Source organism: Triticum dicoccoides, chromosome 3A (genome assembly GCF_002162155.2).
Source record: "Triticum dicoccoides isolate Atlit2015 ecotype Zavitan chromosome 3A, WEW_v2.0, whole genome shotgun sequence".
Taxonomy (NCBI): Eukaryota; Viridiplantae; Streptophyta; class Magnoliopsida; order Poales; family Poaceae; genus Triticum; species Triticum dicoccoides.
In genome coordinates this window covers 480,088,871-480,160,959 of record NC_041384.1, presented here as the reverse complement: position 1 = coordinate 480,160,959, position 72,089 = coordinate 480,088,871, and the positions used below count along the sequence as shown (strand labels likewise).

Sequence of the window (72,089 nt, the reverse complement as noted above, 5' to 3'; positions counted from 1 at the left end):
GACCAAACACTGCTACCACAGCCTTGCAGAACCTATACATGCATTCTAGGCACGTGGACTTGCTCATGCCGACGTACTCATCAATAAGATCACTGGGTATTCCATATGCAAGCATCCGAATAGCTGCACTGCATTTCTGATCAGAGCAGAAGTCAACCTTTCCAAGGGCATCCTTCTTGCACTAGAAATGCTTATCGTATGCCACCACCCCCTCCCGGATACGATTGGACACATGTCTAGCCATCCGAAAGTGGCGTCGGAATAGGTTGTGTTTGAAAAGTGGGTCAGCGGACTCGAAATAGTCCTGCCAGAGTAGGCAATGGTCGCTCTCTCTGTTGCGATTTAGCGCTGGAGTATGCCCCGGGATCAAGCTCCTAAACATCGTCCACTTCCTACTAATGTGGTCATGGATGGCCAAAGCAACAACAACAATGTCCTCATCATCGGATGAAGAATCACCCAAATTGCAAATGAAATTGTTGAAAAGTTACTCGTCGCTGGAGTCCATTTGTACCTTCCGGGCATGGTGGGAGAAGCCGGCCGGTGAAGAGCCTCGCGCCTCTCTATGACCAGGTAGCAGGCATGTCGACATGGAGGCGTTGTGGCGGTGTCCGAAGAGCGAGGTAGACGCGCAAGGCGGTGCTACCGGCAAGGGGAGGCGGCGGGGTGTCGTCAACGCTAGAGTCCTGTGATGGCGGCGAAAACAGTCCACCAAACGCGAGAGTATGGGGCCGTCGAGGGGTGACGTGTTCTTGGGGAAGGTATCTGGGTATGGGCGGCTGGCCTGGGCACCGGAACTGGGCGGAGGCGGCGAGGAGAGGTTGTAGGGTGTGTGTTGGTCGATGGGAGGAAGGGAAAATGGCCAATGTGCCACCAACTTGCGGGCCAGGGGGACAAGGGCGGGCATCACATGCGTCCATTGCTTGTCCGCGCCGACACAAGCACGACCCAAATTTGGGCATGAAATGGGTCGCACGCAGACAAAAAGCGGACGCTGGTCCATTTGCATCGACGCATTGGGCGCCTTTTGTGTCTGTTTTGACCCAAACGAACATGCGTAGATAGTTTGGGTTGGCGTGTTGGAGTGGCTCTAAGAAGCGAAGTCAGGGTGACTTCCTTGCACAAAAACAGATGCCAAAGGAAAGAAATCAGACTCGCATGCCCCAGCCTCAACCTCGTCCTCGTGTCCTTGGCTCGTTTGTCATCCGTGTCTCCACTGAGAGCAGTCGACGCCGCGGTTATGACAACGATGGCACGTGGAGCTTGTCAGCTGGAGTACCACGATGTAATGGAACTTGCAGATGTGCATCAAGCGGAGGGCAGTGAGATGGTCGAGGAATGTTGGTGACACGCCGACGAAGCTGTTGGAAATATGCCCTAGAGGCAATAATAAAGATGTTATTATCTTATTTCCTTATTCATGGTAAATGTTTATTATCCATGCTAGAATTATATTAACCGGAAACTTAAATACATGTGTGGATACATAAACAACATCGTGTCCCTAGTGAGCCTCTACTAGACTAGCTCGTTGATCAAAGATGGTTAAGGTTAGCTAACCGTAGACATGAGTTGTCATTTCATAATGAGATCACATCATTAGGAGAATTATGTGATGGACATACCCAACCGTAAGCTTAGCATTAGATCGTATCACTTAGTTTAACTGCTACAACTTTCTTCATGTCAAGTATGTGTTTCTTACACCATGAGATTGTGCCACTCCCTAACACCGGAAGAATGCTTTGTGGGTAATCAAACGTCACCTCGTAACTAGGTGATCATAAAGGTGTTATTCAGGAATCTTCAAAGGTATTTGTTGGGTTGCATGGATCGAGACTGTGATTTTTAACTCCGTGTGACAGAGAGATATCTCTATGCTCTCTCGGTAATATAACATCATAAGAAGTTTGCAATCATGTGACCAATGAGTCTAGTTGATAACCCACAAGTATAGGGGATCGCAACAGTTTTCGAGGGTAGAGTATTCAACCCAAATTTATAGATTCGACACAAGGGGAGCCAAAGAATATTCCCAAGTATTAGCAGTTGAGTTGTCAATTCAACCACACCTGGAAACTTAATATCTGTAGCAAAGTGTTTAGTAGCAAAGTAATATGATAGTAGTGGTAACGGTAGCAAAAGTAATATTTTTGGTTTTATAGTGATTGTAACAGTAGCAACGGAAAAGTAAATAAGCGAAGAACAATATAGAAAAAGCTCGGAGGCATTGGATCGGTGATGGGGAATTATGTCGGATGCGATCAATCATGCAATAGTTATAACATAGGGTGACACAGAACTAGCTCCAGTTCATCAATGTAATGTAGGCATGTATTCCGAATATAGTCATACGTGCTTATGGAAAAGAACTTGCATGACATATTTTGTCCTAACCTCCCGTGGCAGCGGGGTCCTATTCGAAACTAAGGGATATTAAGGTCTCCTTTTAATAGAGTACGTGACCAAATCATTAACACTTAGTGAATACATGAACTCCTCAAACTACGGTCATCACGGTAAGTATCCCGATTATTGTCACTTCGGGGTTAACGGATCATAACACATAATAGGTAACTATAGACTTGCAAGATAGGATCAATAACTCACATATATTCATGAAAACATAATATGTTCAAATTTGAAATCATGGCACTCGGGCCCTAGTGAAAAGCATTAAGCATAGCAAAGTCATAGCAACATCAATCTCAGAACATAGTGGATACTAGGGATCAAACCCTAAAAAACTAACTCGATAACATGATAAATCTCATCCAACCCATCACCATCCAGCAAGCCCATGATGGAATTACTCACGCACGGCAGTGAGCATCATGAAATTGGTGATGGAGGAAGGTTGATGATGACGATGGCGACGGATTCCCCTCTCCGGAGCCCCGAACGGACTCCAGATCAGCCCCTCGAGAGAGTTTAGGGCTTGGCGACGGCTTCGTATCGTAAAACGCGATGAATCCCTCTTTTTGATTTTTTTCTCCCCGAACACGAATATATGGAGTTGAAGTTGAGGTCGGTGGAGCGGCAGGGGGGCCACGAGGCAGGGGGGCGCGCCCAGGGGGTAGGCGCGCCCCCACCCTCGTGGACAGGGTGTGGGCCCCCTGACATGGATTCTTCTTCTAGTATTTTTTATATATTCCAAAAACAATATCCCTTGATTTTCATGTCATTCCGGGAACTTTTATTTCTGCACAAAAATAACACCATGGCAATTCTGCTGAAAACAGCGTCAGTCCGAGTTAGTTCCATTCAAATCATGCAAGTTAGAGTCCAAAATAAGGGCAAAAGTGTTTGGAAAAGTATATATGACGGAGATGTAGCAACTCCCCCAAGCTTAAACCTTTGTTTTTCCTCAAGCAATTCAGTTGATAAACTGAAAGTGATAAAGAAAAACTTCAAACTATGTTTGCTCTTGTTGTTGTAAATATGTAAAGCCAGCATTCAAGTTTTCAGCAAAGATTATGAACTAACCATATTCACAATAACATTTAGGTCTCATGTTTACTCATATCAATGGCATAATCAACTAGCGAGCAATAATAATAAATCTCGGATGACAACACTTTCTCAAAACAATCATAATACGACATAACAAGATGGTATCTCGCTAGCCCTTTCAGAGACCGCAAAGCATAAATGCAGAGCACCTTTAAAGATCAAGGACTGACTAGACATTGTAATTCATGGTAAAAGAGATCCAGTCAAGTCATACTCAATGTAAACTAACAGTAATACATGCAAATGACAGCGGTGCTCTCCAACCGATGCTTTTTAACAAGAGGATGATGACTCAACATAAAAGTAAATGGATAAGCCCTTCGTAGAGGGAAGCAGGAATTTGCAGAGGTGCCAGAGCTAGATTTTGAAATAGACATGAATAATATTTTGAGCGGTATACTTTCATTGTCAACATAACAACCGAGAGATCTCGATATCTTCCATGCTACACACATTATAGGCGGTTCCCAAGAAGAATGGTAAAGTTTATACTCCCCCACTACCAACAAGCATCAATCCATGGCTTGCCCGAAACAACGGGTGCCTCCAACTAACAACAGTCATGGGGGAGTTTTGTTTGCAATTATTTTGATTTGATTTGAGCATGGGACTGGGCATCCCGGTGCCCGGCCATTTTCTCGTGAATGAGGAGCGGAGTCCACTCCTCTTGAGAATAACCCGCCTAGCATGGAGGATACAGACAGCCCTAGCTGATGCATGAGCTATTCGAGCATACAAAACAGAATGTTTATTTGAAGGTTTAGAGTTTGGCTCATACAAATTTACTTGGAATGGTAGGTAGATACCATATATAGGAAGGTATGGTGGACTCATATGGAATAACTTTGGGGTTTATGGAATTGGATGCACAAGCAGTATTCCCGCTTAGTACAAGTGAAGGCAGAAAAAGACTGGGAAGCGACCAGCTAGAGAGAGACAACAGTCATGAATATGCATTAAAATTAATCAACACCTAATGCAAGCATGAGTAGGATATAATTCACCATGAACATAAATATCGTAGAGGCTATGTTGATTTTATTTCAACTACATGCGTGAACATGTGCCAAGTCAAGCCACTCGGACTATTCAAAGGAGGATACCGTACCATCCTACCACATCACAACCATTTTAATAGCATGTTGGCACGCAAGGTAAACCATTATAAACTCCTAGCTAATTAAGCATGGCATAAGCAACTATAATCTCTAATTGTCATTGCAAACATGTTTCATTCATAATAGGCTGAATCAGGAATGATGAACTAATCATATTTACAAAAACAAGAGAGGTCGAGTTCATACCAGCTTTTCTCATCTCAGTCAGTCCATCAAATAATCATCATTATTGCCTTTCACTTGCACGACCGAACGGTGTGGATAATAATAATAGTGCACATGCATTGGACTAAACTGGAATCTGCAAGCATTCAATTCATGGGATAAGACAAGGTAATATGGGCTCCTTGTTAGATCAACAATAATGCATATGAGAGCCACTCAACATTTTCATCATGGTCTTCTCCTCTCGACCCCCAAAGGAAAGAAAAGAAACAAAACTATTTACACGGGAAAGCTCCCAACAAGCAAAAGAAGAACGAGAAATCTTTTTGGGTTTTCTTTTTAATTACTACTACAGGCATGGAAAGTAAACTATCTAAAAGAAACTATTTTTTTGGTTTTTCTTAAGGTTTTTCAAACACACAAGAAGGAAGATTAAAAAGAAAATAAACTAGCATGGATGATACAATGAAAAAGTATGAGCACCGATAACTGGCATGAGTGTGTGAACATGAATGTAATGTCGGTGAGAAATATGTACTCCCCAAGCTTAGGCTTTTGACCTAAGTTGGTCTATGCCCATGGATCAAAGTTGTAGCTGGGGTCGTACTGAGATGCAGCGGCAATTGCCTGATGAGCTGCAGCTTGGAGGCGAGCTGCCCCTGCCCTCCTCTCGTACTCGTCCGCCTCCTCCCTGGTTATAACATATCTCCCTTTTCCCTGAAAGTCAAAGAAAGTAGGAGTAGGGAGAGCAGCGTGATAGGTGCGTCGTCTGTCAAAGATTAGTCGGTACTGGAGGGACTGATTGTTCCTCTCAACAAACTAGTGACGAACCATGGCATTATAATCGAAATAAGCAGGAGGCAACTCAATATCATCTCCACGAATGGGTATCTCAAGAAAATCAGCTAAATGGGCTGCATAAATTCCAAGAAAGAAATCTCCATTAATACTATTATTATGCAACCTACGTGCAACAATGGCCCCAAGTTATATTGTCTATCTCCTAATAAAGCGCTCTTGAGAACACTAAGATCAGGAACACACATGTGACATGCCTCATCCTTGCCATTTATGCATCTACCTATGAAGAGAGCAAAATAATGTATAGCAGGAAAATGAATGCTCCCTATGGTACCTATGGTAGCTTCCGCGATTTCCCTAGATTCCCCCACAGTTATACTAGTAAGAAAGTCTTTATATTCAGATTTGCTAGGTTCACTAGATTTATCATAAAGATCAAATAGAACAGTTTGAGAATTGCATGATGATGTAAATTTAAACTTTCTCACAAATGAATCGGTTAAATCGAGGTACTGACGGCACTTATCTGCCACGAAGCTCTCAAGATCGGCGTTACGCACATATGCTTCAAATTCCTCCTTAATCCCTGCCCGAACCATGAAGTCCTCTGACGGCCATTCATAAGGCCGCACTTGAGGATCTCTTGGTAGTTCATTGTCCGGCTCGCGTATTGCGGGCCTTGGGCCTTGCTTCCTTGAGGAACCACCTTGGTACATTTTCCTAAACATATTTCTTCCTCTGAAAAATTTCTAAAATTTTTAGTAACTTAAAATAAAAGTGAACCAAACTCAACAAAATTGATAGCAACTACTCCTACAAGTGTCTAGAGGTTATATCATGCATTAAAACTACTTTTGACCACATAAATTTGACATGCAAGCTCAAGAACAGGGTCATCTAAGTAGCAAAAATTGGCAATAAATATAGCACTAGAACAAAAACTAATTGGACCATTAGAGGAGTCACATACCAAAGAACAATCCCCCAAAGCGGTTTTGTGAATGGAGCTTTGAGCAAGGAGATCAAAAATGGCAGCAAGATGAGCAAGAACTCGGGTTTGAGCTGGCTAGTGATTTTTTTGGGAGGAAGAAGGAGTGTGTGGTGGCTGGAATAAGTGGAGGGGACCCATGTGGGGTCCACGAGGCAGGGGCGTGCCCTCCACCCTCGTGGGCACGTGGCTGCTCCCCCTGCTGTGTTCTCAGTGCCAGATTTTCTCAAATATTTTAGAAAAAAACATATTTAATTTTTAGGGCATTTGGAGAACTTTTATTTTCGGGGTATTTTTTATTGCATGGATAATTCAGAAAACAGACAGAAAAATAATATTTTTTCTTTATTTAATGTAAATAACAGAAAGTAAAAAGATGGTACAGAGAGTTGTGCTTTCTAACTTCATCCATCTCATGCTCATCAAAAGGAATCCACTAACAAGGTTGATCAGGTCTTGTTAACAAACTCATTTCGAATAACATGAAACCGAAGAATTTTCGAATAACACTAGGTTACCTCAACGGGGATATGCACATCCCCAACAATAAGAATATCATATTTCTTCTTGATAGTAGGAAGAGGAAATTCAAAACCTCCAATAGTAATTGTTGAAAATTTTCCAATAGAATTGATACTATGGACTTAAGGTTGTTTCCTTGGAAAGTGTACCGTATGCTCATTACCATTAACATGAAAAGTGACATTTACTTTATTGCAATCAATAACAGCCCGTGCAGTATTCAAAAAGCGTCTTACAAGAATAATAGACATACTATCGTCCTCGGGAATATCAAGAATAACAAAGTCCGTTAAAATAGTAACATTTGCAACCACAACAGGCACATCCTCACAAATACCGACAGGTATAGCAGTTGATGTATCAGCCATTTGTAAATATATTTCAGTAGGTGTCAACTTATTCAAATCAAGTCTACAATATAAAAGAGAGGCATAACACTAACACCGGCTCCAAGATCACATAAAGCAGTTTTAATATAGTTTCTTTTAATGGAGCATGGTATAGTTGGGACTCCTGGGTCTCCAAGTTTCTTTGGTATTCCACCCTTAAAAATGTAATTAGCAAGCATGGTGGAAATTTCAGCTTCCGGTATCTTTATTTTATTAGTAACTATATCTTTCATATATTTAGCATAAGGATTCATTTTAAGCATATCAGTCAAACGCATACGGAAAAAGATAGGTCTAATCATTTCAGCAAAGCGCTCAAAATCCTCATCATCCTTTTTCTTGAATGGTTTAGAAGGAAAAGGCATGGGTTTCTAAACCCATGGTTCTTTTTCTTTACCGTGCTTCCTAGCAACGAAGTCTCTCTTATCATAATGTTGATTCTTTGATTGTGGGTTATCAAGATCAACAACAGGTTCAATCTCTACATCATTATCATTGTTAGGTTGAGCATCAACATGAACATCATCATTAACATTATCACTAGGTTCATGTTCGTTACCAGATTGTGTTTCAGTATCAGAAATTGAAATATCATTGGAATTCTCAGGTGTGTCAACAATAGGTTCACTAGAAGCATGCAAAGTCCTATCAATTTTCTTTTTCTTCCTCTTAGAAGGACTAGGTGCATCAACATTAGTTCCCTGAGAATCTTGCTCAGTTCTCTTAGGATGGCCCTCAGGATACAAAGGTTCCTGAGTCATTTTACCACCTCTAGCCATAACTCTAACATCATTATCATTCTTCTTATTATTTAGTTCATTGAGCAAATCATTCTGAGCTTTAAGTACTTGTTCTACTTGAGTGGTAACCATAGAAGCATGTTTACTAATAAGTTTAAGTTCACCTTTAACACTAGCCATATAATCACTCAAGTGTTCAAGCATATCAGCATTGTGTTTCAATTGTCTACCAACATAAGCATTGAAATTTTCTTGTTTAACCATAAAGTCATCAAACTCATCCAAACATTGGCTAGCAAACTTAGTAAATGGAAGAATTTCACATTTATCAAATCTATAGAGAGAATTTACCTTTACTACCTGTGTCGGGTTATCAAGACCATATATTTCTTCAATAGGTGGTAAATTCTTAACATCTTCAGCTTTAATACCTTTTTCTTTCATAATTTCTTCGCCTCTTGCATATCTTCAGGACTAAGAAATAGAATACCCCTTTTCTTCGGAGTTGGCTTAGGAGTTGGTTCAGGAAGTGTCCAATTGTTTTCATTAGTCAACATATTATTCAATAACAATTCAGCTTGATCAACAGTTCTTTCCCTGAAAACACAACCAGCACAACTATCCAGGTAATCTCTGGAAGCATCGGTTAGTCCATTATAAAAGATATCAAGTATTTCATTTTTCTTAAGAGGATGATCAGGCAAAGCATTAAGTAATCGGAGAAGCCTCCGCCAAGCTTGTGGGAGACTCTCTTCTTCAATTTGCACAAAATTATATATTTCCCTTAAAGCAGCTTATTTCTTATGAGCGGGGTAATATTTAGCAGAGAAGTAATAAATCATATCCTGGGGACTACGCACACAACCAGGATCAAGAGAATTAAACCATGTTTTAGCATCACTCTTTAATGAGAATGGAAATAACTTAAGGATAAAGTAATAGCGAGTTTTCTCATCATTAGTGAACAGGGTGGCTATATCATTTAATTTAGTAAGATGTGCCAGAACAATTTCAGATTCATAGCCATAAAAAGGTTCAGATTCAACCAAAGTAATTAACTCAGGATCGACAGAGAAACCATAATCCTTATCAGTAATAAAGATATGTGACATAGCAAAAGCAGGATCATATTTTATTCTAGCATTCAAAAACATATCTTTAAGCTTAGCTAATAATTTCTTAAGACCGGATCTATCATTGCAAGCTAAGAAGTCTCCAACGGTTTCTTCATCCATAACATAACCCTCAGGAACAACAGGCAATTCATATCTAGGGGGAGAGTCTTCATCATCACTTTCATCAATATTATCAGTTTCAATAATTTCATTCTCTCTAGCCCTAGCAAGTTGTTCATCAAGAAATTCACCTAGTGGCACAGTATTATCAAGCATAAAAGTAGTTTCATCATAAGTACCACGCAAAGCAGAAGTGGCATAATCAATAACATGCGACCTATCAGAATCAATAGCATGTGTAGGTGTCGCATGTTTACTCAAAAGAGAGGGTGAATCAAGTGCAGAGCTAGATGGCAGTTCCTTACCTCCCCTCGTAGTTGAGGGAAAAATCTTGGTTCTTTGATCTTTCAAGTTCTTCATAGTGATAAGCAGATATAAATCCCAAGTGACTCAAAGAATAGAGCTATGCTCTCCGACAACGACGCCAGAAAATAGTCTTGATAACCCACAAGTATAGGGGATCGCAATAGTTTTCGAGTGTAGAGTATTCAACCCAAATTTATTGATTCGACACAAGGGGAGCCAAAGAATATTCTCAAGTATTAGTAGTTGAGTTGTCAATTCAACCACACCTGGAAACTTAATATCTGCAGCAAAGTGTTTAGTAGCAAAGTAATATGATAGTAGTGGTAACGGTAGCAAAAGTAATATTTTTGGTTTTATAGTGATTGTACAGTAGCAACGGAAAAGTAAATAAGCGAAGAACAATATAGGAAAAGCTCGTAGGCATTGGATCGGTGATGGAGAATTATGTCGGATGCGATCAATCATGCAACAGTTATAACATAGGGTGACACAGAACTAGCTCCAGTTCATTAATGTAATGTAGGCATGTATTCCGAATATAGTCATGCGTGCTTATGGAAAAGAACTTGCATGACATCTTTTGTCCCACCCTCCCGTGGCAGCGGGGTCCTATTGGAAACTAAGGGATATTAAGGCCTCCTTTTAATAGAGTATCGGACCAAAGAATTAACACTTAGTGAATACATGAACTCCTCAAACTACGGTCATCACCGGTAAGTATCCCGATTATTGTCACTTCGGGGTTAACGGATCATAACACATAATAGGTAACTATAGACTTGCAAGATAGGATCAAGAACTCACATATATTCATGAAAACATAATAGGTTCAGATCTGAAATCATGGCACTCGGGCCCTAGTGACAAGCATTAAGCGTAGCAAAGTCATAGCAACATCAATCTCAGAACATAGTGGATACTAGGGATAAAACCCTAACAAAACTAACTCGATTACATGATAAATCTCATCCAACCCATCACCGTCCAGCAAGCCCACGACGGAATTACTCATGCACGGTGGTGACCATCATGAAATTGGTGATGGAGGAAGGTTGATGATGACGATGGCGACAGATTCCCCTCTCCGGAGCCCCGAACGGACTCCAGATCAGCCCTCCCGAGAGAGTTTAGGGGTTGGCGGCGGCTCCGTGTCGTAAAACACGATGAATCCCTCTTTTGATTTTTTTCTCCCCAAACACGAATATATGGAGTTGGAGTTGAGGTCGGTGGAGCGTCAGGGGCCCCATGAGGCAGGGGGGCGTGCCCAGGGGGGTAGACGCGCCCCCACCCTCGTGGACAGGGTGTGGGCCCCCTGACGTGGATTCTTCTTCCAGTATTTTTTATATATTCCAAAAATAATCTCCGTTGATTTTCAGGTCATTCCGAGAACTTTTATTTCTGCACAAAAATAACACCATGGCAATTCTGCTGAAAACAGCATCAGTCCGGTTTAGTTCCATTCAAATCATGCAAGTTAGAGTCCAAAACAAGGGCAAAAGTGTTTGGAAAAGTAGATACGACAGAGACGTATCACTAGTCACGGGGTTCTTGTATTACGGAACGAGTAAAGAGACTTGCTGGTAGCGAGATTGAACTAGGTATAGCGATATCGATGATCGAATCTCTGGCAAGTAACATATCACCGGACAAAGGGAATTGTATATGGAGTTAACTGAATCCTTGACATCGTGGTTCAAAGTTTCAAATCGATATAGATCTTCCTTGAATATGTAGGAGTCAATATGGGCATCCAGGTCCCGCGATTGATGATTGACCGGAGAGGTGTCTCGGTCATGTATGCATGTTCTCGAACTCGTAGGGTCACACACTTAATGTTTAGTAATGTCAGGGTAGTATTGGGATATCATATGGTGAGTCCGAAAGTAGTTTGGAGGCCAGGACATCACGAAGAGTTCCCGAATGGTCCAGAGGTAAAGATTTTTATATGGGAAGTCATATTCAGGATTCTGAAAAATGTTTGGAATTTTGGGTATTTTACAGGAAGGTTCTAGAAGATTTTGGAGTGGGTCCCACCTACATGGGGGACCCACATGGACGTGGGTAGTGGTGAAAAGGTCCACACCCTTGGTCTAGGCGCACTAAGACCCCCCTGGAGGGCAAGCCACCAGCCCCTTCCACGCCTATATAAAGGTGTGGAGGTGTAGAGGGCAGCACCCTTCCACCCTTAACCGCACCCTCCCCTCTTTCCTCCTCCACATTCCGCCAGCGCTTGGCTAAGCCCTACCGCTGTTTTTCTGCCACCACCACCACCAAGCCGTCGTGTTGGTTCAGATCTCATCTACCTCCTATCCCTCACTTGCTGGATCAAGAATGATGTTGTAAATAATTCATACATGCCATGGAAATTCATTTTTTTATGTTTTATAGGTGCCCTTTTTGTACTTTGTAAACATGTAAAATTAATTCTATGCACGTTGGCAAGCATTTCATACATACCCTGTCATATTACTTTTGCACGTAATATTGCGTATTTTTTGTCATGCCAAATAATTGTAGATACTCTGACAAATAATTCTAATAAACCATGATAAATTCATTTCACTTGGCAATTTCTAGGATATTTGTGTTCTATCATACATGACATCTTTTTTGCAAAATGTTTATTGGTCACTCGTGCCTTTTTTGGCATGTTTCAAATTTTAGAGAACTAACTACTTTTAGTCATGTCAATTTAGTTATCTAGATCATGATAATTGATTTTTAATGGAATGCCAACTTTATTATTTTGATCATGGCAATTTTATTGCACTTTTCCAACTATCCACAATCATCAAGCATGGTAAGTTCGACGATGCCATCTACTCTCTCGTCAGACGTCGGGACGATCGACTATGTTGCAACAATGATCTTCAATGTCAGCAGAATGATTGGCCACACTCAAAATCACATGACCATAATTTATCAGAATCACACACTAATATCTAGTAAATAATACCATTTGTATCACCGATATACATATGGGTTATATGATGAATGATATCACAAAGAAAAATTATCATAAATTATTTATCCCCATAAATATTGGAAAATGAGGAGATAATTGGCAAATAAAATAGTTTAATATTTTTATAGATTATGTAATATCTCATTACCAACTTTTACACTCCACAATTATGTCCATGAAATTAGTATGCCATAACTTTGAGATTTGCATAGTTAAGGAGGAGGAAAGTCCAAATAATAACTCATTAATGATCATCATATTATACATATATTTTACTCTTTTTCTTTTTGAATTTTCCATAAAATCTTTTTAGTGAGACAATAAAAATACATTTGTTCACATATGTTATATCACTTTCTCTTTTTCCTACTTGGTTTTAAAGGAGTTTTCAATGGCACATCATATTGTATTATTCTCTTTTTATGAGTTTTTCTCAAAGTTTATCATAATGGTTGTAATGAGGCAATATCTTCACAATATCACCTATCATACTTCCTATTTTCCCTGATGGAGTTTTCAAAGGAAGTATATAAGACATATGCATTGATCTCTAAACTCACCTATGAGTTTTCTATCTTTTCAAAAGTTTTTCTCGTATAAGTTATCAACAGACAATGATTATTAAATGATGTATTATTTTATACTTATTTCTCCCACTAGGTTTAAAACAGTTTTGACAACATATCAAATACTACTCTCCATATATTTTCTTGATGAGATTTTTATAGGAGACTTTCAACATTATAGGGACTTTCGAGGTGATACAAAAAGCACGTGTTTGTAGCGACCCGACCTCAAACAGTCTTATCTCTGTGCATTAGTGTCATCCCTGGATCGGTAATGCTAACACGCACAGTACTTGAGGATTTATAACAGAGTAGCAATCACACACTTATTACATCGAATGTATCAAAAGAGAACTTAATACAATAAATATGGCTTAAGGCCATCTAAAATCGATAACAGCGGAAGGCTTGGAAGATAAAGCGAGTCCATCAACTCCAACGGCATCACTGAGTGAAAGACAACGACCTATGGCTCCTTACTCGTCGCCTGAAAAGTCTGCAACATGAACGTTGCAGCCCGAAACGGGTCAGCACATGGAATATGCTGGCAAGGTAACACAAGAGAATAATGAACAAAATAATTGTTGTCACTACATGCATATTTGGCTGGTGGAGGCTGTATGGTTAATATGTTTTTGCGAAAAGCCAATTTTTCCCTACAACAAAGGAATAAATTTATTTAACTATCATGGTGGTTGTTAAACACTGAGAAGGTTCCTCCAACTCAATCCTAATTAAACATCATCATTAAACCAAATAAAATTATATTAAGAGTGATGAGATCAATCATAATAATCCAAGAACCAGATACTCAAGATGTCCATAACCGGGGACACGTCTAACCATGATTAGTTTATACACTCCGCAGAGGTTTGCGCACTTTTCCCCACAAGACTCGAATACATCCATAGTAGGAGATTCGAGACACAGTCTTTCTGAAGCATTAACTCTCTACTCTGGATAGACCGTACCACCTACAACCCACTACATCTGCTAGTCTACCTCTTCGAGAGATTCACGCAACTTACTCAACTATGCCAGAGCCCATAATGGCTTGTGGCTGCACACGGAAGTTTCTAGCATGAATAATCTTATGATCCCTTTGAGCCTGGGTGGCGGGCCGTAGGATGATCACATGGGTCCTCCGGGATATCCTAGGACAACACTGGGTACTCCGGGTGCCCACAAGCAATCCACCCAGATGTGTATTTAAGTTGCCACCTTAAGTTGAAACATTAATAGATAACTCACATCTGTCATGGATACACTCAAACCCAATCCACGTTTACGAGCATAGCATAGCGATATAGCAACGTAAAAGTAACTCCCAGGCTTTGAAAATAAATAGGTGAATAGGCACTACCTCAACTACTTCCCAAAACCCACAATTTAATCAGATCCTAATCATGTAATTGTTTGAGGATTGATCTAATGCCATAAAACTGGGTAGAAAAGAGGTATGATCAAAGTGTTACTTGCCTTGCTGATGATCCGTGAAACCTAGAGACTCGTAGTAGCACGCTTCGCACTCCGGGTACTCTATCGCAAACAAACAAGCATACAATAAGTACTCACTAGATGCACAAGTAAAACTCAAATAAGAGATCTAACCAGAAAGTTCAACTTAATAACTCCGGTATGCAAAAAGAATCAAATCAAACGAAGCAACAAATCTCAAACTGCGAAAGAAACAAGATCCGTTTACTAATCTGGACTAAAGTCAAATTTTACAGTAGCAAAATCTTGTTTAAGTTGGTTAAACAGAAAGAGGGCTTTGAGATGAAGATCTAGGCGCTTGAATCGACTGATTCCAATAAACGAGCGAAAAGTTATACTAGAACGAAGATTATGGCATAAATCGCGATCGAAAATAATCATGGAAAAACCCTAGAAAAAGAAAACTAATGAACAGGCTAACAAACGAACGTTCACTGTCTGCGGTTGACGGGCGAAAATCGTCTGTTAAAACGAACATACGAATGGGCTTTCGCTAAATAAATAAACCAGAAAAAAATAAAACCGATCTAAATCTAGGGTTTCGAAAAAAACGATCGGTTTTCCGAAGAAAACCGGCGGCGGCATCGGTTACCTCGGCGAAGTCCGGCGAGGTCGGCGGCGACTCCGACGGCTTGCGACATCGGCGGCGAGGGGATCCGGCGGTGGCGGGGTGGCGGAACGGGGCGGCGGCGGCTCCGGGGCGGCGGCAGCGCTATGGGAAGGCGCGGGCGGTGCGACGGCGGCTCGCGACGGCGACGCGGCGCGGTTCTGACGGCGGCGGCGGGGTGGCTCGGGCGGCGCTAGGGTTTCGGGGGCTCGGGTGCTACGGCTCGGGCCTCCGCGGCTTTAAAGGGTTGGCCGGGCTAGTGTTCCAGGCGGACACGGCCCGGTTAGGTCTGTTGACTTTTTTAAAAATAAAAAATAATTCCGCTTAGAAAAACAAAGAAAAGAAATACTAAACGGACTCCAAAAATCCTGAAATAAATTTTCCCCTTCCTCTAAAAATCTAACGGACAAGGTGAACATTTATTTGGGCCTCTAATGCAAATTTTGAAAAACGCATATTATTCCTAATTCAAATAAAATAGCGATAAAAACTCCGAATAAAATCTTATTTGATTTTAATATTAAATCTCCAATATTTCTTGACTTTGGGGAAGTCATTTTATCCCCTCTCTTTTATTTTCATAAAATAAATATTTGAAGAGAAAATAATTAAAATCAAACGATCCTCTTTTCAAAATTTGAGAAAGCTCAAATAAGAAAATAACAAAACCCCCAACTCTCTCCGTGGGTCCTTGAGTTGCGTAGAATTTCTAGGATCAAGCCAAAATACAATAAAATATGATATGCACTGATGATCTAATTCATAACATTCCAAATTGGAAATTTGGGATGTTACAAACCTACCCCCCTTAAGATGAATCTCGCCCACGAGATTCGGGTTGGCTAGAAAATAGGTGAGGGTGATCCTTCCATATGTCTTCCTCTCGTTCACGGGTGTCTTCCTCCTCGGTATGGTGGATCCACTAAACTTTACAAAACTTGATAACCTTACTGCGTGTGACTCGGCTGGCAAAATCAAGAATCTTGACTGGTTTCTCCTCGTAGGTCCAATCACTATCCAACTGAATCGCTTCCAGTGGCACTGTATCTCTCAGAGGAATATCAGCCATCTCTGCATGGCACTTCTTCAACTGAGAAACGTGGAACACATCGTGAACTCCTGACAATCCTTCGGGCAATTCCAACTTGTACGCAACTTCTCCCATACGTCCCAAAACCTTGTATGGTCCCACAAAACGTGGTGCTAACTTTCCCTTAACTCCAAAACGCTTCACTCCTCGAAGTGGTGATACACGAAGATACACTCTGTCTCCGACTTCATAAACTGTCTCCTTGCGTTTAGAATCCGCATAGCTCTTCTGCCTGGACTGGGCTACCTTGAGTCTATCGCGTATCAGTTTAACCTTCTCTTCGGACTCTTTCATCAAGTCTGGTCCAAACAACTGACAGTCTTCAACTTCGTCCCACAACAGCGGTGTCCTACACCTCCTTCCGTACAAAGCTTCAAAAGGGGCCATCTTCAAACTGTCTTGATAGTTGTTATTGTAAGAGAACTCTGCGTAAGGCAAATTGTCGTCCCAACTAGATCCATAGTCTAGCGCACAATCTCACAACATGTCCTCCAGAATCTGATTGACTCTCTTGGGGTGTCCATCTGTCTGCAGGTGAAAAGCTGTACTGAACTCTAGCCTGGTTCCCAAAGTCTCATGCAACCGATTCCAAAACTTTGAGGTAAACTGGGTTCCTCTATCTGATACAATAGTCCTTGGAAATCCATGCAGACATACAATCCTGGTTATGTATATCTTTGCCAACTTAGCACTGGTGTAGGTGGTTTTCACTGGGATGAAATGAGCTACCTTCGTCAAACGATCGACTACAACCCATATCAAGTCATAGCCTGAATGAGTCCTGGGCAATCCCGTGATAAAGTCCATGCCTAGTTTATTCCACTTCCATTCGGGTATTGGCAATGGCTGTAACAATCTCGCTGGCTTCTGATGTTCTGCCTTCACTCTCTGACATACATCACAAACTGCTACATACTCCGCAATATCCTTCTTCATCCTGGCCCACCAGAAACTATCCTTCAAATCCAGATACATCTTGGTATTTCCTGGGTGAATTGAATACGGCGGATCATGGGCCTCTTGTAGAATCAACTTCCTGATCTCTGGATCATTTGGCACATATACGCGGTCTTCAAACCACAAGGTATCGTGCTCATCCTCATGAAATCCCATAGCTTTTCCTTTGCTCATCCTCTCTTTTATCTCAGCAATCTCCTTGTACGTCTTCTGAGCTTCCCTGTTCTTATCCATCAAAGTAGAGTGAATCTCCAAAGCTGTTACATAACCCCTCGGAACTATTTCCAAACATAGCCCACGATGATACTCTGCTAACTCCTTGGGTAACTCTTCGGTCATGAGTGTATTGACATGACTCTTGCGGCTCAACGCATCGGCTACTACGTTAGTCTTTTCGGGATGATAATGCAACTTTATATCATAATCCTTGATGAGCTCCAACCATCTCCTTTGCCTGAGATTCAACTCCTTCTACGTGAAGATGTACTTCAAACTCTTGTGATCCATGTACACCTCGCAATGGTTTCCGATGAGAAAATGTCTCCATGTCTTCAACGCATGCACTACGGCTGCTAACTCCAAATCATAGGTAGCATAATTCAACTCATGGGGTTTAAGCTGCTGTGAGGCATAAGATACAACTCTTCCTTCCTGCATAAGCACTGCTCCAAGTACTCAACGAGAAGCGTCGCAATACACCTGGTAATCCTTGCGTTGATCTGGAAGAATCAATACTGGAGCTGTAACCAAGCGTTTCTTCAACTCCTGAAAACTGGCCTCATATTCCTCAGTCCATTTAAACTTAGTGTCCTTCTTCAACAACTCCGTCATGGTCTTTGCAATCTTCGAGAAATTCTCAATGAACCTCCGGTAGTATCCTGCGAGTCCAAGAAAACTCCGGATCTCTCCAACTGACGTGGGTGCTTCCCAATTTGTCATAGTGACAACCTTGGTAGGGTCTACAGCTATTTCTTCTCCGGATATAACATGTCCGAGGAATCCAACTTACTTCAACCAAAACTCACACTTGCTGAAGTTGGCAAATAGCTGATGTTCTCTGAGTTTCCTAAGTACGAGTCACAAATGCTCCTTATGCTCCTCTTCATTCTTTGAGTAGACCAAAATATCATCAATGAACACTATGACGAACTTATCCAAAAACTCCATAAACACCTTGTTCATCATGTTCATAAAATAGGCAGGTGCGTTAGTCAAACCAAATGACATAACGGCATACTCGTATAGCCACCTTGTGGTAAAAGCTGTCTTAGGTATATCCTACTCTCGAATCTTCAGCTAGTGGTACCCTGATCGCAGATCGATCTTGGAAAACACCTTAGCTCCTTGCAACTGGTCAAACAAATCAATGATCATCGGCAGTGGGTACTTGTTCTTGATCGTCACCTCATTCAATCCTTGATAATCAACAACCATCCTCAATGATCCATCCTTTTCTCCACTAGAAGTACTGGTGATCCCCAAGGTGACGAGCTTGGGCAAATATATCCTTTATCCAGTAACTCCTTAATCTGCTTCTTAATTTCCTCTAAATCCTTACCGGGCATCATGTACGGTCTCTTAGATACTGGCCATGTGCCTGGCAAAAGCTCAATAAAAAAACTCGATGTCTCTATCCGATGGCATGCCTGGCAACTCTTCTGGAAATACATCCGGGAAATCCTTCACCACTGGTACTTCCTCCTGTACAACTCCTGATAAGGAATTCACTTGAGTCCTATTCGGCACATGTCGGGATACATACTTGATCCTTCTTCCTTCTGGGGTGGTAAGAAAAATCGACTTACTGGTGTAGTCAATGTTCCCTCCATACTTTGATAACCAATCCATGCCTAATATCACATCTAGTCCTTGTGACTCCAATACTATTAGGTCTGAGGGAAACAGGTAGTTACCAATTCTTAATGGTAACCGATCACACCATAGGCTAGCCATATACTCTGCTCCTGGCGAAGTTACTAACATGGGTGTCCTAAGGGCTTGGGTTGGCAGTTTAAACTTATCCACAAATCCCCTTGATTGGCAGTTTAAACTTATCCACAAATCCCCTTGATATGTATGAATGCGATGCACTAGTATCAAAAAGAACGAATTCAGTAAATGACTTAATCATAAACTTACATATTACTGCATCGGGTTGTGCTTCAACCTCCTCCATGCTAATGTGGTTCACTTGTCCCCTGTTGAAAGGGCTGGGCTTCTTCCCAGAGCTTCCATTGCCATTTCCATTGTTTGCTTCAGAACATTCTGTGGCATAATGTCCATTCTTACCGCACTTGAAACAAGTATTGTGACTTAGATCCTTCTTAGCGGGTGTTGGTGTCAAAACTGGCGGATCTCGGGTAGGGGGTCCCGAACTGTGCGTCTAAGGTGGATGGTAACAGGAGGCAGGGGACACGATGTTTACCCAGGTTCGGGCCCTCTTTATGGAGGTAATACCCTACGTCCTGCTTGATTATTCTTGATAATATGAGTAGTACAAGAGTTGATCTACCACGAGATCGGAGAGGCTAAACCCGAGAAGCTAGCCTATGGTATGATTGTTGTTGTTAGTCCTACGTACTAAACCCTCCGGTTTATATAGACACCGGAGGGGGCTAGGGTTACACAGAGCCCCATTCGGACACGGGACGAAGTCTTCAATCTTGTATCTTCATAGTCCAACAGTCCGGCCAAAGGATATAGTCCGGCTGTCCAGAGACCCCCTAATCCAGGACTCCCTCAGTAGCCCCTAAACCAGGCTTCAATGACGATGAGTCCGGCGCACAGATTTGTCTTCGGCATTGCAAGGCGGGTTCTTCCTCCGAATACTCCATGGAAGATTTTGGACACAAGGATAGTGTCCGGCTCTGCAAAACAAGTTCCACATACCACCGTAGAGAGAATAATATTTTCACAAATCTAATCTGCTGACACGCTTGACAGCATGACATCATGCTGCGGCCCAGTCATTATTCGAACCGTTTTTCTCAACTAGCACTGCACATATCGCGAGGCGGTTTTTTTGACATGTCTTGTCAAAGCAGAGATCATGTCCCCTTATCACGGGATTCTCATCAATACGGGTATGGGTAACCCAACCGCGCCATCAATTACGGCGTTCGGGGAATAAGCAATTTTACTAGGTAAGTGGGGAGGCGTATCGCCTCTCCCGCCCTTATAAAGGGACAAAGATTCACCCTTTTTACCCACGCCTTCTTCCTCCTTGCTTATCCATTCTCACGCACTCGAGCTCCAGCGCCCAAGTTCGCGTCTTTCTTCTCAAACCACTCCAAGCATGTCCGGAGCGGGAGGAAAGTGGATGGTCTCCTCCTCACGGAGGAGCACATCGCAAAGCTACGGGAAGCCGGATATCTAGCCGCAGACATCGCGCACCGGCTACCAGATGCGGGGCAGATCATCCCTACGCCCACACCCCATGAGAGGGTAGTTTTCCTTACCCACTTTGTCTGCGGATTGGGATTTCCCCTTCACCCATTTGTCCGCGGGCTCATGTTCTACTACGGGCTGGATTTTCATGATCTTGCCCCCAATTTCATCATCAACATCTCAGCGTTTATCATCGTGTGCGAGGCCTTCCTCCGCATTAGGCCCCACTTCGGCCTGTGGCTAAAGACCTTCAATGTTAAACCAAAGGTAGTAGTCGGCCAACAAGCGGAGTGCGGAGGCGCCATGGTGGGAAAAATACCTAACGTCACCTGGCTCTAAGGCTCCTATGTGGAGACCATAAAGGGATGGCAATCAGGGTGGTTCTACATCACTGAGCCGCGCGACACCAACTGGGTGGCGGCCCCCGAATTTCGATCTGGAATCCCCACGCGTCTGACCTCCTGGGGTTCCCCGGTAGAGCTGACGGGACTCCATACCTGCATCAAGAACATGATGAGCAAGAAAATCAAGCTCGTCAACGTGGTCCAGGTCATGCTCTTCCACCGGATCCTCCCGTGTCAACGACGGGCATTCAATTTGTGGGAGTTCGACCCGGTCAAGCACCAGACGATGCGAGAGCTCTTCGACACGATGCACAAGGACGTCTGGAAGGTGCTGTTCAAGGGCGCGGAGGTACCTCCTCCCCTTACCGAGGACCGCGGACTCAGCGCAAAGCGCCATGCCAATCCGGTAAGTTTTTATATCTCATAGGATATTTATTTGCCCCAGTTTAATCATGTGCGGAATCTAAGCTTCCATGCCATTAACAGGACTGGGTAGAGATGGCGGAGCAGATCAATTGCCCAGCCCCCCTGCCTGAAGATCCTGTAGATGATCTCCTAATGGAGATGCTGGTTCCGGCGCCTTACGAGGTGCCGGTGAAGAAGGTCAAGAAGAAGGCCACGGGGACCCGAAAGGGTCTCCGGCGCAAGGTTATATCGGACTCATCGTCCAATAACTCCCACACGCCCTCCTCCCACGAAAACGAGGAGGAGGAAGAGGAAAGTTCTTCTCCCCCAGCCGGGGGAGACAAGAAAAGGAAGGCCGCCCCAACCGGGGAGGCAAAGGGTCCAAGAAGGGAAGGACCTGCTACCTCTTGAGCACTGCGTTGGATTTCCCGGAAGAGGAGAGGATGATGCAGCAAAGTAGCATAAGTATTTCCCTCATTTTTTGAGAACCAAGGTATCAATCCAGTAGGAGGCCACGCTCAAGTCCCTTGTACCTATACAAAAACAATAGCTCAACGCAACCAACATGCTTAGGGGTTGTCAATCCCTTCACGATCACTTACGAAAGTGAGATCTGATAGAGATGATAAATAATATTTTTGGTATTTTTGGTATAGAGATGCAAATTAAAAAAGCAAAAAGGCAAAGTAAAAGCAAAGCAAAAATAAAGTGATGGAGATTCATATGATGAGAAAGAGACCCGGGGGCCATAGGTTTCACTAGTGGCTTCTCTCAAGAGCATAAGTATTCTACGGTGGGTGAACAAATTACTGTTGAGCAATTGACAGAATTGAGCATAGTTGTGAGAATATCTAGGTATGATCATGTATGTAGGCATCACGTCCGAGACAAGTAGACCAAAACAATTCTGCATCTACTACTATTACTCCACTCATCGACCGCTATCCAGCATGCATCTAGAATATTAAGTTAAAAACAGAGTAACGCCTTAAGCAAGATGACATGATGTAGAGGGATAGTTTCATGCAATATGATAAAAAAACCCATCTTGTTATCCTTGATGGCAACAATACAATACGTGCCTTGCTGCCCCTTCTGTCATTGGGAAAGGACACCGCAAGATTGAACCCAAAGCTAAGCACTTCTCCCATGGCAAGAACAACCAATCTAGTAGGCCAAACCAAACTAATAATTCAAAGAGACTTGCAAAGATAACCAATCATACATAAAAGAATTCAGAGAAGATTCAAATATTATTCATAGATAGACTTGATCATAAACCCACAATTCATCGGTCTCAACAAACACACCGCAAAAAGAAGATTACATCGAATAGATCTCCACGAGAGAGGGGGAGAACATTGTATTGAGATCCAAAAGAGAGAAGAAGCCATCTAGCTACTAACTATGGACCCGTAGGTCTGAAGTAAACTACTCACACTTCATCGGAGAGGCTTGGATGATGATGTAGAAGCCCTCCGTGATCGATGCCCCCTCCGGCGGAGCTCTGGAACAGGCCCCAAGATGGGATCTCGTGGATACAGAAAGTTACGGCGGTGGAATTAGGGTTTTGGCACCGTCCCCGATCGTTTGGGGGTACGTGGATATATATAGGAGGAAGGAGTACATCGATGGAGCTTCAAGGGGCCCATGAGGTAGGGGGCGCGCCCTAGGGGGGCGCCCTCCACCCTCATGACCGCCTCGAGGCTTTCTTGACGGAGGGTCCAAGTCTCCTGGTTCTTATCTGATGAGAAAATCACGTTTCCGAAGGTTTCATTCCGTTTGGACTCAGTTTGATATTCTGTTTCTTCGAAACACTGAAATAGGCAAAAAACAACAATTCTGGGCTGGGCCTCCGATTAATAGGTTAGTCCCAAAAATAATATAAAAGTGGAAAATAAAGCCCAGTATAGTCCAAAACAGTATATAATATAGCATGGAGCAATCAAAAATTATAGATACGTTGGAGACGTATCAAGCATCCCCAAGCTTAATTCCTGCTCGTCCTCGAGTAGGTAAATGATAAAAAGAGAATTTTTGATGTGGAGTGCTACTTGGCATAATTTTAATGTAATTCTTCTTAATTGTGGTATGAATATTCAGATCTGAAAGATTCAAGACAAAAGTTCATACTGACATAAAAATGATAATACTTCAAGCATACTAACTAAGCAATTATGTCTTCTCAAAATAACATGGCCAAAGAAAGTTCATCCCTACAAAATCATATAGTTTAGTCATGTTTCATTTTTGTCACAAAAGAATGCTATCATCATGCACAACCCGATGACAAGCCAAGCAATTGTTTCATACTTTAGTAATCTCAAACCTATAAACTTTCACGCAATATATGAGCGCGAGCCATGGACATAGCACTATAGGTGGAATAGAATATAATGAGGGGGTTATGTGGAGAAGACAAAAAAGGATAAAGTCTCACATGAACGAGGCTAATCAATGGGCTATGAAGATGCCCACCGATTGATGTTAATGCAAGGAGTAGGGATTGCCATGCAACGGATGCACTAGAGCTATAAATGTATGAAAGCTCAACAAAAGAAACTAGTGGGTGTGCATCCAACTTGCTTGCTCACGAAGACCTAGGGCACTTGAGGAGGCCCATCATTGGAATATACAAGCCAAGTTCTATAATGAAAAATTCCCACTAGTATATGAAAGTGGTAACATGAGAGACTCTCTACTATGAAGATAATGGTGCTACTTTGAAGCACAAGTGTGGGAAAAGGATAGTAACATTGTCCCTTCTCTCTTTTTCTCTCATTTTTTTGGGCCTTCTCTTTTTTATGGCCTTTCTCTTTTTTTGGGCCTTCTCTTTTTTATGGCCTTTCTCTTTTTTTTATTCCTCACTTGGGACAATGCTCTAATAATGATGATCATCACACTTCTATTTATTTACAACCCAATGATTACAACTCGATACTAGAACAAATATGACTCTATATGAATGCCTCCGGCGGTGTACCGGGATATGCAATGAACCAAGAGTGACATGTATGAAAGAATTATGAACGGTGGCTTTGCCACAAATATTATGTCAACTACATGATCATGCTAAGCAATATGACAATGATGAATGTGTCATGATGAACGGAATGATGGTAAGTTGCATGGCAATATATCTCGGAATGGCTATGGAAATGCCATAATAGGTAGGTATGGTGGCTGTTTTGAGGAAGATATAAGGAGGTTTATCTGTGAAAGAGCGTATCATATCACGGGGTTTGGATGCACCGGTGAAGTTTGCGCCAACTCTCAATGTGAGAAAGGGCAATGCACGGTAACGAAGAGGCTAGCAAGGATGGAAAGGTGAGAGTGTGTATAATCCATGGACTCAACATTAGTCATAAAGAACTCACATACTTATTGCAAAAATCTACAAGTCATCAAAAACCTCAGCACTATGCGCATGCTCCTAGGGGGATAGATTGGTAGGAAAATACCATCGCTCGTCCCCGACCGCCACTCATAAGGAAGACAATCAAATAACACCTCATGTTTCAAATTTGTTGCATAACGTTTACCATACGTGCATGCTACGAGACTTGCAAACCTCAACACAAGTATTTGTCAATTTCACAACTACTCAACTAGCATGACTTTGATATTATTACCTCCATATCTCAAAACAATCATCAATCATCAAACTTTTCTTAGTATTCAACACACTCATAAGAAAGTTTTATTATTAATCTTGCATACCAAGCATATTAGGTTTTTAAGCAAATTACCATGCTATTAAGACTCTCAAAATAATCTAAGTGAAGCATGGGAGATCAATAGTTTCTATAAAACAAATCCACCACTTTGCTCTTAAAAGATACAAGTGAAGCACTAGAGCAAAATTATATAACTCAAAAGATATAAGCGAAGCACATAGAGTATTCTAACAAATTCCAAATCATGTATGGCTCTCTCAAAAGGTGTGTACAGAAAGGATGATTGTGGTAAACTAATAAGCAAAGACTCAAATCGTAAAAGACGCTCCAAGGAAAAAACATATCATGTGGTGAATAAAAATATAGCTCCAAGTAAAGTTACCGATAGAAGTAGACGAAAGAGGGGATGCCTTCCGGGGCATCCCCAAGCTTTGGCTTTTAGGTGTCCTTAGATTATCTTGGGGGTGCCATGGGCATCCCCAAGCTTAGGCTCCTGCCACTCCTTGTTTCATAATCCATCAAATCTTTACCCAAAACTTGAAAACTTCACAACACAAAACTTAAAGTAGAAAATCTCGTGAGCTCCGTTAGCGAAAGAAAACAAAAGACCACTTCAAGGTACTGCAATTAACTCATTCTTTATTTATATGGGTGTTATACCTACTGTATTCCAACTTCTCTATGGATTATAAACTATTTTACTAGCCATAGATTCATCAAAATAAACAAACAACACACGAAAAACAGAATCTGTCAAAAACAGAACAGTCTGTAGTAATCTGTATCTAGCGCAAGATATGGAACCCCAAAAATTCTATAATAAATTTCTGGACGTGAGTAATTTATCTATTAATCTTCTGCAAAAATAATTAACTAAATATCACTCTCCAAATAAAAATGACAGCAGTTCTCGTGAGCGCTAAAGTTTCTGTTTTTTACAGCAAGTTCAACAAGACTTTCCCCAAGTCTTCCCAACGGTTCTACTTGGCACAAACACTAATTAAACACAAAAACACAACCAAAACAGAGGCTAAATAATTTATTTATTACTAAACAGGAGCAAAAAGCAAGGAATAAAAATAAAATTGGGTTGCCTCCCAACAAGCGCTTTTCTTTAAAGCCTTATAGCTAGGCATTGACAATTTTAATGATGCTCACATGAAAACACAAGAATTAAAGCACAAAGAGAGCATCATAAAACATGTTACAAACACGCTTAAGTATAACAAACATACTTCCTATGCATAGGCATCTTATAGGCAAACAAATTATCAAGGCAAGCAAAAACTAGCATATGCAAGGAAGCGGAAAGAAACAATAGCAATCTCAACATAATGAGAGGTAATTTAGTAACATGAAAATTTCTACCACCAAATTTTATCTCTCTCATAATAATTACATGTAGTATCATAATCAAATTCAACAAAATATCTATCCCATAAAATATTTTCAACATGATCCACATGCATGCAAAGTTGACACTCTTCCAAAATAGTGGGATTAACATTAACTAAAGTCATGACCTCTCCAAACCCACTTTCAATAATATTGCAAACACTATTATCAATCTCATATTCATCATGGGGCTTAAATAAATTTTCAAGATCAAAAGAAGAATCACCCCAATCATGATCATTGCAACAAATAGTAGTCATAGCAAAACTAGCATCCCCAAGCTTATGGTTTTGCATATCATTAACACAATTGACATTACGAGAATTTATAATAACATCATTGCAATCATGCTTTCCATCAAAGGAACTATCAAGTATGGGTGCAATAGCAACGATCTCATGTTTAACATAAGGAACTATAGCAAATTCATCTTCATAAATATTGGCATCATGGCCACAAGAATAGAAAGCATCATGTTCATCAAGGGATATTTCAACCAAATCATCAGAATCATCATTATCTATAGATTCATGCATACTATTATTTTCTTCCAAAGCAACGGTCATTCTTTCAATAACTTCTTGGACATAGACATTATGAGCAAAGTTTTCATTGCAATATTTACGTATGACGGAATTTTTAGATTTATTGAGAGTAAAATCATACTTTTTAATCAAAGAAGCAACTTCATGAGCACCCTTAAAAACGACTAATTCTTCAATTTGTTCGATATCATAATAACTATAAACACCCTTTGCATAAGAAGATAAGATTTCATTATCATTGAACTCACATTGGTAGGGAAGGTGTTTTTATGGTTCTTAGAGCAACAAGTAAAATCACAAATTTCACAAAGAATCCAAGCGTAGCATAGCAAACTATTTATATGATACCATAAGAGCTTCCCTTTTTCAGACAAACGATGATGCACAAAATGAGCATGCTCATCTAAAGATTTCCCATCAACTAGGCTAGTTGGGGTTTCGGCACGAGCACATAAGGATCGAAGATGATCCAAGTAGAACACTTTAAGTGGATCCATATCAATAGATTTTTAGCAAGCAAAAATGCAAGAAAATAGAAGGCACATGGAAACACAAACAAGGATACATACGGGGAAAAGGCAAACAAAAGAGGAAGCAAATAAAACATCAAGGGTGAAGTGGGGGAGAGGAAAACGAGAGGCAAATGGCAAATAATGTAATGCGGGAGATAGGGATTGTGATGGGTACTTGGTATGTTGACTTTTGTGCAGACTCCCCAGCAACAGCGCCAGAAATTCTTCTTGCTACCTCTTGAGCACTGCGTTGGATTTCCCCGAAGAGGAGAGGATGATGCAGCAAAGTAGCGTAAGTATTTCCCTCAGTTTTCGAGAACCAAGGTATCAATCTAGTAGGAGGCCATGCTCAAGTCCCTTGTACCTACACAAAAACAATAGCTCAATGCAACCAACACGCTTAGGGGTTGTCAATCCCTTCACGGTCACTTACGAAAGTGAGATCTGATAGAGATGATAAATAATATTTTTGGTATTTTTGGTATAGAGATGCAAAGTAAAAAAAAGTAAAAAGGCAAAGTAAAAGCAAAGCAATAATAAAGTGATGGAGATTAATATGATGAGAAAGAGACCCAGGGGCCATAGGTTTCACTAGTGGCTTCTCTCAAGAGCATAAGTATTCTACGGTGGGTGAACAAATTACTGTTAAGCAATTGACAGAATTGAGCATAGTTATGAGAATATCTAGGTATGATCATGTATATAGGCATCACGTCCGAGACAAGTAGACCGAAATGATTCCGCATCTACTACTATTACTCCACTCATCGACCGCTATCCATCATGCATCTAGAGTATTAAGTTAAAAACAGAGTAACGCGTTAAGCAAGATGACATGATGTAGAGGGATAGTTTCATGCAATATGATAAAAAAAAACCCATCTTGTTATCCTCGATGGCAACAATACAATACATGCCTTGCCGCGCCTTTTGTCACTAGGAAAGGACACCGCAAGAATGAACCCAAAGCTAACCACTTCTCCCATGGCAAGAATAACCAATCTAGTAGGCCAAACCAAACTAATAATTCAAAGAGACTTGCAAAGATAACCAATCATACATAAAAGAATTCAGAGAAGATACAAATATTATTCATAGATAGACTTGATCATAAACCAACAATTCATCGATCTCAACAAACACACCGCAAAAAGAAGATTACATCGAATAGATCTCCATGAGAGAGGGGGAGAACATTGTATTGAGATCCAAAAAGAGAGAAGAAGCCATCTAGCTACTAACTATGGACCCGTAGGTCTGAAGTAAACTACTCACACTTCATCGGAGAGGCTTGGATGATGATGTAGAAGCCCTCCGTGATTGATGCCCCCTTCGACAGAGCTCCAGAACAGGCCCCAAGAAGGGATCTCGTGGATACAGAAAGTTACAGTGGTGGAATTAGGGTTTTGGCTCCGTCCCTGATCGTTTGGGGGTACGTGGATATATATAGGAGGAAGGAGTATGTCGGTGGAGCTTCGAGGGGCCCACGAGGCAGGGGGCGTGCCCTCCACCCTCGTGACCGCCTCGAGGCTTTCTTGACGGAGGGTCCAAGTCTCCTGGATCTTATCTGATGAGAAAATCAAATTTCCGAAGGTTTCATTCTGTTTGGACTCCGTTTGATATTCTGTTTCTCAGAAACACTGAAATAGGCAAAAAACAGCAATTCTGGGCTGGGCCTCCGGTTAATAGGTTAGTCCCAAAAATAATATAAAAGTGGAAAATAAAGCCCAATATAGTCCAAAACAGTAGATAATATAGCATGGAGCAATCAAAAATTATAGATACGTTGGAGACGTATCAGGACCCTCCTTCCGGACTGTTCCACGACGGCCGCCTACAGCGGCGACGAGTGGTTACCCAGGGAGAAGCCCCTGGCGAAGTCTTAAGTATCCGGATACCATAGTAATTCATGGTATGTTTTATTGCACTGCTTCTCCTTACGCCGAATATGATTATGCAGTCCGTCCCATGCCCGTCTTGACGTATCTTCGTCGGACGGCTCTTTGGACTCGTCGGATATGAATAGCGATTCACTTCCGACCGCCTCCACCCCTTGCCCTATGGACAATGCCGAGGTGTTGACTAAAAAGGCACCGAGCCGAGGGGAGGTAGTCTTGGGGGCGCCTCGAGGCGACCTTCCGGACCCTGGGCGCAAAGGGAGAAAGACTCCCACGGGCTCCAAGTTCGGCCCCCAGCTGAACACTGCGCTGGAACCTTCCGTGGTTCCGGACTCTGGCAGGCGCTCCCCCATTAAGAGGGGCGAGCCGCCCGTGTCGGTGGCCTCTGTCCATCCAGAGACACCGGACAACTTGCTGGAAGCGCTTCATGGTGCTTCCATCGATGAAGAGCACCGCACTATCATGAGTGCGGTGATCGAGAAAGTTTAGTTCGCCAAAAATGGACTGACCGAAGCTTGCGCCAGCCTCCTAACAGGCTTTGAGGTAAGCAATCAAAATATAGGAAAATATTACCGCATAGACAGTAGCCCCTGATGCTCTGTTTGGCGTTCACGAAGAAAGGCCGAATAGAGGATCGAATAATGACTCAGGAGTCTAATCAGAATATGTTTGTGTGCATATGCAGGCTTTACTGCTGGCCGCTGCCGCACGTACTACGGAGGTCATTGCACTGAAGCAGGACCTTGAGCGGTCCGAGAAAGAGCTCGGCCTTACCAAGAGGCAGCTCGAGGAGAGCAAAGGTAAGCAATACCTTTTCTATATATTAAAAAGAAATTCGATTGTAAAGTAATAGGATCATCGTGAATTTGCCAGGGGCCACGACCGAGGTGGCGACCCTGAAGAAGGCACTGTCCGAGGCTGAAGACAAAGCGGCCAAGGAGCGCATTGAGCGGGAAAAGCAAGAAGCCCGGGTAGGCGAGGTGCAGCAAGAGCTCGAGGCTCTCGCCAAAAAAACATGAGTCCTTGGAGCTTGACTCTAAGACGCGAGAGTCCGAGCTTGCGAAGGCGCTCGAAAGCGCATGGAGCGCCAAGGCTGAAGCCCACAATGCCCTCCAGGAGATTGATGCGGTGAAGAAGATAGCAGCGGGTAAGGCATTCATTATGCAAAGCAAGCATGTGAAGGAAACTTTCCTTTTACTTACCCGAGTTCGGAGCTCTCCGGGAGCGTTCGTAGATCTTCCCCGTAGTGTACTGGATGCCGCGGAGTTTTACCGTTCTGAGGAGGGGAGCTCGATGGAAAAGTTGTTCTGGTCTCAGTATACTGGGACCGAACACCAATGCCCTTGAGAGACCACCTGAAGCAACTGGTCGAGCTTCACAAGGCGGCCGAACAGGCCATGAATGGTCTTATAGTCCGGATGTGGCCTAGCGATCCCCTGCCTAGTAGCTACTTCGGTCTGGTGAGGCGGCTTGTGGACGCCTGCCCACGGCTTGAAGTCATAAAGCGGCCTGTCTGCATTGAGGGTGCGCGCAGGGCTTTTGCCCAGGCGAAGGTGCACTGGGCGAAGCTGGACGCCGTAAAGCTGGTGAATGAGGGGTCGCCGGAGGGCAAGGAGCATCGCTGCCCCGAAATGTATTATGGCAGTGTCCTGAAGGGTTCCCGCCTTGTGGCGGAGGAATGTGCCAGAGATGTAATTTTTGAATGAACATGCTCATGTGATCCTGTAATATGAAACGAGTTCATTTGCGCTATGCAACGCTTTTTGAATTTAAAATATTACCTTCTGTGCGGCCGTTTATAAAATATGAGAGTTGGCCAGTCGTCGGCTTCTGCCCCCATGTAACTAGTACTGGGGTGTTCGGGATAAACCTAAGCACTCTTTATCCCAATTTTGGGTCCTTCGAGGGAGGTGTTCAGCACAACGAACTAGGCAATCAGATAATAAGGCTTTATCACTCTCACTTAGCCATAGAAGTCTACAATTTTAAATTTGGGCGAAGCCCCTAGTATTCGAAAGGCCGAATTTGGGGTGTTGTATACGCCTAAGTCGGGCAAGGCCGACTCCTCGCCCGAAGCGGAAAAAGTCTTTAATGACTTGAGACCTCTCAAACAGTGACCAGCTCTTGCCTTATCATGACAGTCAGTTTTCGGCTTTCTCTACTAATGTGCTCGTCCGGAAGAACCGGGACACAATCACAGTAGTTCTCCCAGCGCTACCTTAGCCGATATAGCGGAACGTAAGGTACCAAAGCATGGGAGCCGGGCAAACCCAACTATTGACCCAAGACATAATTCGGAGCTGATGCATATAGTGCTATAAGTTTGGGGTGCCGCACTGCCGAAAGTGTTCGGACTTCTCATGCCGTATTATGGGGTAAACGAAAGCCCTTGGCGTACTGACCGTACTAGAATGTACGGGTGCAAGTTGTTGTAAATGAACATATAAGAAAAAAGGGATGGATAATGCAATAATAGACTAATGCTATGCATTGTTATTTAAATAATACATCTAAGCGTACTGATACAAGTAGTGCGATAAGCAAAAAATATGACTATTTAGCATGTTCTATCCAAGGGCAAGCTGCGTATGGATAGTAAAAAACGGGTATATCGATTATTATTAGAGACCACCTAGGGGTTCCCTTGTACGTCTTAGCTTCTTGCCTCCTTGGTTGTTCCTTCCTGTAATGTGCCCGACAATCATACTGCCGGAAAGGGTTTCCAGAGAGTAAGGTCTTGAAAGAGAAAAAATGATAAAGGTATGCCGCCCCTAGGGCGGTTAAGCCACATTGCGGGACGTGCCCTGATCGTGCCCCCGCCTATGCCCATGGTATTTTAAGTGCATAATTGTGTACGCGCGGCACGGATTTGGTCGCTTGACTGGGACTGGGACGGGGGCCGAATTGCTAGGAGAGCTCTGAACGTGCCAGGCGATCCTGTTGTAGTTTACTCCGAACTCGCTTGAGGTGTCCGGGGGCTGTATCGCCGAATTGGTGGTTTTCCTTAAAAGGATGCTTTGGGCTTCTGCTGCGAGGGCCGCAGTGTGCTCTTCCATGCGGAGGGATCGTTCTGTGTTTCCATTGACTGTTATGACCCCCTAGGTCCTGGCATCTTGAGCTTGAGGTACGTGTAATGCGGTACCGCATTGAATTTTGCAAATGCGGTTCGCCCGAGCAGTGCATGATAGCCACTGCGGAACGAGACGATATAAAAGATTAACTCATCGCTTCGGAAGTTGTTCGGAGATCCGAAGACCACTTCCAGTGTGATTGAGCCCGTGCAATGGGCCTCTACACCTGGGATAACGCCCTTAAAGGTGGTTTTGGTGGGCTTGATCCTCGAGGGATCTATTACCCATTTTGCGCACTGTATCCTGATAGAGCAGGTTCAGGCTACTGCCGCCGTCCATAAGGACTCGAGTGAGGTGAAATCCGTCGATGATGGGGTCTAGGACCAGTGTGGCAGATCCACCATGACGGATACTAGTGGGGTGGTCCCTGCGATCGAAGGTGATTGGACAAGTGGACCATGGGTTGAACTTTGGGGCGGCGGGCTCCATCACATAGACGTCCCTTAGTGCACGCTTCCGTTCCCTCTTGGTAATGTGGGTTGCATATATCATGTTCACCGTCTTCACTTGTGGGGGGAACCTCTTATGTCCTCCCGTGTTCGGCGGCCGGGGCTCCTCCTCGTCGTCACTATGCAGCCCCTTGTCCTTGTTTTCGGCATTCAACTTGCCGGCCTGCTTGAACACCCAGCATTCTCTGTTGGTGTGATTGGCTGGCTCATCGATGGTGCCGTGGATTTGACACGAGTGATCAAGTATGCGATCCAAACTGGACGGGCTCGGAGTACTTCTTTTGAATGATTTTTTCCGCTGACTGGATCTAGAGCCTCTGAATCCGGCATTGACTGCCGTATCATCGGTGTTATCGCCGTTGTTGCGGCGCTTTTTCCTGTTATGACGTGGTCTGTCGTTGGCATCTTTGGTATCCGAAGTGCCCGGATTCCTTGTTGTATTGTTGCTGCGAGCCAGCCAGCTATCCTCGCCCGTGTAAAAGCGGGTCATGAGTGTCGTGAGGGCTGCCATAGACTTTGGCTTCTCCTGGCCGAGGTGCCGGGCGAGCCACTCATCACAGATGTCATGCTTCAATGCCGCTAAGGCCTCTGCATCCGGACAGTCGACAATTTGGTTTTTCTTAGTTAGGAACCGTGTCCAGAATTGCCTGGTTGATTCCCCTGGCTGCTGAGTTATATGGCTCAAGTCATCAGCATCCGGTGGTCGCACATAAGTGCCCTGGAAGTTGTCAAGGAATGCATCTTCCAGATCCTCCCAACTGCCGACAGAGTCTGCTGGCAAGCTATTCAACCAATGCCGAGCTGGTCCTTTGAGTTTTAGTAGGAGGTACTTGATGGCATGCAGATCATCACCGCGAGCCATGTGGATGTGGAGGAGAAAATCCTCAATCCATACAGCGGGATCTGTTGTACCATCATATGATTCGATATTTATGGGTTTAAAACCCTCCAGGAATTCGTGATCCATAACTTCATCAGTGAAGCATAGGGGGTGTGTGGCGCCTCTGTGTCGGCCTATATCACGACACAGTTCATATGAGTCTTGTCTGCTGTATTCGGCCCGGCCGGATTTACTTTTAGTGTATCCGGCGTGACGGTCATTGTCCCGCGTTGGCGCGCGCCCCCGTGACCCATATATCGACCTTGCATGTTTTGCCCTGCTGTCCAATACGTCTCGCAGGTCCCGTGTGTTGCCCCCGGGCCTTGGTATTTTTGTTTGAGTGGTGGCGGGGTGCAGGCTGAACTTCAGGCTGAAATGCCTCTCTGGCTCGGCCATGAGGTGGCATGTCAGCCGCATCGTACACTGGTGATGTAGGTTTCAATGCTACCTCCTCTAGGTGAGGTAGCAACCTGTGCTTTGGGTAACTCTTGGAGGGGCGCTCGAGTTCGTATTCCTCGGCCGCAAGGACTTTGGTCCATCTGTCTGCTAGCAAGTCTTGATCAGCTTGAAGCTGTTGTTGCTTTTTCTTCAAGCTATCTGTTGTGGCCATAAGTCGGCGCTTGAAGCACTCCTGCTCGACGGGATCCTCGGGTATGATAAATTCTTCGTCGCCGAGGCTCACCTCGTCTTCGGAGAGAGGCATGTAATTGTCCTCCTCCGATTCTCCATCTGCTGCCTGCTCTGGAGGGCTAGCTTGTTCACTCTCCCGCTCTAAATCGCGCTGGAGGGGATTGTTGTTGTCTTAGACACTATCCCGAGTGTTATTGTCTCTTGTGCCGGTATCACTACTTTTGCTATGAAGGGACTTAGAGCGGCGCCGCTGACGTCGGCTGATACGTCTCCAACATATCTATAATTTTTGATTGCTCCATGCTATATTATCTACTATTTTGGGCAATATTGGGATTTATTATCCACTTTTATATTACTTTTGGGACTAACCTGTTAACCGGAGGCCCAGCCCAGATTTGCTGTTTTATGCCTATTTCAATGTTTTGAAGAAAAGGAATATCAGACAGAGTCGAAACGGAACGAAATCAACTAGAGAAGTTATTTTTGGAAGGAAACACACCTGATGAACTTGGACCCCACGCCAAAAGATATGGGAGCTTCCCACGAGGGTGGGGGCCGCGCCCCCTAGGGCGCGCCCCCTGCCTCGTGGGGTCCCCGTGGCTCCCCTGACATGCTTCTTCTGCCTATATAAGTCCATATACCCTAAAACTTCCAGAACGGAAAATAGATCAGGAGTTCCGCCGCCGCAAGCCTCTGTAGCCACCAAAAGTCAATCGGGACCCCATTCCGGCACCCTGCCGGAGGGGGAATCCCTCTCCGGTGGCCATCTTCATCATCCCGGTGCTCTCCATGACGAGGAGGGAGTATTTCTCCCTCGGGACTGAGGGTATGTACCAGTAGCTATGTGTTTGATCTCTCTCTCTCTCGTGTTCTTGATTTGGCACGATCTTGATGTATCGCGAGCTTTGCTATTATAGTTGGATCTTATGTTTCTCCTCCCCTCTTCTCTCTTGTAATGAATTGAGTTTCCCCTTTGGAGTTATCTTATCGGATTGAGTCTTTAAAGACTTGAGAACACTTGACGTATGTCTTGCCGTGGATATCTGTGGTGACAATGGGATACCACGTGCCACTTGATGTATGTTTTGGTGACCAACTTGCGGGTTCCACCCATGAACCTATGCATAGGGGTTGGCACACGTTTTCGTCGTGATTCTCCGGTAGAAACTTTGGGGCACTCTTTGAGGTTCTATGTGTTGGTTGAATAGATGAATTGAGATTATGTGATGCATATCGTATAATCATGCCCACGGATACTTGAGGTGACAATGGAGTATCTAGGTGACATTAGGGTTTTGGTTGATTTCTGTCTTAAGGTGTTATTCTAGTATGAACTCTAGGGCTGTTTGTGACACTTATAGGAATAGCCCAACGGATTGATAGGAAAGAATAACTTTGAGGTGGTTTCGTACCATACCATAATCTCTTCGTTCATTCTCCGCTATTAGTGACCTTAGAGTGACTCTTTGTTGCATGTTGAGGGATAGTTTTATGATTCAATTATGTTAGTATTGTTGAGAGGACTTACACTAGTGAAAGTATGAACCCTAGGCCTTATTTCCACACATTGCAATACCGTTTACGCTCACTTTTATCACTTGCTACCTTGCTGTTTTTATAATTTCAGATTACAAATACCTTTATCTACCATCCATATACCACTTGTATCACCATCTCTGCGCCGAACTAGTGCACCTATACAATTTACCATTGTATTGGGTGTGCTGGGGAGACAAGAGACTCTTTGTTATTTGGTTGCAGGGTTGCTTGAGAGAGACCATCTTCATCCTACGCCTCCTATGGATTGATAAACCTTAGGTCATCCACTTGAGGAAAATTTGCTACTGTCCTACAAACCTCTGCACTTGGAGGCCCAACAACGTCTACAAGAAGAAGGTTGTGTAGTAGACATCAAGCTCTTTTCTGGCGCCGTTGCCGGGGAGGTGAGTGCTTGAAGGTATATCTTTAGATCTTGCAATCGAGTCTTTTAATTTCTTGTTTTATCACTAGTTTAGTCTATAAAAGAAAATTACAAAAAAATGGAATTAAGTTTGTCTCATACGCTTCACCTTTTTAATATGTTTCGTGAGTATGATGGAAAGGATAATTGTGCTCAAGTGCTAGAAGAAGAAATCTATAAAATGTTTGGCACTAAATATGTGAATGATGAGCATGATTGCAATGTTGTTAGTACGAATTCTTTGAATATCGATAATACTAATGATGATTGCACTAGTTATGATGAAAATACCTCCTATAAACATGTCAATTTTTGTGGAGTATACTGAGTTTGCAAGTACACACCAAATAGGGAAGATAGATATTGCAAGAGGCATAAGTACTTAGAAACCAAATTGTTGCAAGAAAGTCTTGATGAATGTGCTGAAAGATTCAATATTTTTCGTGCCCCTTGTGAACTTTTCAATGAACATAGTCATTTAAAGCTCCAATGCTATTTGTTTCATGACCAAGTCGTGTCCAAACATTGTGATAATTTGATTACCCTTGAGCATCATAAAGATCTTAGCCTTCTTTTGGGTTATGAAGAAATGAAACGTATAACTGAGGGTATTCCAAAGTTTAATCTTGATAGAGTTCTTGATTTGGATCTAGAGAAGATTTATATGTATTGTGCGGTGAATTGCATTGAAAATCATTATATTGCCAAGTACATAAAGAAAAGAAAACAAATAGAAGATGAAGAGAATACTAATGAAAGGGAAGAGACTTCCCAATATCCACCTATTATTTCTTATGATGAATCAGGTAACGAGGAGGAGCCTTCTACTCAACCAATCCCATTAATAAGGAGCTCCAAAAAGAGGATTGAACCCCCACATGATGTGGTGAAGAGGAAGAAAAGAAAAAGGAAGAGAGGTAAAAAGGTATCTCTCCCAAATAAAGTTGCTCCTATTATTGTTGTGCCTCATGAAAATGAAGATGATGCACTTTATGATGATCTCGTTATGCCTATTGCTTGTTGTGATGATTATGATTGGGAAGATAATGATACTTCTTATGATCTTGAAAATCTTTTTGGTACTTGCTTGGAAGAATATGATAATAATGTTTGCTATACTATTGGTGCTGTCCATACTATTAACGATGAGAGTGATTATGCTTATAATACGAAAAGGCCCAAGCTTGGGGAAGCTATGTTTGATGAGGATGACATATTTGAGAATATATTTGCTGCAATTAATGTTTGTCCCAAGCTTGGGGATGCTACGCTTAATGAAGATTATATTTTTAGTCTCCCAAGTTTTGATATGCAAATTCATAATGATAATAACATGCCTCCTACTTATGATAATTATTGTGATGATACATATGCTATAAAAAGTAGTGAGGATTATATTTATAAAACTTGTCATGATTATGATTACCCCTTCTCTGAACATTACTCTTTTAATATGGAAACAATTTACAATATTCAAGTCTCTTATGATACTCCCACTATTATTCATGAGAAGAATCTTGCTTATGTGGAGAGTAGTAAATTTTCTATGCTTGTAGATCATGAAAAGAATGCTTTAGGTGCTGGTTATATTGTTGAATTCGTTCATGATGCTACTGAAAATTATTATGAGGGAGGAACATATGCTTGTAGGAATTGCAATAATATCAAGTTTCCTCTCTACGTGCTTAAAATCTTGAAGTTATGCTTGTTTTGCCTTCCTATGCAAGTTGATTATTGCTCCCATAAATTGTTTGCTCACAAAATACCTATGCATAGGAAGTATGTTAGACTTAAATGTGCTAGTCATATTATTCATGATGCTCTCTTTATGTTTCAATTCTTATCTTATATGTGAGCATCATTAAAATCATCATGCCTAGCTAGGGGCGTTAAATGATAGCGCTTGTTGGGAGGCAACCCAACTTTATTTTTGTTCCTTGATCTTTGCTCCTGTTTAGTAATAAATAATTAATCTAGCCTCTGTTTACATGTGGTTTTATGTGTTTAATTAGTGTTTGTGCCAAGTAGAACCTTTGGGAAGACTTAGGGAAAGTCTTGTTGATCATGCTGTAAAAAATAGAAACTTTAACGCTCACGAGAATTGCTACCATGTTTATTTGGAGAGTTATATTTAGTTAATTATTTTTGCAGGTGATTAATAGATAAATTCCTCAGGTCCAGCAATTTATTTGAGAATTTTATGAGTTCCAGAAGTATACATTTGATCCAGATTACTACAGACTCTTCTATTTTTTGACAGATTCTGTTTTCGATGTGTTGTTTGCTTATTTTGATGAATCTATGGCTAGTAAAAAAGTTTATAAACCATAGAGAAGTTGGAATACAGTAGGTTTAACACCAATATAAATAAAGAATGAGTTCATTACAGTACCTTGAAGTGGTGATTTATTTTCTTATACTAACGGAGCTTACGAGTTTTCTGTTAAGTTTTGTGTTGTGAAGTTTTCAAGTTTTGGGTAAGGATTCGATGGAATATGGAATAAGGAGTGGCAAGAGCCTAAGCTTGGGGATTCCCGAGGCACCCCAAGCTAATATTCAAGGATAGCCAAGAGCCTAAGCTTGGGGATGCCCTGGAAGGCATCCCCTCTTTCGTCTTCGTTCATCGGTAACTTTACTTGGAGCTATATTTTTATTCGCCACATGATATGTGTTTTGCTTGGAGCATCAATTTATTTTGTTAGGATTTGCTTGCTGTTTGAATAAAGTATCAAGATCTGAAATTATTAAATGTTAGAGAGTCTTCACATAGTTGCATAATTATTCGACTACTCATTGATCTTCACTTATATCTTTCGGAGTAGTTTGTCATTTGCTCTAGTGCTTCACTTATATCTTTTAGAGCATGGTGGTAGTTTTATTTTGAAGAAATATATGAACTCTCATGGTTCACTTAGATTATTTTGAGAGTCTTAAATAGCATGGTAATTTGCTTAAAATCCTAATATGCTAGGTATTCAAGAATAATAAAATTCTCTTATGAGTGTGTTGAATACTATGAGAAGTTTGATACTTGATAATTGTTTTGAGATATGGAGATGGTGATATTAGAGTCTTGCTAGTTGAGTGGTTATGAATTTGAGAAATACTTGTGTTGAAGTTTGTGATTCCCGTAGCATGCACGTATGGTGAACCGTTATGTGATGAAGTCGGAGCATGATTTATTTATTGATTGTCCTCCTTATGAGTGGCGGCCGGGGACGAGCGATGGTATTTTCCTACCAATCTATCCCCCTAGGATCATGCGCGTAATACTTTGTTTCGATAACTAATAGATTTTTGCAATAAGTATGTGAGTTCTTTACGACTAATGTTGAGTCGATGGATTATACGCACTCTCACCCTTCCACCCTTGCTAGTCTCTCTAGTACCGCGCAACTTTCGCCGGTACCATAAACCCACCATATACCTTCCTCAAAACAGCCACCATACCTACCTATTATGGCATTTCCATAGCCATTCCGAGATATATTTCCATGCAACTTTCCACCATTCCATTATCATGACACATTCATCATTGTCATATTGCTTAGCATGATCATGTAGTTGACATAGTATTTGTGGCAAAGCCACTGTTCATGATTCTTTCATACTTGTCACTCTTGATTCATTGCATATCCCGATACACCGCCGGAGGCATTCGTATAGAGTCATACTTTGTTCTAGTATCGAGTTGTAATCATTGAGTTGTAAATAAATAGAAGTGTGATGGTCATCATTAATAGAGCATTGTCTCAAATAAAAAAAAGAAAGGCCAAATAAAAAAAAGAAAGGCCAAATAAAAAAGAGAAAGGCCATAAAAAAGAAAGGCCAAAAAAAGAAGGGGACAATGCTACTATCCTTTTACCACACTTGTGCTTCAAAGTAGCACCATGATCTTCATGATAGAGAGTCTCCTATGTTGTCACTTTCATATACTAGTGGGAATCTTTCATTATAGAACTTGGCTTGTATATTCCAATGATGGGCTTCCTCAAAATGCCCTAGGTCTTCGTGAGCAAGCGAGTTGGATGCACACCCACTAGTTTCTTTTGTTGAGCTTTCATATACTTATAGCTCTAGTGCATCCGTTGCATGGCAATCCCTACTCACTCACATTGATATCTATTGATGGGCATCTCCATAGCCCGTTGATACGCCTAGTCGATGCGAGACTATCTTCTCCCTTTTTTTCCTCTCCACAACCACCATTCTATTCCACCTATAGTGCTATATCCATGGCTCACGCTCATGTATTGCGTGAAGATTGAAAAAGTTTGAGAACATCAAAAGTATGAAACAATTGCTTGGCTTGTCATCGGGGTTGTGCATGATTTAAATATTTTGTGTGGTGAAGATAGAGCATAGCCAGACTATATGATTTTGTAGGGATAGCTTTCTTTGGCCATGTTATTTTGAGAAGACATAATTGCTTTATTAGTATGCTTGAAGTATTATTATTTTTATGTCAATGTAAATTTTTTTCTTGAATCTTTTGAAATTATGCCAACAAGCATTCCACATCAAAAATTATCATTTTTATCATTTACCTACTCGAGGACGAGCAGGAATTAAGCTTGGGGATGCTTGATACGTCTCCAACGTATCTATAATTTTTGATTGCTCCATGCTATATTATCTACTGTTTTGGGCAATATTGGGCTTTTATTATCCATTTTTATATTACTTTTGGGACTAATCTATTAACCGGAGGCCCAACCCAGATTTGCTGTTTTATGCCTATTTCAGTGTTTTGAAGAAAAGGAATATCAGACGGAGTCGAAATGGAACGAAATCAATTGGAGAAGTTATTTTTGGAAGGAAACACACCTGATGAACTTGGACCCCACGTCAGAAGATACGGGAGCTGCCCACGAGGATGGGGGGCGCCCCCCATAGGGCGCGCCCCCTGCCTCGTGGGGCCCCCGTGGCTCCCCTGCCGTGCTTCTTCTGCCTATATAAGTCCATATACCCTAAAACTTCCAGAACAAAAAAAAGATCGGGAGTTCCGCCGCCGCAAGCCTCTGTAGCCACCAAAAGTCAATCGGGACCCCGTTCCGGCACCCTGCCGGAGGGGGAATCCCTCTCTGGTGGCCATCTTCATCATCCCGGTGCTCTCCATGACGAGGAGTGAGTAGTTCTCCCTCGGGGCTGAGGGTATGTACCAGTAGCTATGTGTTTGATCTCTCTCTCTCTCTCTCTCTCTCTCTCTCGTGTTCTTGATTTGGCACGATCTTGATGTGTTGGATCTTATGTTTCTCCTCCCCCTCTTCTCTCTTGTAATGAATTGAGTTTCCCCTTTGGAGTTATCTTATCGGATTGAGTCTTTAAAGACTTGAGAACACTTGATGTATGTCTTGCCGTGGATATCTGTGGTGACAATGGGATACCACGTGCCACTTGATGTATGTTTTGGCGACCAACTTGCGGGTTCCGCCCATGAACCTATGCATAGGGGTTGGCACATGTTTTCGTCGTGATTCTCCGGTAGAAACTTTGGGGCACTCTTTGAGGTTCTATGTGTTGGTTGAATAGATGAATTGAGATTGTGTGATGCATATCGTATAATCATGCCCACGGATACTTGAGGTGACAATGGAGTATCTAGGTGACATTAGGGTTTTGGTTGATTTGTGTCTTAAGGTGTTATTCTAGTACGAACTCTAGGGCTGTTTGTGACACTTATAGGAATAGCCCAACGGTTTGATTGGAAAGAATAACTTGGAGGTGGTTTCGTACCCTACCATAATCTCTTCGTTCGTTCTCCGCTATTAGTGACTTTGGAGTGACTCTTTGTTGCATACTTGCATGTTGAGGGATAGTTTTATGATTTAATTATGTTAGTATTGTTGAGAGGACTTACACTAGTGAAAGTATGAACCCTGGGTCTTATTTCCACACATTGCAATACCGTTTACGCTCACTTTTATCACTTGCTACCTTGCTGTTTTTATAATTTCAGATTACAAATACCTTTATCTACCATCCATATACCACTTGTATCACCATCTCTTCGCCGAACTAGTGCACCTATACAATTTACCATTGTATTGGGTGTGTTGGGGACACAAGAGACTCTTTGTTATTTGGTTGCAGGGTTGCTTGAGAGAGACCATCTTCATCCTACGCCTCCTACGGATTGATAAACCTTAGTTCATCCACTTGAGGGAAATTTGCTACTGTCCTACAAACCTCTGCACTTGGAGGCCCAACAACGTCTACAAAAAGTAGGTTGTGTAGTAGACATCATCGGCGCTTGGGTTGCTTCTTGGAGGGGTCATCCTCCGTTGTCTCTTCGCCATTGCCTTCTTTGGGGGTGTCCACCATGTATATATCATATGATGAGGTGGCGGTCCAGCGCCCTATGGGCGGTGGTTCCTGTTCGTCTCCTGCATCGTCGTCCATACCGTCGATGTCTTCGGATTCGAAGTCGAGCATGTCGGTTGAATCATCGACAATGGCTACTAAGTGGGTGGTGGGTGGGCAGCGAATTTCTTCGTCGTTCGCATCCCATTCTAGCTGGACATAGTTCGGCCAAGGTTCTCCTGACAAGGAGAGAGACCTTAATGAATTTAGCACGTCGCTGAAAGGCGAGTGCTGTAAGATATCCGCGGAGGTGAACTCCTTGATCGGCGCCCAATCGGATCTGATAGGCACGGATGCAGGCGGCTCGGAGTCCGTGGCCGGAGACGAATCCAGTGGTTCGGCAACACGGCTCTCGTAAGGAGTGAAGTCAGTATCCGGCTCCATCACCACTGAGAGTGCGGCCTCCATGGCGGGGTCTATCCCTCCGTCCTCAGATGGCGCAATTTGCTCCGGATTGAAGGCCGGAGTAGTTGTAGGTGTGATCTCCCGAACAATGTCCGACGGTAGAGCTAAATCATGCTCGTCGTGATCGTGCAGTGCACCTGACATGGGCTCGAATCCGTCGAAGATCAAGTCTTCGCGGATGTCGGCAGTGTAGTTTAGGTTTCCGAACCTGACCTGATGGTCAGGGGCGTAGCTCTTGATCTGCTCCAGATGGCCAAGCGAGTTGGCCTGCAGTGCGAAGCCGCCGAATACGAGGATCTGTCCGGGGAGGAAAACCTCACCCTGGACTGCATCGTTACTGATGCTCGAAGGAGCCATCAAGCCTTATGGTGACGACACAGTGGAACTCTCAATGAAAGCACCAATGTTGGTGTCAAAACCGGTGGATCTCGGGTAGGAGGTCCCGAACTGTGCATCTAAGGCGGATGGTAACAGGAGGCGGGGGACACGACGTTTACCCAGGTTCGGGCCCTCTTGATGGAGGTAATACCCTACGTCCTGCTTGATTGATCTTGATGATACGAGTATTACAAGAGTTGATCTACCACGAGATCGTAGAGGCTAAACCCTAGAAGCTAGCCTATGGTATGATTGTATGTTGTCCTACGGACTAAACCCTCCGGTTTATATAGACACCAGAGGGGGCTAGGGTTACACAAAGTCGATTACAAGGGAGGAGATCCACATATCCGTATTGCCAAGCTTGCCTTCCACGCCAAGGAAAGTCCCATCCGGATACGGGACAAAGTCTTCAATCTTGTATCTTCATAGTCCAACAGTCCGGCCAAAGGATATAGTCCGGCTGTCCGGAGACCCCCTAATCCAGAACTCCCTCAGTGAGCACATTCATGGCGCTACGTCGGGCGTCGTCCAAGGGGCCAAGAACCTGGCTATTTAAGCCAGACGGCAAGGACAAACCATATTTGCCCTCATTTCCCTCCTTTCCCTCCCGTCCATGGCGCCACCGCTTCCCTGTCCGTGTCCCCTTCTGCTCCGACCTCGCCGTCTTTCATGGTCAAGAAGAAGGCCACATATTACAAAATGCTGACATCAGAGCATCAAGGAAGAGATCTTGGTGGAGAGGCACGTCGTCAAGGCACGTCCCGCTGCTCACATTATGGAGAAGGAGTAGGAGGCAGGAATGGAGGAGGTGGAGGTGGAGGGCGGCATACATGGATGTTGAGCCCGACGGATTTGGAATGAAGGAGGCGGTGGAGTAGTTCCACCTCGCCCAAGCCACATATGTGCGGTTATAGGTGAAGCACACGAGCGTTGTCGCCTTCGTGACGCTAGTCGTCAATCCTGGTCTCGTGACCAAAAACCAGGCCGCGTTATCCACCTCAACGGCATGAGGTGGGAGCGGCTCTTCACGGACGATGACGACAATGAGAAGGGGGCACCCGAGATTCATCCCGCCACCAATGTTCACAAGACCGGCCGCTCTAGCAAGGGGGTCATCGACATCTCCCATGACAATGAATATTATTTTAGGGTAGGTTGTTTTCAAATGTAGTTCATTTTATCTTTGTATCATGGACTAAATATGATCAAACAAACATTGCATGAAATTGTATGGAAATGAGGTTTTATAAATGAGAGTGTGGTTGCCTGAACTAACAAAGAGGAGTAGCCGAGCGTGTCCACGGACATACATAGGCCCTGTTTGGATTCTCTAACTCAGTTAGAGGTTAGAGTTAGATTCTAACCATGAACTAACCCTGAACTAACTCTAGCTAGAGAGGTGTTTGGATGGCAGGATTAGATGGAGCGCGGATACGGCGAGCCGCCTTCACGGACAGTGCGAGAGGCAGGGAGGGAGAGGACGAGAAGCTTCGAGGAAGTGGGGAGGGATCTGCTGCAGGAAGAGCGAGAGAAAAATGTGTTTTTAGTGGTCCCAAGAAGAACTAACCCAAATAAGCACCTCTTGGGTGGGTTAGATTTTTTGAATGGGTTAGATGCATCTAACCCAAACTAACCCTCCGGTTTGGATATTTTTAGGTTAGTTGAGTCCAAACTAAACCAAACTAAGTCTAACCCATGAATCCAAACAGACCATAGAAGTAAAAAAGATAAAAAAAAAGATGCTCTTGCATCTCCTTTACTCCCTCCATCCAGGTGCATAGGGCGCCTAAGAAAAAGCTCTGCGATTTAGGTGGGTTGAAATTGGACGAGAGCGCGGGCAGATTTCCCTCAAAATCGAATCTGAATTTGGAAATTAATCCTGTCATTAGTGTTGGGAAGGAGCGCCATGGAAACATGCATCATGCATGATTGCTTTCACATAGGAAAAGAGGCGGTACAGAGGAGAGAGAAGAAGCAACATGCATGCTGTTTGCTTTCACATCGGAGATTACTAGAAGGTGGACCGGTGGGAGATTAGAAGAAGGAGCGCGTCCTGGTGGAGCGAACAGAAAAAAAACAAGATGGTTTAAATAAACAAGAAGTATTACGTCTAACATTTTTAGAATTTTAGAATTCTCTTAGGTGCCTTATGCACCTGAACGGAGGGAGTACGTTCAACAGAGGGCACACGTGAAATTTTCTAAGCTAGGCGCGCCTCGGCTCCACTTACATGACGGCGACGTGCCGGTGTGGCGTCGCTGGCATCGTCGGTTTTGGTGTTCGGCTGGATTTTTTAATATAACAACTCGCTGGGCTGCCAAATACGCCTGAATTTGAGTGTGTGTCCTGGATGGCTCGTCACTCATGTGCCGAATTTGATGCCCGCCGCCCGCCGCCAGCGACATGGCGTTCTCTGGCCTTGTGCGTGTCTAACCTGGACGAACCATTTCAAGCATGGTTAATAGTATAGGCAGCTGCTGGCTATAAGCCATTGTTATGTCATTTAGAATTCATCTTATAGCTAACATATATAATAATAGATAAAAAATATACTACTTTTTTATTATGTGGCCCACATTTTATTTTCAGAAAGTGCCTAGAAGCACGCAGGGATGAAGCCAGGAATTTAGTATAAGGGGGCGAGCTCCACACTTAAGCTCTTGCAGACCGGTGAGGACTGGCCAAACCAAAATACTTCATATAGCATGCTAAAAAGTCTAAATTCGAACTCATGTTTTCATAGGTGTAATTAAAGACTGAAAAATTACTACCAAATCGCTCGTATTCGACACAAGAAATTTAATTCCCAAATAAGTTATATACTAACTGACTTGAAATATAATTTTTATGTCGATCAAATCATTCATATTAGGCAACAAAAATGTAGAGATTTGAATCCGAGGTTAATTACGGGAGTGGGCGTACCATGGAGACAGTAAGCCCTGTGGTCGGTCATGGCAGTGGTGGTGCTTCCTCTAATCTTCTCTATGATGGTTGATGACAGTGATCAATTGGGGATTTGTAAAGATAAAGACAAACTATGCACCGATGCAGCCATGACGGATCATAATTAGTCTCCTTTTGATCTTCGCTTAGAGGCCGAAGCAAATTTTCCCTAGCGGCGGACCGGCGGTAGTAGGCAGAGACTCACACAGTGTAGGCAGATCGCGCGATGCATTTGGTAGCGATAAAATCGCGTTGATCGCAACAACTGGGAAGCGAGCAACTGCATGCGTGGTTGCGTGATGTTGTGGCGCTAATTTTCCTTGGTCCCTCGATGGGGTGGTAGTGGGCTATTTCTTCTCTTATGTTTAAGGTAATATCATTGGTAGTCACATAACTTGCGTCGGATGTGCAGTTTGATGCTAAAACTTTAAAAATACGGTTTTTTGGTCATCTAACTTGTGTTTCGGTGCAAATACAGTCACTCTGGCTGTCTGCACGCGTATCCACCGCCGGCGTGGCACGCATGTTAGCGTAATGCATTTTTACACATAAACCCCTTGATATTTAATTACGCACAAAGTCCCTCAAATAAAATAAAAAAGCCTCCAGCCGATGGTTTTGAACCCACTACCACCTAATAATACACTGGCATGTAAATCCACCTCATCAGCACATGTTGACCTTAGAAGTGCACTACTAATTTTTTTTAAAAGGAGGCCATCGACTAATAAATATTTAATTATACACATATAAGCCTCAAGTGAATGACAGGTGCAATAGGATTGTGGTCAACGCTGTCAACTTTTCTTGGTCAATCAGATAAATGGGCCCAAATGCCACTAACTGGTTATTAAGGTTAGAGTCTAACTGGATAATTTAGGATTGGGGCCACAAGCCAGTGGGACACTAACAACATGTTAGGCTAATCTATGCAGGGCCCGCATGTCCGTCGGTCAACCATGGGTTCTTCACCCGCACGTGGATAATTTTTCCAAAAAAGGTGCCTGACGGAGTTGATCTACCTTGAACATGGCCGCGCATGAGCTAACCACTGCACCAAGCACCTATTTGTGTTCATAAAGAGAGACTGAATTTTCTATTTTTGCAATAATGACGACTACTCATACCGTACATCTTTTGGCACATTATAGCCGTACTGAGTGTTGTACTGCGGTATGGTTGAATTTAAGTCCTTCATGTTGTGAGGAGCAGTTGGCTTGGGATTGTAACCCTATACTTTTGGAATAAAATTCCCTTTCACCCCGCAAAAAAATGACGACTATTTGTATCCAAAATTTTTGGAATGAATTTCTATTAAGAGAAAAATTGTTAGAGACCGAATTTTTTGAATTTAAACAAGAGAAGCTAGTCTAAAAATACATGAACGTAACTTAAATCCTTAGATAGGCATGCCATATAAGCACGGGATACGTCCCGATACGGACAAAGTGACCATATTCGCACAAAATGACAAGTTATGTGACCACAATTATGTATTTTATAAGTTTTGTAACCAAACTGAACATTAAGCGCAAGTTGTATGACTTTCAATGATATTACCTCCTTATGTTTTGGTCCATTATCTGCTATATACGCAATGGCTGGGCTTTATCTGCTATATACGCAATGGCTGGGCCGAGAGCTCCTATTAGACGCATTCTGCGTCAAACAACTAGCGAAAAGGAGCCAACCAGTAGACCTATCAAGTGTTGGTTGTTAAAACGTGAAGCGTGCTGGTATAAGTACTATTACCAATGAAGAATCTGGACAGTTTTTTAAAAAAATTCAAATTTCCTTTGAAATAGTGATTTTTTAACAAACGAGCAATGTTTCAAAATACGATAGATTTTTTAACAACTCGGACATATTTTCAAATTTCAGAAAATAAAACAAACGACGTGAACATTTTTCGACAGATTTGTTTAAAAAATTCCTGATAATTTTTTGAAAAACTGAACCTTTATAGAATCTTGAGAACAAAAGTTTGATAATGGGAACAATTTTTCAAAAGCACAAACGTTTTTGAACGTACGATTACGCAAACAAATTTTGAACCAGAATTAGTTGCTGTAGTGAACAACATTTTGAACGTACGATTACGCAAACAAATTTTCTGAAGACGAGAAAAATTTGAGTTTCTCAATCATTTCTGGAATTTGTGACATTTCTTTAAAGCACAAACATTTTCTGAATCTTGAGAACAAATTTTGAAATGGAGAACAAATTTGGAAGTGTGAACCATTTTTTAAAGCACAAAACATTTTTGAATCTTCAGAACAATTTTGAAAAATCCCGAACAAATTTTGGAGCGCGAACAATTTTTTAAAGCACGAACATTTTTTGAATCTTGAGAACAAATTTTGAAGTGTGAACAATTTTTTAAAGCACAAACATTTTTTAATCTTGAGAACAATTTTGAAAAACCCCGAACAAATTTGGAAGAGCGAACAAGTTTTTAAAGCACAAACATTTTTTAATCTTGAGAACAATTTTGAAAAATCCCGAACAAATTTGGAAGAGAGAACAATTTTCTAAAGCACGAACATTTTTTTAATCTTGAGAACAAATTTTGAAACATAAAACAATTTTGAAAAATCCCAAACAAATTTGGAAGAGCGAACAATTTTTTAAATCACGAACATTTTTTGAATCTTGAGAACAAATTTTAAAACAGAGAACAATTTTGAAAAATCCCAAACAAATTTGGAAGCGCGAATATTTTATGAAAACGTGAACATCTTATGAAATCTGGTACATTTTCCGCATTTCGAAAGTTTTGAACTTTTTTGTGTAACGAGAAATTTTTTTGAATTTTGAGAACATTTTTCGAAAACTGAACTTTTTATAAAAAATACGAACAAAAATTGAATATTTTGAATTTATTTTGAAGAAAAGAGAAGAAATAGAAAAAAAACAAAAAAGTCAGAATTTTTTTCGAAGTTGTGAACAAAATTTTGAAAATGCGAACACTATTTCAGAAATATGAACAAATTTTGACAAAAAGATCATTTTTGAAAATTCTAAACCATATTTGAAGTTTTTGAAAAGCTTAAAAAGAAAAAGGAAAAAAATTTAAAAAGAAAAAACAAAGAAAACAAGAAAAAAGAAATAACAAAATAAGATTGTGAAGGAAAACCAGAAAGAACCAGTAGAAGGAACTGGTTTTAAGTTTTATCGTCGCTTTCAGTTTCTTTAAGTTTAGCTTTGTTATTCGTTTACATCCACGAGTCGGTCGTGATGGCTACCGCGGCGTGTACCTCTACAGGAGGTCGTTAGTTCGATCCCTGTTCCGACCATTTTTCACGGTTTTTTAATATCACGAAGCGAAACCAGTTAAATGGGCCGGCCCAGGGTAAGCTGCGCCCTATGCGAAGCGGCGACTACTTGCCGCAGTAAGCGGCGAATAGGAAATTCCGGTTGGGCCTGCTCCCAGGGAGGACCTCACGTTGTTACACGAGATGGCCTCGATAGGGGGGGCAAAGACTAAAAAAACACGTCAGGAAGACGACTAACTACGCATGTACCTAATCGCTACAAGAGATCAGGAAATCGTCAGGGGGAGTCTTGCCCCCCCTCTTCCCCCCTTAGATTCGTCTCTGGGAACACGTGTTAGAGCTGACTCTTCACGAAGAGCCTGCTCATCTTTTTTTTCTCTTTCCTCCAACTAAACACAAATATACTAGTTTATTTTTTATAGTCCGCTGACTCAGCTCTATTATACTTGCTTTTACAGGGTTTTTTCCGTCAGCGCTGGGTCTTGTCGGCGTGATATAACTGCCTGACTATCTTCAGATACCTGCCGTAAGTTATTGTATATAATGTCACGAGGCTCTTAAAGCGCTGGCCACCATGTGTATGGAGGGCATTGCATTGGCTCTACCATGGTGTGATATGCCTGATCATTGTCGAGTCCGATTGCTTGGAGTTGGTGAAGATGGAGCAGAGTAAGGACTATGATCTGTCGAGATATGCGTCCCTAGTGCATGAAACTAGGACCTGTAATGAATAGTTCGACAAACTTACATTGCTCGTGTTATATGGGAAGCAACTAGTATAGAATCTGCACTTGTGGTGCAAAAATAGAAAAACGCATTCTGGGCCATTGGATTGAAGATGAATGGCACAGAGGTACCTCCTGCCACTTAATGTACATTTTTACGAAACCCCCCCACTAATAGTCAGATATAAAACATGACTTTCACTGTAAACACCTCACCTTTCTCATATTCGTTCATTTTGTCCTTGGTATATAAGACTAATTTTCAAATCGTCACAGCGTTGATGCTTCGGCTTTATACTTGTCTAATGGATGGTTTCATGTATATATAAGTACAGTACTGGTTTCTACTATATGTCTATCAATCGTGCAAGAAAACTAAACAAGTTGGTTACCAAAGTGTGTCAATATGTATCACAAATATAAGTGAAGGTGAGAAAATTAAGTCAAGCTAGACCATTTCAGGCACATGTTAGACTGGACAATTCCAAGCACAAATATTGGAATTATTTGAGTACATGTCAAGCTAGACCATCAGTTGCACAAATATTCGAGTACACGTCAAACTAGACCCTTCCTGAGCACACATATTTGTCAATCTGGCGCATCCACAAGAGACATACATACATATGAAGTGATACATAAGTTGACATGATCATTTCTAGTGCATGACCAGTAAGAATGAGTGCAAAGGACTTAAGGATCACAACTGAACAAGCATTGCTTTAAAAAATTGTGTCAGCTTTGCTATCCTGATGGTATATGACAGAATGTTCTTCTCTTGCCGCCAGTTATACTGTTTCTTGCTCTTGGAACTTCATATGCCTGGGAAAGATCACACAAAACAAATACTGTTTTTATTTGCTTAGAACCATGTGAGACAGTAACAACTAAGATTCTCTAGAAGCTGCAAATAATTCTTCAAAATGACCCAAGAGCAACCGCAGGGGCAGTTAGTACTAGTCAACGAGCTCTAAACTACTCATCATACCCGGAGCATAACATGTGTTCTACACCAAAATCCAGATGTCTGACTTCTCAATCTCCTGAAACAAAACAAATTCAGAAGTCTCTCCAATTGCATGGTTGCAAATTAGAAGGCTACAGGCTGCACCACGCATGCTGGTGCAGCTCAGGCAGCTAGCTAGCTAGCTCTCTCTGCTCTGCATCTGTACTTCTACTGTTTCTGTAATGTTGTTAAACCCTTGTTGGCTAACTGTTAGTCACAAATACACATATATCTATTATTTGATGTCTCCAATCGAGGTATCTCCCACCAGCTAGCTACTGGAGTGTGAAACAATTGACCGGCGTCAGCTCATCAAAAGCCTTGAGTTTTGTTAGTTAAATCTGCAATATGCATACCCCCATGCCAGCAAGCACACTATCTCAGAACAACAACAAATTCTTAACTAGCTAGCTAACCAAACATGGCGCAGGTTAATTAGATGGACGAGACATTATTGCGTCGGCTTGATTTTGCCGGATATGCATATGTTGTCCCACCATTGACGAGTTTCCCCACAACATGTCACTTGTGCTCCATAATCAAGGGAAATTATATTCACTTTTCAATCACCGGTTGAAAGCAATTCAACTAGAAGCTAGCTAAATTTAGCTAATAATTTCACCGATGTACGCGTAAGATCCGCAATTGAAGGATTGCCAAATTGATAACTCTGTGCACTCTCGGCATACTTCCCCTAGCTAGATCCATAGTCAATTCAGTCAAAGACATGTGCACTGCCTCTGAAATATTCATGCTTTGATTCAATACTCACTCCGATCCAAAATAAACCACGACACTTATTTTTGGATCGGGGGGAGTAGCATATACATGGCACAATAGATTAAATGGAACTATGTTGTGTAGTACAAGCAGTAAATTATTCTGTGCATTCAAAATTGTTACATGTGATGGGTAAACATAGAACATGAGGTAAACCCGCGCTTACGTTGGCTGGGCATGTGCCCAGACTCGATAACAAACTAGACTTCCCCATTAGATAGAAATATATGGGTGAGAGAGAAGATACCTTGATACTGAGCCAGTGAGGGGATGGAGTCAGGAAGAAGAGCTGGCGCGTGTAGCCGTCTGGGCTGCGTATTCTCTAACAACTCTGTGCCGCGGGTCTTCGGATCTGTCGCGAACCCATCGGAGTCCGGCATGGTGGAGGCCAGACGGTGACCTAGGCAGTTGTGCGCGAGGCGGCCGCGGCCATCGACGAGGACGACTAGCGACGGCCGACGAATCCCTGCGATGATGCGCCGCGCGACGTTGGGCCTGGCCGGGAGGCGGATCCACGCGACCTTGAAGCCGGAGCGGAAGACAGGAGGTAGGGAGAAGAAGCTGTGGAGGGGAGCCAACACCGGATCTGGCCAGGACCGCCGACAGCGTCGCTCGCCGGCTGGAGAGGTCGAGAAGGCCGATGGAGGATTAGGGATCTGAGAAGGATCCGAAGAGAAAACATGAGGACCAGAGGGATGTTTTTGCATAGAATTATGTAACCGTGAGTACAGATTCCTCCACCTAGAGCCTTACCATTCATCCCAAATCCAATGGTCCAGAATCCTTTTTCTATTTTTGCATCAGATAACCAGATTCTATACTAGTCGTTCTCTGTTATATGTGGTACCAAAACATTGTTAGTCATTTTTATGGCAAATTAAGCGTGTCTAGCTTCGATCCGGGCCTGCCAGTGTAGAGGAGCTGTGTCTGTGTTGTTGATTGAGTAATAGTCTTTTTCCATCAAAAGAAAACTAGCCAAGGCATGTACTCTTAGAAACCATTAGTTGTGGCACTATATACTTTCAAAGTACTCCCTTCGTTCGAAAATACTTGTCATTGAAATGGATGTATCTAAATGTATTTTAGTTGTAGATACATCCATTTTCATCCATTTTAATGACAAGTAATTCCGGACGGAGAGAGTATTACTCTCTCCTTTTCAGCAATAGTTAATTCTGGACGGAGGGGATAGTATTTGATCACCATTACACAACCACCACACATTACACAACCATGGATACTACTTCCTTCGTTCATAAATATTTGTCGTTTTAGATATTTAAATGGATTATTACATAAGGATGTGTATATAGACATATTTTAAAGTGTAGATTTACTCATTTTGCTCCGTATATAGTCACTTGTCAAAATCTCTAGAAAAACAAATATTTAGAAGCGGAGGGAGTAGTAATTACTTTCTTCATAGTGATCTAAACGCTCTAATATTTTTTTTACATAGAGTACACGGCACATCACACATAAACGTTTGTACCAGACCATCAAATTTCAAAAGCCATTATTCACAGTAGTAACAAAAATAAATAAAAATCACACGGTCGTTCAATCATTCACGTATTCACAAACTAATTAACCCCTCGAAAGCACGCAGGGAGAAACTTGGTTCCACTAGTCTTCTTCTTGCCCTGATCCTCTGGTATCTTGGGCTCCTTACTGCTAATGGTGGCAGCGACATCGTCGTCGATGACCTTCCCGGTCAGAACCGGCGGGACGGGCAAGTTCTCCTCAGCGGGCTGCTCCAGCTCCCACTCACCAGTTGGCCCCAGCACCATCCCCTTGTTCCTTTCCACCCACCACGACTCCGGCACGAGGTTGTCATCCTTGAGGAAGGCGGAGGACTTGTTCACCAGCGCCACGCTCCGGTTCACCTGCAGCTTGAACTCGCCCTTCTCGCCGTTCCATCCGGCCACCGTGTGCAGGATACCCTGCAGGTTGTGGTAGTCGCCGACGTTGGTGGTGTCCGGCCTCACGTGGGGAGACTTCTTAGAGTTCACGGAGAGCTCGTCGCCGACGTTGGCGTAGCCGAGGAGGTTGCTCGGGTAGAGCGGGATGAGGTCGGGCTTGTTCCTGACGTGCAGCGCGCGGAGGCCGGGCAGCTCGTCGAACCGCTTCTTGAACTCCGGGTTGCCGACCTGCGGGCTCCCGAACACGATGGCCGTGACCGGGAAGTGGGCGTCGCCGACCTTGGACACGCCGTTGGCCACCATGTCGAAGGCGCAGAGCGTGGCGAGCGACGCGCCGAGGCTGTGGCCGGTGCAGACGATGCTGAGGCTCTCGCCCTTGTACTTGGCGACCAGCTCCCGCACCGCCGCCAGCAGCTGGTCGCGCGCGCTGTACTTGGAGAAGGGCGAGCGCTCGTCGGTGGACGTGTATATGACGTACCAGCCCTTCATGACGCGCGCGTGGCCGCGGGCCGGGTCGCCCTCCGGCAGGATGGCGTCGGGGGCGACCAGGTCGGGCTTGAGCACGTCCACCCACTCGAGGTTCCGGATGGTGCCGCGCAGCGCGACGTAGATGACGCGCTGGCCCGTGGCGGCCGCGGCGGCGTCGGTCGACACGGCGACGTAGCCGACCCAGTTGGACTCCTTGCTCCACGCCTCGCGGGAGAGGGAGTGCACCATGAGCCCCGGGGGCAGCCAGGTGGCCGCGGTGGCGTAGAGGTTGGCGGCCACGGATACGTCGGCCGCGGCGGGGAACTGCGTGCGGCTGAAGAGCGTGGCCCTGGAGAAGCGGCAGGTGCCGCAGTACTTGGAGTGGGGGTCGGAGTTGAAGGAGTCGTAGGTGACCTGGCAGAGGTCGCCGCAGAGGAGGACGAGGCGGCGGAGCGTGAGGTCGAGCGGGTCGAGGAGGCCGTCCCAGTGCGCGGAGCCCAGCAGCTCCGGCCACGCCGGAGCGCCATTGGCGCCGGCGCCGACCAGGGCGCTGGACAGGAGGACGCCTTGGCTCGCGTCCATGTGCGCGCTGAGAGCTGTGTGTGTGATGGGAAGAAGATTAGGTAGCGACTGGACAGGGCGGCAGGGGAGGTGCCCAGGTGGGGATGCTTTGAGTGGGTGCTACTAGTACTAGTGGTGCAGTATGGGTTCGCGCGAGTGGTCGTTTTTTTTTTTTTTTGAGCGTATCGCGCGAGTGGTCGTTGGCGTGGCGCCAGGTGAAGGGCCGGGAACATTTGCACCATCCCGTGTGAAGGTGCAAGACTGCCCGTTTCGGGCCGGGAACGCGGCAAAGCCATAAACTTTCCTTGCTTGTTTTGGTAGATTTTGGATGGATCATGCGTTCACCGGTTTGCCCGTTGCAGTCATAGGCCCTGGCATGACAACAAGTATGGTTACATCTCCGCATGCAGTACACCGTTTTCAATTAAAACCGCAGGATCCAAGAGTCGTGTATTCTCCTGAGCTAGCAGCCCGCCTCCGCTCGCCACTCCGGACGCAGCGGCCACAGCCCCTCCTCTGCCCTGCGGCGCCGCCATGGTTCCCACCCCCCATCACGGCGCCTCCCCAGGCGCTCGGACTCGCCCGTGCCTAGCGGTTCTTCCCCGGAACCGGATCTAGGGCTGCCTCGGCCGGCGTCAACGGCCCTCCCCGGTGCTTTGCCGTGAATCCTGCTGCGGGGTGAGTGCTCCCGCGCCGCGCCCTCGCTCTTCCTGGCGGTCCAAGGGCGGATCCACCCGCAGGGCAGTCGAGGCTTAGATCCATCGTGGTTAGGCCCTCCCTTGAGCCCCTCCCCCCTTTCCTCTTCGGGCGATGGGGATGGATGGACGGCGGTCAAGTCCCGGAAGGCGTGCCAAGCTGCCAAGACGACGGCGGTCCGAAGCAGACGCCAGCGGTTACACCGAGCAACCAGGGGTGCGGCCATCAATGGCCATGATGGGCGTGCGGGCTTCTTAAGCCGCTTCGACGGCCTCTGCTTTCGCTGCCTCAGCACCGAGCATCACCGTGTAGATTGCAGAGACCCGCTGCGTTGCATCATTTGCAAGCTGCCTGGGCATTTTGGTAGAGAGTGCGCCAAGAATCCAAAGAAGACTGTCGGGGCGTCTGCCGGAGCGAGGCCACGGTCCCCTCGCGGACGTGTGTCGGTGCACTCGAGGCTTCGCTTCCCCACCCCGCCTCCCCTGCCGGTGCCGCAACCGGTCCCATCCATGGACCGCGAGGCGCACCTCCTCGACCCCTCCCGCCGGGCTCGGGCAAGCCACAAGGTGGTGATCTCCACCCCGGCCATCGAACATCAGGAGTTCCTCCTCCGGAAGAACGCCGTCCTCCTCACGGCGGCCACGCCGAGGCACGCGGCCAGCCCCCTGTCCATCGGCCGCGCCATCGAAGAGCAGCCGCGCATCCCCCCCACCTGCTACGTGTGACCAGCCACGACCCTGAAGACTTCTTCGTCTACTCCGAGCTCCCGGCGCACCACGAGAACGCAGTCCGCGCCGGCTCCATCAGCGTCGACGATGTCGCCTTCACCGTCAAGCCCTGGCATGAGGACGACCACGCCGTGCACCAAGACTTCACGCTCCACGTCCGCGTGGTCATCGAGAAGGTCCCCATGCAGCTCTGGTCCCTGGAGGGCGCGGCGGAGATCATCGGCGACATGTGCATCGTCGATCGCCTCGACACCCGCACCCATGAGCGGGGACACACCAAGACCTTTGCTTGCTAGGTGTGGGTCTGGGACGTCGCCAACATCCCCACCAGGCGCATCATCTAGTGCGCGAAGCGCGGCGCTGGGCGCGGCGCTGGGCGCGTCGAGGCCATGCTCGGCTACTCGCCGCCGAGCAGAGAGGTCGCGCCACCCCCCCGGAGTCAGGCGGCATGACATGCTCGTCCATGTGGACAGGGTGGAAGACTGGATGCCGCCCACGCCAAGGCCTTCCCGCTCGCGCCAGAGCGGCCTCCCCTCCTCAGACTCTGACGACGATGCTCCGTTCCCGGCGATTTATCCAGGCACCTGGGCCCGACATGTGGAGGACGGCCAGGGACAGAGCAGAAGGCAGCCACAGGCGGTGGCCTCCTCCGGCTGCCACGGTCTGCAGCTGAGCAAGGGTCGTGACCCCGATGACCACGAGGGCAGCCAGGGCGGCCACCGCTCATGGAAAGACACGCTGTTGGGCCGCCATTCCACACACACGCCGACAACATCGAAGGAGCCAGTCGGGGCAAGGGCTGCCGCAGCCAGGAGGCGGCCTTGCGGCTCATCCCTCCCCTGCCACTGCTTCGCCCGTTGTCCTCCTCCTCCCCACCACCCCCACCCCCACTGCCGCCTCCTGCTGCGTCTCGGCCGACCCAGGATCCCGTTGCCGACTTCTTCCGTAACGATGAGGCTCTGCTCCCGCCGCCCCCACGCGTTGACCAAGGCCAGCTAGAGTTGGAGGCGACCATCGCTGATGCCCTGGCGGCCCCAATGGAGTTTGAGGAGGAACCGGTCAACGCCCTCCAGCTAGGGGAGAGGTGGCCCCCCCAGCTAAGCATGCAGCCCGGCGCGATCCAAGCCTGCCGTGCGGCCCCCACGCCGGCCACCACCGAGACGCGGCTGGGGCCAATCACCCAGCAGGTGCAACAGCTGTGGATTGGCCCAGATGGCTCGGCGGCTGCCCAGCTCTTTCGCGACACGTCGGCGCCCCTCCTCTCCGACGCGTCTGCACCCCGTCGTCCATCCGCCCCTCCCAAGTCACGCGCTACTTCTGCACCGTCCAGGCGGAGTGCTAGGAAGGCGGCCAACCCCTCCACCACTCCGGTCACGCAGCGTGCGTCGCTCCACCTGGTCCAAGGACTCGGCATCCTAGGCCCAAAGGAGCGCATGATGGTGGCGGCGGCAGAGGCGCTACTGCGCCGCTTCGCCGCTTCGATGAGCCACTGATAGAGGACGACATCTCCTGCATCACCAAGCTCACCTGCCTCAACGTCGATGCTCTGCGCACCATGGCTGGCCTCGCCGGCCCGGAAGGAGACGCCCAAGTGTAGTATGTTAGCCGATGTTTTAGTTAGTCTCCGGAGATGGCTAGCCTTAAGCCAGTTCGATTTAGGATTAAGTGTTATGTGTAGTGACAGGGATCTGTGGGTAGTTCATGGCCAGCGCAATTTGGGTGCTATTGGCGGGCGCTGGCATGCCCTGGCTAGTCTGAATGTGTACTTGTACTTGCTCTCTTTCTTCAGTAGTGAGATTTGTCCCCGGAGCGAAGATACATGTCTCTATGAGTAGCACAAATTGCAATATTATGAATTGGAACGTGCAAGGCCTGAACTCGCCAGCCAAGCGTGCTGCGATCTGTGAAGTAGCCGATGCCCATAGGCTTGTTGTCCTATGTATGCAGGAGACCAAGATCGAATGCTGGTCCCCGGCGATGGTTAGAAAGCTGGGTGTGCAGCACCTAGACGCCTGCGCAGTGCCGCCGGCGGACGGCACCCGAGGCGGTGCTGCAATCTTCTGGGACTCCTCCGCGGTTTCCATTGCAACCCAGGTGATAGGCCAATTCTCCATCACGGCAAGGGCAACACTGCGGCAATGCAACACCGCCTTCTGGATCACAACGGTGTACAACCCCACGGACGACAACCAGAAAGAAGCTTTCTTGGCTGAACTAGTCTCCGCTAGGCCGCCTGCAGGGGAACCTTGGTTGCTTAATTGTGATTTCAACATCATCTATGAGGCCAGAGACAAGAGCAACCACAATCTGAACAAAAGAATAATGGGAAGGTTTAGAGCAGCCATTGATCGCGCTGGGTTAAGAGAGATCAAGTGCAAGAACATGCGATTCACTTGGAGTAATGAGAGGGAGAATCCGGCCTTTGTAGCCATTGACAAGGTGTTTGGCAATCATGAGTGGGAGGCACTCTTCCCTTCCTTCACGCTAATGGCGGCGCCGACGGCCTGCTCGGATCGCTGCCCACTTCTGATGTCAAACCCCTCCGCACCGCACCGCAAAGCAACTTTCAAATTTGAATCCTTTTGGATCAAGTTCCCTCACTTCCACCAAACTATGGCCAGAGCCTGGCAGAGGCCTGTAAACCACAGCAACCCCTTCACCAGGATCAAAGTGAAGATGGCCCGGACAGCCGCGGACCTGAAAATATGGGCCAAAACCCTGTTCAGTGATGCAAAAGTGCAGTTTCATCTCGCTTCGGTGGTGGTGCTAAGGCTGGACGTGGCGCAGGAAAGGAGACAGCTCACCCCGAGAGAATTCTGGCTAAGGAAGACCTGAAGCTGAAAATGGTGGGCTTGGCAGCTCTAGAGAGGGTAAGAAAGCGGCAAGCAGCGAGGACCCGCTGGCTGAAGGCGGGAGATGCAACAACATCCTTCTTCCAAGCAAAGCTGAATTCGAGGCGCAGAAAGAAATTCATCCACTGCCTTCGCATCAACGACATCCACGTCACAAACCACGCAGACAAAGCCAAGATCATCCATGAGCACTTTTCTTCACTGTTGGGCAGGAAAAGGAGCAGAACCCGCTCCATCAACTGGGAAGTGATCAACCTCCCCACGATGCAACCAGGGGGAGAGGGCCTCGACAACCCATTTATGGAGGAGGAGGTGTGGGAAGCCATCTGCGCGTCACTGGCGGAGAAGGCACCAGGACCGGACGGTTTCAATGGATCATTCCTTAGAGCTTGCTGGCAGACCATCAAAGCAGATGAGATGGCGGTATTTCACAAATTCTACCAGCTAGCCGGCAGTGATTTTGCGGCGATCAACCGGGCCCTCATTGTATTGCTGCTGAAGAAAGATGGGGCCAAGCAGATGAATGATTTCCGGCCAATCAGCCTTATACACTCAATGGCAAAGCTGATTGCAAAAGTCCTCTCAACTAGGACTGGCTGGAGTGCTTGATCGCCTAGTTTCACCTACGCAAAGTGCCTTCCAGAAGCGCAAAGGAATTCAAGTTTCCTGTATGTTCAGAACCTGGTCAGAAGCTTCCAGAGAAAGAAGACACCGGCTCTCCTTCTGAAGCTTGATATCGCGAGGGCTTTCGACTCCGTCTCCTGGGAATATATCTTAGAGCTCATGCAGCGGATGGGCTTCCCCGCCTGCTGGAGGGATTGGATCGCGCTGCTACTTACATCCTCCTTATCTGCATGCATGCTAAATGGAGACCTAGGACAGTGCATAATTCACCAGCAGGGGCTGAGACAGGGTGATCCCCTCTCCCCCCCTCTTCATCCCGGCGATTGACCCCCTCCATCGGCTGCTGGAGGCCGCCACTCGCTCTGGTGCGCTGGCACCCCTTCCGGCGAGAGCTGTGCACCTCCGGGTCACGCTATACGCCGACGACGCTGTCATCTTCGCGAACCTAACGCGCCCAGAGATCGACGTGATCATGCAGATCCTTGCGGGCTTCGGGGAGGCAACAAGCCTGAGGATGAACCCTCAGAAATCATTGGCGGCTCCCATCTGTTGTGAGGGCATCGACCTCGGGTACGTGCTCCAAAGCTTCGGCTGCAACCTCGCGTCCTTCCCCATGAAGTACCTAGGTCTCCCCGTCTGCATAGCTAGGGTTAGGCTAGTCCACCTGCAATACATCTTAGACCGTATCCGTGCAAGGTTAGCAGGTTGGAAGGGGCGGCTACTGCCAATCGCAGGCCGTCGGGTGCTGGTGCGGTGCGTGCTCTCAGCACTGCCCGCATTCGCACTCATGGTGCCGCACGCCCCAAAGAAACTGTTCAAGGAGGTCAACAAGGCGAGGCGGCGATTCCTGTGGGCGTAGGACGAAGCAATCGCTGGAGGCAAATGCAAGGTTAATTGGCAGGTCGTCACACTACAAAAAAAATACACTTCCGTGATGATACGTGTTTGTCACAGTAGGTCGCATTTTCTGTCATGCATGTATATCCATGACAATTTTATGACAGAATCAAGATAGTCATACCTGTGCTGTCGTAGAAGTGTTCCATGACATTACCAAAATTATCATCATGGAAGTGTCCACTTCCATGACGATAAATCCCGCGTCACATAAGTGCTTTCGTCAAGGGTGACCGACACGCGGCATCCACCGTAACGGAACGCCGTTAAGCTATCGGGTCGGGTTTTGGATCCGATAACTCGTTAACAACCCCGACCAATGGGGATTTTCCACGTGTAAAATCATCATTGGCTGGAGGAAACACGTGTCGGCTCATCGTTGGGACAGATGTCATCCACTCATTGGACAGAAGGCGCCTATGATACGTTGACATGTGGCACGGCCCAACAGAGGCCCATTCCTGTGAAAAGGCCGGCCCGTTTGACTTGGTCAAAAGGTGCCGGGCCAGCCCATGTAAAGCCTGTTAACGGCCTGTTCGCATATAGCCCATTTACAACCCGCTAACCCAAGGCCCGTTACGCCCTATCCGAATTAGGCCTAGTAGTGTCATCTGGGCCACCCAATATGATTCCAGCCCGTTTTCACTTCTGGCCCATGTATGGCCCATGACGTCTTTCGGCCCATATGAGGCCCTATGTAACTCTTGGCCTATTAACGACCCGTGGTGAAACTGGCCCGTAATGAACAGTGTATCACTTTACACCCATTAATGGCCCATGGTGAAACTGACCCGTAATGAACAATGTATCACTTTATACCCATTAACGGCCCGTTATTCTGTTGGGCCGTTTCCAGCCCATGTTATCATTCAGCCTTCTCAGAGCCCATTTATTCTTGGGCTCATTTCCAACATTCGTTTACTTACAGCCCGTTACTGTCATTTTCTGCTTGTGGGCCAAATTCAGCCCGTGGTTACAGTCGGCCCGTTAATACGTTGGGCCGTTTTCATAGTGTCATCAAATACGGCCTATTAACGATGGCCCGTTATGGTCGGCCCATGAACGGACGATTCCAACTCTAGCCCGTTTACGGCCATAATGCGGCCTGTTATTGGCCCATGTTTGGCCAATCGATCATACTTTCCGTATAAGGCCCATTGATGATACGGCTCGTAGAAGGCCCATTGTTTCTACGGCCCGTAGAAGGCCCATTGTTTCTACGGCCCGTAGAAGGCCCACTGTTTCTACGGCCCGTAGAAGGCCCACAGTTTCTACGGCCCATAGAAGTCCCACTGTTTCTACGGCCCGTAGGAGGCCTAGTGTCACTACAGTAAATATTAGCCCATGGTTATTGTGGCCTAGTTTTAAAAAATAGGTTATTGCAGCCACTAGCAAACCGCGGAAAAAGAACTGCAATGACTACAAGCAAACAAATAAACAAGACAACAAGGAAATAAATAAGCAAGCAACTTACGCTAGGCTATCACGGCTATCACACATATTACACCCACTGGGCATCAAAGTTCGCCACCAGTGCAAATAAATGCGCCGACAAAAGAATATACAAAACTGAGAGCACTTCAGAAGGCACTAGGCCTGGCCAGGTCGGGCCCCCCAAACAGCTGAAGAAGCTGAGTAGACCTCAGTTGTGTCAATGATAGATGCATCAACACTAGATTTAAGGCATGATGGTGCGCACGGCAGTCCTCTGACATCTTCATTGCATCTTTGACTTCAAGTAGGAGCTGAGCTGAAGCAAGCCTTTCTTCTTTAAGTTGAGACTGAAGAAGTTGAACTGATTGAGGCAGCGACTGCACAGAGGTTGTCTCACACCTGTTGGTGAGTAGCTTCAACTCACTGTCTTCATCAAGACAGGACCTTGGGGTCATCTCGCTGTCCTCAAGATGGTTTGGCTCACTATCTTCCCTAAAGTTCTGCCTGGCGTAAGAGATACGAGTCTGAAAGAGAAACAAGGAGACACATAACAGGTTTCACAATTATATAAGCAAATAAATGGATCTGTTCTGCATAAGGAACATGTTTTTACAACTACAATTTGAAACTGGTAGTTTTTGCAAACATCCAATCAGATGTAAACAGCAAAGCAAACATCAATGGAGGAAATGATGCCTATCCAAATCTATACTAGAACAAAGTTTGAAGGCTTGAGAAGGATGAACTTACATTACATGTTAACACGGGCTGGACAAAGCCCTTCTCCATGTTGATGGAAGGATAATTCAATAAATTCCCCAAAGAAAATTCTTTATAAGCGTTGCCATTATTCTACATTTTGCAAAGAGTAAATATAGATCAAATAATATTGGAAGAAACGGAGGATAATGAAGCTCAGGTGCAGACTGATGATACATAATCAAATAGCAATTAATTAAGTACAACGTTACAAGGCAAAAGGGAGAGAGGTACTGACAAGAGCAATGTAGAGCCCATTATTGTTTTGAGATCGTATGATCCTTTGAGCAAGGAGATTCATCTGAAATTAGTTTTCATACAAGAGAGAAGGCACAAGTAGAAATTTAGGAGTTCAAATTTTGAATTGATATCATAGACAGTACCTGACGCTGGGCTCCCAGCAGTTCTAATAGGGGTTTGGCCACTGGAGTAGGGGTAAAGTGTGGTACAGTTGGGCCCGTGTTTTCTGTGGCTGCTGATCTATCTGATTTAACAGGTATCACTACCTTTTCCAAATACCTAGTTTGTACTCCTTGAGGATCTGCACTCACCCTCTTCCTTTTGGACATCTATTACGAAAGAACAATATTTGACTAGAAAAACATAGTGTGACGACACATGGAATAGGTACAGAAAATGGATAGGTATGGAATATACTCATATATGATACTTAAACTAAGCAGATGGTATAACAAAGTAGAAGTAATGCAAGAGATCAGATGCAAAATATGTGCGACCAATACAACTTTGCAAAGTTAGAGCAAGCACCTTGATGGGTGAATAAGATAGGCCATCCTCCACCATGCCAAGTTTGTTAGCCAGTGGATCGTTCCGCAATATTCCTCTCGTGCGCCCATTCTCATATTCATTTTGATAATGTTCAATATCTGACATGCATGAAAACATAAAAACAAGTGAGATTTTCTTTGTAATGCAGAAGTGATTCTAATCCAATACTGCCTCCCTATAAACCCCTTTGTGCTATCTCTGCAATTCTTTTAAAAGATGCCATGCATGCTGTAATTTTTTGTGTGCATTAATATAATGTGGCCTACTACTCAAAATATGAGAGCTCCAGAAGTGATGACACTTCGCAGATGATAGCTTCAACATATAGTAAAGAAGAACAAGTCGACCTGACCTATCAGATTCAAAATATACTAAGGGAGAACAACTCGACCTGACCAGTTGATCGCAACAGAAGAGTATCATCTTAAAGAAGAGCAGAAGAGCAAGCAAATTGAAGATATTACAAGTCTTTCAATACAGTGTTGGTTGGCCACCCATGATGAACCAGAGCGCACAGAGAAATACTATTCTTTCCGGTCTCTCCATATGTGGCTCACATGCATTTCGAAACTAAAGTAGGAACGTTTAGCTAACCAATTAAACATCTCTCAGTTTTACTAATATCAGCAATAATATCAGATATGAATTTGTACAACTAAGCTTGTTTAGCTCGATGGGTGGAGCAGTGCTATTACGACACGAACCACGTAGGCTGATTGTGGTCATCATAAAATGGAGAAAACATAAGCATGATGAGTACAGTGTTGACCGTGGCAGTGGGATGGCAGATCTGAAGCTGCAAACCACGCAAAGGGTAGTTAGCAACCGATGTTTTCTTTGAAATAACAACTAAGATTTGGTATGGACAAGAAGGTACGGTCAACAAGTGACAAAGAAATGCAATTATGTTGTCTCTCTATATGTCGCGACATGCATTTGGAAACTCAAGTGGGACCTTTAGCTAACCAATTAAATGTGCCGGTTAACTAATATCAGTATCATATCACAATCATATTTGAAAAACTAAGCTTTCAAATTCTGAGTGTTGTGTTGTTTAGCTTGAAGGGTGGAGTAATGCTAGTACGGCAGAAAGCACCTCCGCAGATCATAGTAGAGTAGATAAAAGGGGGAAAACCCTAATCATCAAGAGAAAAATCAGGAAAGTGGAACTAGCTGGACCAGTGGGTGGCGCACATGCTTTTTGAAACGAATATAGGAACATTAGTTGACCAATTAAACATTCTCTGTTTTAGTGATATGAGCATCATATCAGATTCGTATTTCAACACGTAAGCTTTGGGTTGAGGTCTTGAGGAGCAGTGCTAGCACGACACGAAGCACCTACGATGATGGTAGTGAATATAGAGGGGGGAAACCATAAGCTTTACGAGTATAGTGCCTGTGCCATGGCAGATCTGAAGGTGCAAACCGGACAAAGCTACTTCGCAACCAATGTTTGCTTTCAACTAGCCACTACGATTTGGTACGGACAAGAAAAGTACAGTAAACAAATTACGATCTATTTTCCGGGTGAGATCAATAACTTAAGCACATATGGAAGAGTACCACCTCTCTTGCGACGCCGTGTAGGCCTATGCTGATACGTTGAGGGTGCTGCGGGTGCGATGGCTGTCGGCGGCGGGGAAGAAGACTTTAGACGGCAGACGGTCGGGTCGGGGGATATATCCTATTGCCGTGGACAAGGCGGTCGTAGGAGCGGCAACGGAAAGGTGGACGACGACGCCGATGAAGCGAGAGGAGGGGATGAAAGGATCCTGGTCCAGCGCCGTGGATGAGAGACGTCCATCTCTTGCAGTGGACGACGGGGTAGGGGTAGCGGCTCTGCCAAGGTGGAGGATGAGGTGGCGGACGGAGAAGGCTGGCCGCAGTGCGGAGGTTGTCGTGCCGTTGACGGCGTATGAATTGGGAAATGGAGGGGAGGGGGATCTCAAACTTTGGGACGCGCTTCTCTTAAATGGGGGAAAGTTACGAACTTATCCCCCGTTTAAAATTTCGGACATCGCGTCGGTTGGGGATATGACGGTAATCTCGCATCTCCCAAACATTTGCCAGTAACTATTTCGGGCGAGGAGAGGGTGTTTTGCCGCCCACGGTTGGCGCCCACGGTGTATGAACGGGGCTGACAGGTAGGGCGGTTATGTCACGTCTGATGGAAGTTACACATCTGCCCCTATTTAAAATATTAGCCTACATCGATTTCGGACGAGGAGAGTTTGTTTTGCCGCCCACCGTGTATGAATGGGGAAATGGAGGAAGAGACACATGTATTTCGGACGAGCTTGAATCAAATGTGTTTTGCCACCCACGTTTGGCGCCCACCGTGTCTGAATGGGCTCAGAGGCCGTCGTGTCACGTCTGATTGAAGTTACTAGTCTACCCCTATCGACAGCAGTGTAAATCCGGTTGATAAGGATGTCAAGTGTCAGGGGTAGACAGTAATTTCCATCTCGCAAACACTTGCTTCGGGCAGCCCACAAATTATAGTGGGTGTTTAGCCGCTTCGTTCAAAACTTGGGAGAATTAGCATTCACGTTTGCTCTAGGACCTGTCAAACTAAATTCAAATCCAATTTATATTCGATTACGAATATCCACAGATAATTATACGTTTTGTTATTTATTTCTTCAAAACCACAACAAAGATTTATTCCACCTTTATATATGATTATGATTTAGAAATGTCGTGATCTTCGAATTCAGTAGGTTGGATACACTCTAAGTCAAACAGTTATTTCATCCAATACAATATGCTCACACGAAAAACAGTTCAGCTTATGTCAATCATACAAGTACTGAGGATTACCTCGCCTAAAAAATTCGGATCATTACAACACATGGACAACATAGGGGGTCTTGCAACATAATCCAATCAGAGACATGACACAACATGCAAGTACAATAATCTAATGACAATTTCAACTGGTATCTAAAGAATAACCGGGATTACCTTGGGCTTCAGATAGCAGAAACAGCAGGACCTCCTCCGTCTTCAAATGCAACATTCTTACTTCCTCCAATTCTTGGGTTGCTTGCATAATGCGTGCCGCTAATTCCGTAATTTCCAGCCCCAAGATAAAGATTACCTCATTCATGGCAGCCACACCATCTCTTTCTGCCTCTAGTAGAGCCTCAAGCACTATAATATCTGTGCTCAGACTGCTCTCCGACGGTGTTGCCTCTGAATTGCTACCATCTGGTAACATGGATGGTGCACTGCTTCCACAAATAGATTCTGGGGTTGTACATTGTGTCCTGGTGTGAACAGCATCCTGAAATGTTTCCGCTGGACATCAGTAAGAGATAGTTATCGTATGATCCAGGCAGTAAGCTTACATGGTAACCGACGGACGAATTATTGCTGAGCATGGCAAACTATATTTAAATGGTTCGAAGCAGCATCAGCCGAAATTAAAATGGTAAGATGAAACTAGGGATGTAAGTGGCAAATAAACGACATCCGTCAGTCCCATCTAGTTAGTTTTTGCTACCTCCCTAGTTCATTTTCCTCAAAAAACAAAAAACTATCATACCACTAGTGGACTTTAATCGGGATTAAATGGGGCCCAGTTGACATCCCTAGTTGAAAGGGAGTGTACAACCGCTATATTTAAGTTGCCAAGGCATCTAAGCAGTTGAAATAATCTGAGAAAGCACTTAACAGTGTGGCCTCATATAAACTACGAAGACAGTCTTGTGATGAAGTTGAGAGGAAAAGTTAAGGACTCAAATGAAATAGGCATGCATTTCTTTACGATAGTACAACAGGCACTGCTGACATATTGGCCAACTCAGGTATAGCGTAACAACAAATAAGCATTCGAATCAAGCAATACAGCAAAGCAGACAACTGAAATATTTGTAATTCGGTAGGATTACACGTTGAGGGCACAAGCCAAGAAAGCAGCCCACTCGCATTACATTTCACATGTACTAAAACACACTAGCTTACAATATGTTGCTCTGAAGCCTAGCTGCTGTTGCAATGTTCTTTAAAGATATCATCATCATCCCGTGGTTGCATATCTAGTTGTTGTAGTTTATTCTGCACCATCTATTTAGGTAAAATTAGTTTTAGTCGCATGCACTGGTCCGAATTGATCATCAATGGTTCATCTAAACTAATGAAAGAAGGGTGTGTGCATACACGATAATATATCTGCTTCCCTCTATTTTTATGCATGTTCGAGGTGCCAGCCCCAAAAGAACAAATATTTTGCTTGATGGGGTTGGCAGCTCCATAATTAATAGAAGCATCAAATTAGTCATGCAACTTGGAAAGATCAAGAACACACAAACAAGTAATGAACAGAGGCTCGGAGCAGTGATGTAATAGCTAGCATCAGAAAATGTAGGGTAAAACGAACAAAAAGCAGCGGAACCACATGCTAGTTTGCTGATGTGTAATTAAGCATAGAGAACATTAAGCAGTCTGATGGAACCAACAGGTGGCATCAGAACAAAACTAAAGAATATTAACTATATATGCATTGGTATGTAATTTAGCACATGTAACATGTTCACTGCCAGAAGTATGGCCCTACAGGTGCAAGCAGAATAACACGTCTCATGAAAAACTGAATGATGCCCTGAAGAAATTCAAAGGTGCGGTGCTTATGCTAGGAAAGTGAACGTAGGCGCCGACCGATGGATAATAGTACCTGATTCTCGGCGGCATATGGGTATTGTTGTCATACTTGATAGCTAAGGATCGTCGATGGTGCTCGTGTTGCGGTTGAGTTTGGGCCGGCTGTCACCGTCGCTGAAGCGGCTCCGGTGCTATGGTTGCGGCGCCTGTCGACATACAAGAAAGATCATCTGTGGTAAGTGAACAGTTACACGATAAAGAGAAAAACCGAAGGAGTACAAATCCAAATAACCTGATGAGGCTGCGGCGTCGGTAAAGCAGGGCCGGTGGAGTTGAATATGGCATCTGTGGAGCGGGTCCGGTGCAGTGGACGAAGGCTTCGGCGGGCGCGTTGTACAGTGCTTTCGGTGAGGCGGATCTGTTGCGGCGGATGAGGGCTTGTATGAAGGCCAACGAAGGGGCAGACGAGGGAGTCAGTGAAGGGCCTACGCTATGGTGGACGAGGGCGCCGGTTAAGCAGATTCGGTGCGGTGGACCATGATGGCGGTCAAGGAGATCTGGAGCGGTGGACAAGCCAATTGCTGAAGCGGCTCCGGTGAAGTGGTGAGTTGGCAGTTGGGGGTTCCAAGGTGCGGAAGGTAGATCCGGCGGGGTGTGAGGTCCACCGCTTGAAGGAAATATGCCCTAGAGGAAATAATAAAGTTATTATTTATTTCCTTATATCATGATAAATGTTTATTATTCATGCTAGAATTGTATTAACCGGAAACATAATACATGTGTGAATACATAGACAAACAGAGTGTCACTAGTATGCCTCTACTTGACTAGCTCGTTAATCGAAGATGGTTATGTTTCCTAACCATAAACAAAAGAGTTGTTATTTGATTAACGGGATCACATCATTAGGAGAATGATGTGATTGACATGACCCATTCCATTAGCTTAGCACCCAATCGTTTAGTATGTTGCTATTGCTTTCTTCATGACTTATACATGTTCCTATGACTATGAGATTATGCAACTCCTGTTTGCCGGAGGAACACTTTGTGTGCTACCAAACATCACAACGTAACTGGGTGATTATAAAGGAGCTCTACATGTGTCTCCAAAGGTACATGTTGGGTTGGCGTATTTCGAGATTAGGATTTGTCACTCCGATTGTCGGAGAGGTATCTCTGGGCCCTCTCGGTAATGCACATCACATAAGCCTTGCAAGCATTACAACTAATGAGTTAGTTGTGAGATGATGTATTACGGAACGAGTAAAGAGACTTGCCGGTAACGAGATTGAACTAGGTATTAAGATACCGATGATCGAATCTCGGGCAAGTAACATACCGATGACAAAGGGAACAACGTATGTTGTTATGCGGTCTGACTGATAAAGATCTTCGTAGAATATGTGGGAGCCAATATGAGCATCCAGGTTCCGCTATTGGTTATTGACTGGAGACGTGTCTCGGTCATGTCTACATTGTTTTCGAACCCGTAGGGTCTGCACGCTTAAGGTTTCAAAGTTATATTATGAGTTTATGAGTTTTGATGTACCGAAGGAGTTCGGAGTCCCGGATAAGATCGGGGACATGACGAGGAGTCTCGAAATGGTCGAGACGTAAAGATCGATATATTGGACGACTATATTCGGACATCGGAAAGGTTCCGAGTGATTCGGGTATTTTTCGGAGTACCGGAGAGTTACGGGAATACGTATTGAGCCTTATTGGGCCATACGGGAAAGAAGAAAAAGGGCCTCAAGGGTGGCCGCACCCCTCCCCTTGGTCTGGTCCGAATTGGACTAGGGAAGGGGGGCGCCCCCTTCCTTCCTTCTCCTTTTCCCTTCCTCTTTTCCTATTCCATATGGGAGGTGGAATCCTACTAGGACTAGGGAATCCTAGTAGGACTCCACACTTGGCGCGCCCCCTCCTAGGGCCGGCCTCCTCCTCCCTTGCTCCTTTATATACGGGGGCAGGGGGGCACCTCTAGACACAAGTTGATCCACGTGATCATATTCTTAGACGTGTGCGGTGCCCCCTTCCACCATAATCCTCGATAATATTGCAGGGGTGCTTAGGCGAAGCCCTGCGACGGTAGTACATCAAGATCGTCACCACGCCGTCGTGCTAACGGAACTCTTCCCCGACACTTTGCTGGATCGGAGTCCGGGGATCGTCATCGAGCTGAACGTGTGCTAGAACTCGGAGGTGCCGTAGTTTCGGTGCTTGATCGGTCGGGCCGCGAAGACGTACGACTACATCAACCGCGTTGTGCTAACGCTTCCGCTGTCGGTCTACAAGGGTACGTAGATCACACTCTCCCCTCTCGTTGCTATGCATCACCATGATCTTGCGTGTGCGTAGGATTTTTTTTGAAATTACTACGTTCCCCAACAGTGGCATCCGAGCCTAGGTTTTATGTGTTTATGTTATATGCACGAGTAGAACAAAGTGAGTTGTGGGCGATATAAGTCATACTGCTTACCAGCATGTCATACTTTGGTTCGGTGGTATTGTTGGACGAAGCGGCCCGGACCGACATTACGCGTACGCTTATGCGAGACCGGTTCTCCTGATGTGCTTTGCACAAAGGTGTCTAGCGGGTGACAGTTTCTCCAACTTTAGTTGAACCGAGTGTGGCTACTCTCGGTCATTGCAAAGGTTAAAACAACACCAACTTGACAAACTATCGTTGTGGTTTTGATGCGTAGGTAAGATTGGTTCTTGCTTAAGCCCGTAGCAGCCATGTAAAACTTGCAACAACAAAGTAGAGGACGTCTAACTTATTTTTGCAGGGCATGTTGTGATGTGATATGGTCAAGACATGATGCTAAATTTTATTGTATGAGATGATCATGTTTTGTAACCGAGTTATTGGCAACTGGCAGGAGCCATATGGTTGTCGCTTTATTGTATGCAATGCAATCGCGCTGTAATGCTTTACTTTATCACTAAGCGGTAGCGATAGTCATGGAAGCATAAGATTGGCGAGATGACAACGATGCTACGATGGAGATCAAGGTGTCGCGCCGGTGACGATGATGATCATGACGGTGCTTCGAAGATGGAGATCACAAGCACAAGATGATGGTGGCCATATCATATCACTTATATTGATTGCATGTGATGTTTATCTTTTATGCATCTTATCTTGCTTTGATTGACGGTAGCATTTTAAGATGATCTCTCACTAATTATCAAG

General features: G+C 44.6%; 2 protein-coding genes across 2 annotated transcripts; both read right to left on the bottom strand.

Moving 5' to 3' along the window:
- Nucleotides 1-51,239: 51,239 nt before the first annotated feature.
- LOC119268667 lies at nucleotides 51,240-53,278 on the bottom strand. The gene is made up of 2 exons (XM_037550350.1): nucleotides 52,804-53,278; nucleotides 51,240-51,592 (listed from the first exon to the last, which is right to left on the bottom strand). The coding sequence occupies exons 1-2, from the start codon at nucleotides 53,261-53,263 to the stop codon at nucleotides 51,585-51,587; spliced, it is 468 nt and encodes a 155-aa protein (XP_037406247.1). The 5' UTR covers nucleotides 53,264-53,278; the 3' UTR covers nucleotides 51,240-51,584.
- Nucleotides 53,279-53,967: 689 nt separating this feature from the next.
- Nucleotides 53,968-55,626, bottom strand: LOC119268666 (phospholipase A1-II 5-like). The gene has a single exon (XM_037550349.1). The coding sequence runs from the start codon at nucleotides 55,526-55,528 to the stop codon at nucleotides 54,140-54,142; it is 1,389 nt and encodes a 462-aa protein (XP_037406246.1). The 5' UTR covers nucleotides 55,529-55,626; the 3' UTR covers nucleotides 53,968-54,139.
- Between the last annotated feature and the right edge of the window lie 16,463 nt (nucleotides 55,627-72,089).

Coding starts and splice junctions, on each gene's coding strand:
- LOC119268667 (XM_037550350.1), bottom strand. CDS start 53,263: ATGCAAAAACATCCCTCTGGTCCTCATGTTTTCTCTTCGGATCCTTCT.
- LOC119268666 (XM_037550349.1), bottom strand. CDS start 55,528: ATGGACGCGAGCCAAGGCGTCCTCCTGTCCAGCGCCCTGGTCGGCGCC.